Here is a 62,662-nt window from a genome sequence, read left to right as displayed (position 1 = left end):
TGGGAGTTGCTGCTACCATGTTTGGCGTTCAACATTAAAGGATAGAGCCTCGTCAATCTGGCGCTGCACAGTGGATGCCAGGCCCAATATTAATTGGGCAAAATGAATTTTCGGAATATTTATATTCTCAGATTTCTTTTTCGAACAATAAAATATGGATTTTCAATTTTCATTTTCATTTAGTCAAGCAAAGTCAAAATCTGTTAAAATCATTTGTCCCCATTCACAATGCGCATAATACCGTTAGGGCCTATATATAGCCGCGGCCATTTTGACTTTCAAAATACAGTATTTATCACCTACCTGGCAGAAGAAATGATATATCTTGTGAGAAATTATGCTGTCAGACAATATTTCACTCATAAACAATTACGTGCTTTTATGGTGCTCACTCATGTGAAAATTGGTTTCCCAGATCGCTTTGTACATTATACAGTTAATGTCTGTGGCGGCCGTTTTGAAAGTCAAAATACAGTATTCAATACAAACTTGAAACCTGAATGATATATTTCGTTACAATTATGTTTTTAGACAGTATCCCATTTATTTATCGCAAATACATGCACTTTAGTGCTCCCTCTTGTGATTTATTTGGTCCTCATTATCATTGTAGGCCTACATAATACTGATAGGGTCTTTGCGGCCATTTCGAATATCAAAATGCAGCATTTATTACATACACGGCATACCAAATAATATATTTCGTTAGCGATTATGTTTTAAGTCAGTTTTCCACTCTTTTATCTAAACAATATGCATTTCAGACTTTTCAGTGCTCATGCGCTGTTGTGAATATTTTTGCCCCTATTGCAATTGTACATTATACTGTTTGGGCCATTGGCGGCTATTTTGAATATCAAAATACAGCAATTTTCCAATACATGACATAATAAATGATATATCTCGTTAGTAATGTTCATTGATCACAATTACCTGCAGTTTAATGCTCATTCACGGTCCTAAATGGGTACCCGGTAGGATGCGAAAGATATTGTATGTTTGATTTTGCCAGCGCCGTAATGTGGCTGCGATGAATGCAAGGAATGCTCCCCAGGGAGTGGAAATTGTGCACGTTTCGTGCTTGATTGAAATGAATCCAATGACCGGGGTAATAATATGCTGTAACGCGCTTTGGGCCATTCTGGGAAAAGCGCTTTATAAAAATTGGCTATTATTATTATTATTATTATTTTGTGAAAATTTGTTTTCCCTATTTAAAATTATTGTACATAATAGAGTATACAGGGCTCTATGGCGGTCCTTTCGAATATCAAGAAAATAAATATTGTGTCCTTTTTTTTATAGAGTATCCCATTCCTGCTACACAATTTCATGCATTTTGTAGACAATGTGCCGGCAATTTTAATGATGTTCATGGGTGATTTGCATATTTGGCGGCCATATTGGATTTTGCCAATTTGCAGTAAACGCTCAAGGTTACAAGAGTGGCATCATTCTAATCAGCACCTTCGAATCGACAAGAAACAATCAGAAAATATTGTATATGAAAAATAAAGTTATGCCTCTTCCAGCCTGGAATAAAGCGTACTCAAGTGGGAACCGCAGTTTATGAACCAATTTATAAAAAGGTGAAATCGCTTTAAAACTTGTTGAAATAGAAGAAATATCAACTCTTTCAGATGATTGATTTAAAAACATGATCATATTATTTTAGTACAGAAAATTAAAATAGCCTATTGAATTAAAAAAATGGCAAAATTAAGTATTTGAAGAGAAACCAATATTAAAGCAAATAGCATGTAGTTCCTGTTACTTTTGCTTTTTTGCCAAAGATATTACTGAATGCAATTTTGACTTATTTTGGATAGTATTGAAAAATAATGAGGATCCAGATACCATATAGACAGGATTATATCTTTTATACTTGTGTTCTGAGTTACATGAAGAATCGTATGCTTGTTCTTTCTTCCCCTCTCTCCCTTTTTTTTCTCTCATTCCCTCCCTCTCTCTTCGTTACATTCATATCATCTTTCCCTTTCCACAAATCTCTCTTTCTCTAATTCCTGTCTGCCTATCTCTATACTCTCTCTATCACCCCCACACACACACTCAAAAGCAAATAGAACACACCCGCCTATTGCATACTCATGCATTAGTTTTTCACTCTTCAGCTCTCCCTCTCTCGCACATTATACCTGACTCAATTCCACCCCCTCAATCTATAATAGGTTGTCTCTCAAATTATTTATATTTCACCCCTCTCTTTTCATTCTCATGTACATATTTCTCTCCCCCTAATGCTCTCTTTCTCTCTCCCTCTCTCACCCACAACTTCCAATTACCTTTCTCCAACAATCCTAAAAAAAAATAATCAAACCAACTGAGGCAAATTGATAGATTTTTCAATATTTGGTTAGAATTTTATTTAAATATATTAGTGAATGTAAGAGACACAAAAAGGAAACAAGTAGCATCTTAAAATGTTACTTATATAAAAGTCGAATGAAGAAGAGATCTTCATACACATTACGACACTCAAAGCAAATATGGGGTACTGTGTTTCGATCTTTGACCTGCGATGACCTCCTCAGTCTGTTTCACTAGATTCAACGGATGACGATTCGGCAGAGACAGACGAAGAACGTCTGAAACGAGCTGCAAGTAATAAAATATAATTAAAATCATTATTAACATACGAAGAAAGTCCTATGATTAATCGGAATGCATATCATGTAACATGGATATTTTAGGATGATTTCTTTTAAATATTGTATATTGGTTTGTTTTCATCTTTTGGAAAAGGAAGAGATTATGATAACTTACGTTTGTTTGAAATGTGAATAATGAGGACCAGAAATTGTATAAAGAGAATCAAAACACTTGATTTTGATTGATAATGTCATTGAGGTGAACTATGATAAACTGAGAACAGAAACAATCTAATATACGATGAGGGATCTTTCGCATTACATACCACAAATGTTTTGGACAATATCACAAAGTGTAAACAAAAGCAGCAAAAAATCTTTATAAATGGCATTAGGTGATTTGAAGATATTACTTACCTGTAGAGGAACAGTCGACAACTTCGAGGCAAATTTTTTCCAAGATTTCACAGGCATCAGCGCTATCCTGCTCTCCTTCCTCTACCAAACACACCATATCATTCTCAGCTTCATCAAACAGGTTCTGTTCAGTAGATGTAAGAAGTCCTCTTAGATCTTCTTCACACGTGTCAACCACCTGCCTGTATCTGTCACATAGGGCTTCGAACTCTGCAGTGCGATCGGTAGTTTGGGCTAGAAATCAAGGAAATTATCAAATCATGATTTTTCGTTAAATTTATCAGTAACACACATAACAAACTAGTGGCATATTATAGCCAAACGTTTTGAGGGGCAAGATATGGTGCATCGGGAAAAGAAAATCATTTTAAAAGACGTTTCGAGAGAGGGAAGCAAGCGAGCAAAAATGTTGACATAATAATATCATATTTCACCTACCTCTCTTTACCGTTCTTTCATTGTCTCTTTTTTTATTGAAAAGTTATATGTCTTCCCCCCAAACTAGACACATCAAACATGATGAAAGTCATGATAGAAACAACACCTAAGTGAGAAAGATATCTGCAAATTTCGATAAGTGCCTCTTTTCCTCTATCAATTTTTAATTGTAAAAAGTACCCCCCCCCAAAAAAAAAAATCCATACCTTTCACTTCCATTGCCAAAAATGCAACGAGACACAAGCAAACGGAGAGTGTTTTTAACTGTAAAAGGGAAAAATTGAAGAAGAAAAAAATCAATTCATTTGTAAACTCTAAAATAATATTTTAAATGACAACATGAACATGAATTGGAAAAACAAAAGAGGAATAAGAGTGATGATTAAATGGAATGAAATAGATATAGCATGAAAAGAATATCAAAATAAAAAAATAAACATAAAGTTTATAATCCTAATGCTTTATATAAATGGAATTTAATAACACCTACCATTGGCGGATCGGGGGGTCTTAAACAAAAATATATACCCAGACTTGTGAGATCCAAGATAAACATTCAGTATATAATCCGGATTTCTATTTATATAAACAATTTCACAGATAAATAAAAATCCATGCCATCAAATTTGTTCTTTTTTCTTCTCAATATATCTCTTAAATGCATAAAAAGCTAAAACTATAACTGTTTTGCAGGTTTAATTGCTTCTGCTGGAATAATTTTAAAAAGTAATGTTACACTTACCGATTGAGCCATTTTCAGGAGTTTTGCTGAGTCGAGCGTTTTGAGAAAAAGAGTAATTTCGAATGCTGATGAATGAGTGATTAATGGAGATATTTTCTCCCTTTTATAGCATATGAAAATAATCAAAATTTAGGTTGGAAATGTTTGGCTTTCAAGACGGCGAGATTGGAATATGACATGATATGACAGTTTAAGAATAGAACAAAAGGACATTTTACGTAATTTGTGTGTGAAAGGTAAACCTGTCATCATGTATTTTGTTTTCTAATTTTATGCATAATTAATTTATATTATTTAAAAGAGGTTGGCAGTTTCAAAGGTCAAAAATTAAAATTAAACAGATAAAACGAGTGAACGACTAACTAATGCGTTTGTGTTTAGAACCAAGGACTCACTCTCTCCCCCTCTGTCTCTCTGTGTCTGTCTGTCTGTCTCTCTCTCTCTCTCTCACACACACACACACACACAAACGTACCCTCACAGACATACACAGGCACACACACCCCTTTCTCTCTCTCTGTCACTAAGATTTGATTGACATGGCCAATTGTCTTGATTCATCTACCTTTTAAAGTAAATGAAACAATTATGATTGACATTAGCCGACAGTTGGCTATACTAGAGTAGTTGGTCGATCTATAGGACCTAATTCTTTCCATCATTTTTTTTCTTTAACAACTGCTTTGTATGTTATTGAGGAATATTTTAATTAGGTATACAAATAGTCCATGAAGATATATGAATATGTATTTAAAAAGTCTTATTGGTTATGTGCAAATTCCATCCATTGATATGATTTTTTCAATAAAATCGTGATTTTTTTAAATACATTTTAATACATCGTCATTTTTTTTTAACTGGTATACTCGAGTATTTTTGTTATTGCATTGATCAAAGACAGATCCAAACTGCTAAACGCATAATATATTACATTATCCTTAGATCTAGATTTTGTGCATAATCCAGTCAAACGTGACATCTAGTACCATCAGTGGTGTAATGAGTGGCACGTGCCACCCCCAAATAAAATAATAATAATGAATTGAAAAAAAATAAATAAAAAATAAAAGATAAAAGGAAAAAGAATCGACAAGCAAACAAAAATTTATTGAATGAAGTATAAAAAAAACGTGGAAAAGGGAGAGAAAGGCCGGGAAAGAAAGAGATTTATGGTCGGGGAAAAAGGAAATATCAGTTTTTTTCAGAATTTGATGAGACATAATTTGCTTGGGGCCTATGTGTTCAACACTCCTCCCGAAGCAGGCATTGCCTGTTAAATTTGATACATATTCCCCTTCCAAGGGGATTAAATTTGGCTTAAAACAGTCCGTTTTCAAATCAATATAAAATGATTCTCCTCGCGCTTCAAACTGTCGTTATTGTATTCAGTGACGTACGCATCTTTTTCATGATTAAGTGCTTTAAGATGTTCCCTTTTTTGGACTCGATATGAAAGAAAAATTCAGCTCGCGCTTCTTGCTCGCCTTTGTTTTTATAAAAATTAATTCTTAAAGACAGTCTTTTCAAAATGTCAAAAAATTCAAACATTTTCAGCTTACGCTTCGCGCTCGAATAATTTAATTAGTGAAACAACATGATCTTCATGAATTCCTAGAAACAGTCATTAAAATGTGTCCCTTTACGAATCCTGTATAATTTTATCATTTATATCAAATAAAGTTTTATTCATAATATGCATTGATATTCATGTTTGAAACTGGCGCTTTATAAGGAAGAACATCAATATAAAAAGTAAAATAATTGACGTCGATATAAGAAATATAAGAACAAGGTCATCTGAACCGTGGCTCTGACACAGCATCTGTTAAATCTTCATTGTTTCCTTAAAAAATGAACGACATAAGACCTATTTGTATATTCGCATTTCTTTGCAATGATTCATAATAGACTAGAACACCAGTTAATTCGCTGTATTTCCAAAGGAAAAAATTGAAACAAGAGATCTGTCGCCAAATGACTCTCATTGTTTCGTTTACTTTCAAAGGTAAAGGAAACAAGATAATTAATAGACCGTGTCAATCACATTTAGGTGAGACTGAAGGAGAGAGAGGGAGAGAGAGAGAGAGAGGGAGAGAGTCCTTGGATCCCCATATTGATTGGTCGTTCATTCGTTTTTTTTTATTGTAACCTTTCAAATTGTCAACTTCCTCTTAATGGTATAGATATTAATTACGCATATAATTAGAAACGTAATTCCTAATGAGAGTTTTACCTATCACAAACAAATTACTTAAAATGTCCTTTTGTTTAAACCTTAAACTGTCATAATTACCATATCATATTGCAATCTCGCAATCGTGAAAGCCAAACATTTTCCTACCTAAAGTTTGATTATGTTGAAATACTATAAAAGGGAAAAAATACAGTCATTAATCACTCACTCATCAGCAGTCGAAATAACGTGTTTTTCAAAGCTCTTGACTCAGCAAAACTCCTGAAATGGCTCAATCGGTATGTACAATATTATTTTTCAAATTATTTCAACAGAAACTGTTTAAACTGTGTAAATCTGATTTACTTTTCAGTGTTTAAGAATAGTATGGATATAATGAGAAAAAGAACGAATTTGATGACATGGATTTCAATTTCTTTCTGAAAATGTTTACAGTGAAATAGAAATCTGCATTATACCAAAGCAGAGGTTTATCTGCGATCTCACAAGTCGGGGTATACCTTTATGTTTTTGTGCGCCGATGATATATGCTATTAAATTCCATTTATTTTAATCATTAGGATTATAATCTTTGAATTCCTTTAATGTTTACAATTTAATATTCTTTTCATGTTATATCTTTTTTATTAAATTTAATTATCACTCTTCATCCTGTTTTATTTCATTACTTATTTTATTTTTGGATTATTTACGTTTAAACTTGGATGTTAGAGTAGACAGATGAATTTAATATTCTATTTATTTTCCCTTCTACAGGTAAAAACATTCTCCGTTTGTTTGTGTCTCGTTGCAGTTTTTGCGATGGCAGTCAAAGGTATATATTTTTTATTTTTCATTCAAAAGTTATTATAGAAAAAGATATATATATATAATACATCTATGCTTGGGGGGGGGTGTTAATATTTTTTCAACATTACACTACAAAACTTGTTAATTCGTTCATTTTGGTGCAATAATTTTGGTTTTATCATGATGATGCATATCATTATTGCACAATATAAATCATAGATTTATTACAGTGGCGTACAGACGGCAGGGGTGGTGGTTGTCTTGTGGCGCTTGCCATCCTCGACATTTTTATGAACAAGACAAAAAGGAAGAGAAAGAAAGAGAGAAGGATGTAATATATTATTTTCTTAATATTATGTCAAAATCTATCACAAAATATGATTTTGAAAATAAAAATTACGACATTTTGGCTCGCTTGCTTCCCTCCCTCGAAACTTCTTTTAAAATGATTTTCTTTTCCCGATGCACCATATCTTGCCCCTCAAAACATTTGGATATAATATGCCACTAGTTTGTTATGTGTGTAACTGATAAATTCAACGAAAAATCATGATTAGATAATTTCCTTGATTTCTAGCCCAAACTACCGATCGCACTGCAGAGTTCGAAGCCCTATGTGACAGATACAGGCAGGTGGTTGACACGTGTGAAGAAGATCTAAGAGGACTTCTTACATCTACTGAACAGAACCTGTTTGATGAAGCTGAGAATAATATGGTGTGTCTGGTAGAGGAAGGAGAGCAGAATAGCGCTGATGCCTGTGAAATCTTGGAAAAAATTTGCCTTGAAGTTGTCGACTGTTCCTCTACAGGTAAGTGATATCTTCAAATACCCTTATGCCATTTGAACCCTCTAATGGATTGTTCCTCTTCTCGGATTATCACAGTAGAACTCGCCGAAAGTTTTGATTAGAATTAACATTTCTATCATAATTATTAGTATTTTAATTCTCTCTCTCTTTTTTTTTACAATTTTCTGGCCTTCTTTATTCACATATCAAATGATATATTCAGGTCATAATAATCTCTCCTATTCTAAACTATAAACCACACACGGATATACAGTGTTTCAAAGTAAATTAGAATAAACCAATGTTATTCATAAATATGGAGAATATTCTCATGTTTATATGATATGCATAAAGATTAATCTTAGGAGTTTCTTTGTATGTTAATGATCATTAAAATTTTTCTTTTCGTTACTTGCAGCTCGTTTCAGACGTTCTTCGTCTGTCTCTGCCGAATCGTCATCCGTCGAATCTAGTGAAACAGACTGAGGCGGTCATCGCAGGTCAAGGGTCGAAACTCAGAACCCCATCTTCCCTTTGCCTTTTGGCAATGTGTATGAAGATTACTTTTGATTGATATCATTAATTTTCTTTCAATGACTTATTATTTTTGTATCTCTTGCATTCACTAATATATTTAAATTAAAATTCTAATCAAATATTGAAAAATTTAATAATTTGTCTCAGTCCTTCTCATAAGTTTGTTTATTTTTGGTAGAATTGTTGGAGAAAAGTAATTGGAAGTTGAAAAGTGAAAGAAATACACATACTTAAGAATTAATTGATAATTGTGTAAACTATGGAATTAGGGAATTATCCGGGGAGGGGTTCCATATATAGTATGTTAGAGTATAGTGCAAAGTAAGGAAATTATGATGGGAATTTCCTTCGCCAGCTAAAGATCCTAGAGCTAGCCTAAATAGATAGATGATGTGTGTGTGGGTGTGTATATGTACATGTGAAATTAGGGAGAGATAGATAGATAGATATATAGATGGATAGATAGAGACGGGGCGAAGAAAGAAAGAGGTACAAGGAGGATTAAAAGAGAGGGGTGAAGTAAAAATAATTTGATAGACAACCAATATACAGTATATACAGTATAGAGCGGGGGGGGGGGGGGGGGTGGCAGTGAGTCGGGTGGATGTGCGCGATGAAGAGCTGAAATTACACAAAAGGAAGAGTGGAAAAGCTTATGCATGAGTATACAATAGATGGGCGTGTTCTATTTGTGTTGGGGGTGTGTGGGGGGGGGTAAGAGAGAGTTATAGAGACAGACAGACAGGAACAAGAGAAAGAGAGAAACGTGGACAGAGAAAAAAACGAAAGATGATATGAATTTAACGTAGAGAGAGGGAGAATGAAGGAAATTAAAGGGGAAGAGAAAGTAAATGGGGGAGAAGGAGAGAGAGATCAGGCATAGGCTTCTCCTTGTAAATCATAACATAAGTAAATATAAATATGTAATCCGGTCTATATGGTCTCTGGATTCTCATTATATATATATATATATATATATATATATATATATATCATGCCATTAAAAATAACGCTAGTGCTGTCTTTGAAAAGCTGAATAATTATTTAAAAAATATGACCATTCATAAGGTGTGGCAGCAAACGGATTTTAAATTCAAATTTCCTTTATTTCATTTTCAACAGAACCAAAAAATGGTCTTAAATAATTCCAATGGCATTTGTAAACGAAACTTATACATACAATTCAAATTGAGGTAGTTACAATGTATTACATATTTCATACTAGTAAGTAAAACAAAATCATTGTATGAAAGCATAAAATCTGAAGAAATGGAGGGATCCACTAAACAGCAAATGCTTGTACTGTGTGGACCCCCTCAAGAAATATATTGTAGAATTGTCTACTCAGGGATAGGGGTTTTATGGGTGGTAGCTGCCCTTACCTAGCATTCGTTGCTTAGAAATGTGTTGGAAATTTCGGCACCTTTCCTGAAAATGATCAATATGAGGTGAAGAACGAGTGTGCCAAGTTTTATGCTTTCATCATTTTCTGAGCAGAAGTGCCTTTATGGGGTAATCAATCGACTACACTATAAGAAAGAGAGAAAAATCAAACAAGCATAGCACTGAAAATTTCATCAAAATCTGGTTTAAGATCGATTTAACACTGATTTTCGCAAATTCTGTTTTAGCGCTCTTGTGTGTTATTAATACTATGTGTTCATGTAGATAAAGAAAAAAAATACTATAAAAGAAACACAGACTGCAAGAAAGACCCATACGCGGTTCTCTTAATAAAAAAATGAAACATTTTATCCTCAGAATAAGTAATAACTTGCAAAAAAAAAATGTGAAAAATATGCAGACAAAAATGGGATCAGTCAAACTTTATGCTATTCAAAATGTTTTAGACGGATCTTAGTATCTAATATTCCTTAGCATATTTCGGTTTATTAAACCAAATTGCTCTCCTTATTGTTGAAGCAGATCTTTTTTAAAGTATCCATTCAGTAAAAAAATAAAATACAACGTGTATACCCTCGCTATGCCTTTTTTAACGACTTTTTTCCCTAAAAAATGACTTTGGTTCCCATTTTGTCTTCAAAGCTACAGGTAATTTACACATAGTATTATTTCATTTTCAGGAGCATTCGATGCCATTAATTATTGTATTATTATATTACTGTTAAGATCAACCCCGGCGCTTGTGGGTTGCCATTTGGCTGGTTTAGGCATAAAAGGAGCAAGAGAGCACAGTTTGTCTTGCATGATAGTGTCACTTTTTTCATGATAAGCTCTTGTGGTGTACCCCAGCTGAGCTTTGTTTCGGGGTGAATTTCTTTTTAAAAACGTACGCATTTAGCAACAGAATTACCCATTTCATCAAACAGCAGGGGTTTCGATTTGTGTTTTTTTATTCTGCAATTTTAAAGCACAATTAAGATTATCTGTACCATTTTAAAACTAGAAACCCGAAATTATACGCAGAGTAGAGAATACATTTTACCTTCCCTCTCCTTTGCTCTACTTTCATATCCAAATGCAATGAAATCCAAGCTTTAACAGCCAACATGCAAAATGTGTTGAAGAGTCGAACATTTGTCTCAATATATTATTTTTTCACTATTCGCTGAAGTGATGAAATTTTCCGAGACAGTATACTGACCAAATTACTTATTATTATGTGGCATGAGCCTAATGACAACATGAAAGGAAAATACATTCATTCAACCCAATCCATTCCCAAGATTTTTTTAATCGATAGGCCAATAGCTGATTGACAAAGTGTGTATAACACTGATTCTAGGAAGGGTAATCGCTGAACTTCCTTTTTCCAAATGGAGAAGAATTATCACTTAACTTTTGGAATTACATGTATGTGACTAGCTGAAGTATTCGGGCTATTTAACGTTTCATGTGATAAAAACATCTCGTCACGAGATGATTTAATAAAATGTCGATTTATTTTCGAAATGTGACGGGCGGCATACCATTTTCCTGGGCCCCGTCTTACAAAGAGTTACGATTGATCCAATCAACCACAACTATGGAAAGCCAGCAACGTCAACATTTAAAATACATGTTTGTTCAAAATATTTTCTAGAAATGAATATGATGTATATATTCACATATTCACTGTTTTCTTGACAATTCAGCATGCTTCTCTTTGTTTTCAATGGACATTGCTCAAATTTCCTAGAGAAGAAATTATGACACTGATGGATTTCCATATACTTGACCAGATCAGTCGTAACTCTTTTTAAGACGGGGCCCTGGTCAGATATGCAATATAAGTTCTATATCCTATCCACTGGAAGTAAACATTAGACCCTCCGATTTCATCTTTATTTTTATGTTCCTTTTTAATTGCTATTTCAGCACAATCGGGAAATGTTTACGCTCCTGGTATCTGTAATATTTTTATCAAGACAATGAACCAAATTGGTTCACAAGCTATAATAAGATAGGTTTTCAAGTTTGTTTGTTATATCAATGTACTTGGCCAACTGTGAAATGCCAGTCGCTAATGGACGCATTGTTTTTTTTTCTTATGGAAAACCCGATTTAAAAGAATATATGAATAATCAAGACATCAAAGTTGGTGCTTATCTCGTTAAATATCAAACCACCTTGTCACTATAGTACAAATGACCTTCTTCTGATCATGCGCAGAATGGAAATCCGAACTGGCTTATTGTGGCGCAATCAAGGTGTCGATGAAAGTTGATGAATTACTCATATAGATATCACGTATTCCTGTTAAAACTGACCTTTGAATTTTGGTTACCCTTTTTAAGAAGTAATACCCTTTATTTATGTATCCCCGATTCGCATGTTTAAAAAATGGATATAGAAATGAAATAAACCCAAAATAAATTATAATAAAAACAAAATTGGTTATCTTCACTGTGGCTCTGACGCACCATCCGTTAAGTCATCCTTAAATCTTTCAATTTTGTGAACGACGTGAGACCTCTTGTTCTATCCCCATTTCTTCACAATGATTGACACTAGGATTAGAATATCAGTTAATTTACTATATTTCCAAATGAAACTTCAAATAAGCGACCGGCCGCCAAATTACTCTCATTGTTTCATTTAATTTCAAAGGTAAATGAAAACAAGGTAATTAATAGACAGTGCCAATCGAATTTAGGTGCGACTGGGGAAGATGGTGGGGGGGGGGGGGGGGTAGAGATCCTTGGATCTCAATATAAACGTATTAGTTGGTCGTTCACCCGTTTTATTTGTTTTTTTTTTAATTTGACCTTTCAAAATGTCAACTTCATATTAATGGTATAGATATTAATTACGCATATAATCATGATAATTAGAAACGAAAATTCGTAATGACAGTTTTAACCTTTCACAAACAAATTACGTAAAATGTTCTTTTGTTCTATTCTTACACTGTCATATCATGTCATATTGCAATCTCACAATCCTGAAAGCAAAAAATGTCCATCCTAAATTTTGATTATGTTGAAATACTATAAAAGGGAGGAAATAAAGTCATTTATCACTCACTCATCAGCATTCGAAGTAACTCTTATCCTTTTACCTTTTTTTTTCAAAGCGATCGACTCAGCAAAACTCCTGAAATGGCTCAATCGGTAAGTACACCATTATTTTTTACATTATTCCAGCAGAAACTGTTCAAACTGTGTAAATCTGTTTTAGTTTTAACTTTTGAAGAATATTATGTATATAATGAGAAGAAAAAATATCAAATTTGATTACATGAATTTTAATATCTTTTTAAAAATGTTTACAATGAAACAGAAATAGAAATCTGTATTATATACCAAAGGTTTATCTAAAATCGCACAGGTCGAGCTATACCTTTCATCTTTTTGGCCCCCGATCTGCCAATGGTATGTGATATTGAATTCAATTTATATTAAACATATAACCAATTTGTTCATTTTCTGTTCTACATTGAAAATACAACGAAAATACTGTTCATGAATTATTTTATTTATTCATTTCAAAGAAAAATTCATATTCTTCTCGTTTTATATCTATATTTCTTTTCATTTTATCCTCATTTGTTTTTACGATTCATTCTTTTAATCAAATTATTTATTTTCCTTCTCTTTTGGGGTAGGAATCTTATACTTTGTGTGATTTATTTGTTTAAAAAAATCTAAATCTAATGCACGAACGAAATTTATCCGAGCAGATCCTTATACACTTATCTGCAATATCATGGACTTCCTTGAATATTGAATTTCAATAAATACTTTAATTCATTTCACGATTTAAACTTTGATTATGTATAGTACAAAATTAATTTTGAGTATTTTATCCCTTTTCCCCTCTACAGTTAAAAACATTCTGCGTTTGTCTGTGTCTCGTTGCATGTTTTGCAATGGAAGTGAAAGGTATATTTATTTTTTTTTATTCAAAAATCAATAGAGAAAAAGAGGCATTTTTTGAAATCTGCAGATATGTTTCTTACTCGGGTATATATATATACAGTATATATGTGTGTGAGGGTGGGTGAGGGTGTGTGTGTAAGGGTGCGTGTGTGTGTGTTTTTCATCATTTGTAAATTGCTGATGTACATGATATATCTCTATGTCTAGGGGATGACTTAATATCTTTTCATATTTTAGGACAGCAAATTTCAATATTACACAACAAAACTTAATTTGTTCATTTTGGTGCAGTTGTTTTGTATCTTATTATGATGATGCAGATCATTATTATTAAATGCAAATTATATGTTTGTAATGTGTGGTTTACTGGTAAAGTCAACGAAACATCATTTTTTTAAAAAAATTCCTTGATTTCTAGCCCAAACTACCGATCGCACTGCAGAGTTCGAAGCCCTATGTGACAGATACAGGCAGGTGGTTGACACGTGTGAAGAAGACCTAAGAGGACTTCTTACATCTACTGAACAGAACCTGTTTGATGAAGCTGAGAATGATATGGTGTGTTTGGTAGAGGAAGGAGAGCAGGATAGCGCTGATGCCTGTGAAATCTTGGAAAAAATTTGCCTTGAAGTTGTCGACTGTCCCTCTACAGGTGAGTTATATCTTAATATTCTCTTATGTCTTATTCATTTTTTTTCTACTTTTTTCTGACACGGTGACATTGTCCAAAGTCATTTAAGTATATTGATACAAAATAAGTTGAAATGGACTGATGCCAAAGGTTAGTGAACCCACCAGAAAATGAGCATGTTTAAAAGCGATCAAGTTCTGCCATCTTTTAGATATTTTAATGTGAAGTCAGGTGAAAAATATTACATTCAGTTTGTCTCTCTGTGCTCATCATACATTGAAGTGTTGTCGATTCATTCAACAATCAACATGAAGAAGGGGTTATTTTGGTGGGGTTCCCCAAACTATAGCACCACTGCATATCCATGTTTACATGATATATATCAGGTTAATCTTAGGAGTTTCTTCGTATGCTAATGATGACTGATTTTTGTGTTCTTATTATATTTCTTTGCTTGCAGCTCGTTTCAGACGTTCCTCGTCTGTCTCTGCCGAATCGTCATCCGTCGAATCTAGTGAAACAGACTGAGGGGGTCATCTCAGGTCAAAGGTCGAAACACACCCATCTTCCCTGAGGACCATAATATATGATGCATTACATTGAGTCGTTATGTGTATTAAGACCAATTTTTCATTCAACTTTTATATAAATAACATTTTAAGATGCTGCTACTTTCTTTTTTATGTCTCTTCCATTCACTAATATATTTAAATAAAATTCTAAACAAGTATTGCAAATCTAATTATTTGACTGTCATCGCTTGTTTTATTTTTGGAGTAAGATTTTTGCAAAAAGAAGTAATTGGAAAGATGCAAAATTGAAAAAAATAAGTGAAGAAACTTAATTTAAAAAAAAGGATATCCTATTGGAGAAGAGGACATAATCGGGGTGTGTGAGCGTGTGCGTGTGTGTGTTATAGAGACAGACGACAGGAAAGAGGGAAAGATAGAAAAGATGATATGAATGGAAGGAATAGAGGGGGGGAGAGGAAGAGAAAGAGAGAGAAAGGATGATAAGAAGCGAGGCGATGAAAGAAAAATAATTATAGAGAACACCTATATAAGGGACTGGTGGGTGGAAAATGGGAGAGAGAGAGAGGTGGGCGTGTGAGATGGTGAGCTGAAATAAAAGGGGGTAAAAGAAAAATGGGAAAGCTTATCCATGAGTATGCAATATAATTATGGGCAACATAACACAAATGTTGGTTCTTGTGAATAGGCATCACCGTCGTCATTATCAATATCGGTAACTCAACAACCAAAATCATCACGATCACAACAACCATCGCCACCACAACCACCACCGCCGAAGCCGCCGTAACATTATCATACAATATGAACCCCAGATGTTTTCAGCAATCACCACCACAGCAATCTCTATATCATCTCTACCTTACCCATTTCCTCGACCACCACTATTCACCCACAATCACCACCACCTCCACCTATGGAGATGGCTTGACCGAGTGGTTTAAGGCACCTGACCAAGCACATGGAAGTCCTGGGTTCGATCCCCGGCCACTCACCTATGCCCTTGAGCAAGGCATGTCATCTAATAATGTGAATAGCTATGAGTGTACTCTAAAACAAAAGGAATAACCCATTACTTCCAACATCGTTTACACCTTCATCACCACCACCCATATGGTCGCACATCATCATGACTAGTGTCATAGACACCATTAATTTTGTACATACGAGTGAGGGCGGCGTGAAGCCGACTCGATGAAACCGACACATGTGTAAATGGAGTCATAATCACAACCACCACCATCATCATCACCACAATCACCCTTACGATCGTCACCAATGTCCTCACCCCACTATGGACAGCTCAGTTATAGTACGCCCTCCTCATGCGCGGAAGGTCGTTGGTTCGATCCCGACCAAGTCATACCAAAGACTTAAAAAATGGGAACTCCTACCATCTTGTCTTGTTATGGCTCGACATGGTGGAGAGCAGATATAAGGACCCACTTGAAAAAACAGCTGACAGTTGAAGTTACTAACTCTGGATAATATAATTTTTATCATTATTGTTATTATTATTATTTTCATTGTATTAATAATCTTTCTTTCTCCATTATCAAAATATTATTTTCCCATTGAATAATCCTTATTTCCTTCACCATTGTGGAGACAGGAGACATCATCGTCATCATCATCATCATCACCACCACCGTAACACCTGTCGCCGACATTGTCAATCTTGTCATCATTGTCATCACAATTATCATCATTCAAATCATCATAATTAGTATAACGACAATAACAGATGCAACAATATATTTACATCCATAACTTACTTTCCGTAAAGATATTTAATTTAAGAAACAAAATACAGCTCGGCTGCCAAAACAAATATAATTATCTAACACAATATCAATTAGTGCATCTTTCGTCAATTTATATGGGTCGAAGAAAGAAAGGATGACATTCCAAATTTGTGACGTTGGTGTAATCCTTATCTTACTTAATTAACACTTTCCAATAAAGGTGAATATCAAATGAATAACAATATTTCATTTTTATTTCATTTAAATCCATATTCTTATTCCAAGATTTAAAGTAACATTGAAATTAGTAAATCACGGAGAAGATATTTCTCATATAAATATAAGTAACCCCCAATAAAAAGTTCTTCATGCCTATCATCTCAACCATGATTATTGCTAGCATAGATTGAGATCAAGCAAACCACTGGAACTAAGGCTGTTATAATTGTCGTTATATGCTTCAAATGTAGAGGTGAAAACTAATTGTATTAAACTTTGTATTTGCAGAAAATCCATCCGTGTTGGTTGAATTGAATTATTCCTTCCTTCGCACAGATTTCTTGGAGCTACTTTTCACGTGGCTTTTTCTCTTAGCCAGTGGTTCTGGGAAATCAAAAAAGAGAAACATAATAGATATATTTTGAAATTATGCCTTCATCAAACCGTCACCATTAAAAGGAATTACAATTGTTGGGCGCTTTTTGCGTCCAGGGACGCTCGTTGTTACAGCTTAGTTACAGTCAACTTGAATACCAGTTAGTTAAATAGCTGGTATTATCAATCAATTAATTAATCATTTTTTAGACTACAATGACGTGCACGAGCTGGAAGAAAGGTTAGAGACAATGTTCTTTCATTATTTAATTGCTTGTTAAATCTCCGCGCTGCACTTTCTAACATCAGCGTAGAGATTGAGCTTTCTGGAGAAAGTGACGATTCGACAACAATTTATTGTGGCATTTTACTATGAGAATACATAAACAAAATGATTGTTTTGTTGTTGCACGCTAGCTTCATTCTCTCAGATTTCGTTTGGAGAAGTCTTCGAACAACATTTCCAGTTCCTTCATTACACCCCTGGGTAACAACAGTCACTGGCAACATCAGTTACAGGAGTAAAGACAGTAATCATGCTAATGGGATGCTCCGGGCTAAAGATATCTAATTCCATACATGTAGAGTAAAATTCACAGAGCAAAATGCTAAAAATTTCATCAAAATCGGATAACAAATTAACGAAGTTATTGAATTGTAAAGATTTGCAATATTCCAGTGAAAAAGATCTAGGCATGCATATCTTCATGAATATGCATTATAGGTTGGCTGGTGATGATTACAAAACGTGCTTAGACTGTTCCATTTTCAGATAGAAATAGCATGAAGCACAAAATATTAGGCCCCCCCCCTCCACAATAAAAAAAGATATAACAAAACGGTTTCTAGCCCTCTGAGCGGAAGCTAGATCGGGAAAATTTTGATGAATAATAACCAATAAAGACACTTAGAATTTAATAGTCGGCGGCACATCCCCGTCAGAGTCAAATCTGCAACTATAAAGGGTGTTACTTACGAGCATGGGGGCACTTCATCAGTTCTCCAAGTTGCATGTAGTCACAGAGATGAGCAATCACATGACATGCCGTGTCAAAACGAAGCAACGATCCTTCATTCTCATTCCCCGTGCAGTATGTCTTGCTGTCGGCAGCCTCAATAAAAATCTTAGCTTTGTCGGAATGCCCCTTCAACCCATCGGTGAGGGTACGGTTGCATTTCATGTCATATTCCTTCTTAGCCTTCTGGTATGGGGTGCACAGGGACATCACCACTGCTGCAATGCTTCTGTCAGGTTCTGGTTTTTTGGCTGAGAGAAAAAACACGGGTTAATATAATTTGAGGTTTGGTCACGTGATCAAATGCTTGATTTATTTGAAGCAATAAGTTCAAATATAGAAAGCTAATATGCAAGCCTAGTGTCTAACAAACACACAAACTCTCAAATTACAAGGACTTCGCCTACCATTTGCGTATTGGGTAAAAAAAACAACTGAGGGTACAGAGGAAACAACTCGTAGATAATATCGAGCAAGCGAATCCAGAGAGCACGAAAGAAACCCTTTAAAATTTGAATCACATTTTAAAAAAAGATTTGATAAAGTTCCATGAAAGGCCCGTCAAAAAAGTATTATCCAATGATAAATCCATATTTTTTTTTTAATGAAATACTCCGAAAACTTGCTTTGCCCAATTGACCGTGGGCCCGGCAGCCGCTGTGCAGCGCCAGATCGACGAGGCTCTATCCCTTTAATCGTTCAATGCCAAACAGGGTAGCAGCAACTCCAATCTTTTAACGTCTATTGGTCTGACGCGGCCGGGGTTTGAACCCCGACCTCCCGGTTGTAAGACGGACGCTCTACCAACTTAGCCAACACACCAGTTATACCATTTTCTTGTTCTTTTTTTCCCTATTTGGTTTTCCCTCGACCGTACAACTTGTCTTCTCTTTCTCTCTGACTCTCTCTTATAGGATGAAGGGGGCCTACCCCCTACTGTACTCTTACTCTCTATCTTTTGTTACGCAAGTGATTCATGCTCCATACCATGTCATAATACTTATTATACGAATGAGACTAACTACTTCTTACCGATTGCATATTGTATTACAGCAAAGCCTATGACGACAGAGACAGCAATTTGGGTAATTCTTATCTGAAAACAATGATAGAAAGAAGCAAACAATTTGCCATTAGAGTTATTTCAAATTCAGAATGTGCATCACCTTTATATAGTTCATGTTATAGGGCGTACTTGCACTCTAAAAAAGGGTTTTATGCAAAATTGGAATAAAACGCAACGTGCATAAACTAGGAACAAGGTTGGGCAATTTTAACCAATGTTGTGTAAAAATCGTCCAGAAAACGTACTGTTGTTATCCAACAAACATAAATGTATTTCTCTTTGAACCTAATGTTAGGCAACTTCTTGCTCAGCCTTTTTAAAGTATTTTTTAGAACATTATCCCACACATAGATACAAGATTTTAAATTGCGATACGTCCTATTGAACTATTTCGTTGTACGCACGTGGAACCACAGGTTTTGAAAGCATTGACCCCTAAACTAGCGCGATCCCATTCCCGTATTTTCAAGTTCCGCCCGAGTAAATTTTTATATCCGTAACAATAAAGCTTACAACCATCTTTTAAGGAAATTTAAATGGCAAGAAATATTCCAGACCACATTATGACAAATATATTGTGAAGGTGAGTTGATTTGTAAAAAAAAAAAATGCTACGCAAGTTAGATAATTGACATTTCCCAAACTTCTGAATTTACCCCTCGGATAAAAGAGACCTTCAAACACATATAAACCTTTTCTAAGAACATATTTCTCTAATCATATCGAATTTTCATGCATTGAAGTAATCAGAATGATGTTGAGTGAAAATATAAATATATTCAGCATATTCTGACTGAGTAATGTTTCATAGTAAAATATCCATAAGAAATCGAAGAAACGTTGCAAATTGACATTTTTAAAATACGAAATGTTACTTAGCTTTATAAAATTTCCCTAAATTGTTCCCTGAAAGTTATGAAGATTATATCTCTTACCATTGTTTTCATCTTTGAAAAGGAGGAAAATCCTGTCAAAAGATCTCTTTAAAAATCCAAATACCAATAATCCTAAATCGAGTAATATTTATGATAATTGCTAAGCAAAGACTTGAATGATCGTGCTCCTAACTAGATAAGATCAGAAATAAACTTTGTTTTAAATTTGTCCAAACAATCGCAAGAAATTTGCCGAAAAAAGTTTTCTCACATTCTGTGGTTAAGATCACATTGTATTTTGTGCATACAATGTAGCGGAAGTATAATATTAGCGTTACCATGGTAACCATTGAAGCTTCGCCAAGCTACCCGTCCTTGCCGTCATTATAGAGAAGGTGAGTGAGGCTTACCATTGTGTTGAATGTATACCCAGCATGATATATCAAAATCTTGCCAGCAGTTAATAACAAGCAATAATTCTAAAGAAACTATATTTTCACAAGCATTTATTTTAAAAAAATGTGCACCAGATCATTCATACACAATTGGAAAAATATATATTAATACTCTCATGTTCAGCTCAGTTGCTTCGTTCTGCGCTAACACCTCTTCGAACATGATTCATATTAAGTTTGACTTCTAATGTTCTGAACAATTTATAATCTGTATTGCTTTTAAATCTACTACATTTGATATCGATTTAGGATTGCATACATGTCATTAGTAATCAGGAACAATTCGAAAGCCCAATATTTTCAAATCTGAGGTGTTTTTTTCAGGACATTTTCAGCTGTGCGACAGTGTAAGACTCTTTCGATGATATTCATATCGCTAAAGCTAAGGGGTGAAATCTCATTAATACATGTTCGAAGTGCCAACAAGTTTAATTTCAAAGAAGAAATTCTATCGAGTCATCTACAAATTAATAACAAATCAATGCAAATTCAAACCAGTTTCATCCAATTTTTTGTTCAATTTACAAAAGAAAGATAAGAAGGCAACATTTTGGCGGAGGTTTCTGCATTGTTCGTATGCCGTGAAGATTGCGTAATCGAAATGAATTTATAATAGGCCTTACATGAAAGTAATATGATATGGTAAAGTACATTACCATGTGCCATTGTTATAATAGAGGAGTGAAAACATAATTTTTACTGTAAGCACATGGTTTAATAATAAAAATGAAAAGCAGAGGCTAACTGTTATAAGCAGATATGCTTGAGTCATAGTAGCCATAACTTGTCCTTGCGTGACCTCTAGCATACAAAATGGCAATGACAATAATCTTACCTAAATCCAGAACTATTCCGCCAACGTTTCCGATTTAAAGAGATACTCATCGGGAGAAACCCTTATGACCCATCTTTCTGCAAAATATTATTGTTAAGTTCTACCTTTACCCTCTGACCTTTTGACTTTGCACTTTTATGAAGTAAAATAATACTGTCTACAGATCCTTTTAATTTCACTTTTAGTTTTTGGTAATATTTCTCAGCAATCATTTTTATGATATCCATTGTATTATTTCGAGCGCTTGTCATCTTTTGATATTTACATTCTTACTTCAGCTGGTCTATAATATACTTCAAAATATAAACGAATCTCTTTGAATCTAGGGCATTTACACTAGTATTTAAAACAAATCGCAAGTGACCTGCTCTTTCCATCGTAAAAAAATGCTGGCGATGATCTTTCTAATCCCTTCATTAAATTCATTAATCGAACATGCATGGATTATTATTTGTCCGCACCCTATACATGACAGTGAACCAATGTCATTTGGAGGAGCCATGAGCATTATAAGTCTTCGAAGGTGAACATCCTTACGAATTCAGATTGTTTTGTTGATGATGTTTTCATTTATTGCAGATGTTTTTTTCCTTCCCATATTCATATCGTACTGCTGTTCACGAAGATTTACTGATAACAGTTCGAGTGACAACTGTTCAACGTTTTGGAGGGCAAACCTTGTTCAGTTAATGAAATTTCCTTCAGTTCTACAGCAGCAGCTTGTTGCTGTAACAAAATGTTAGGATGTTATCTAAACAATATGTACATTTTTTTTTTCAAAATATACATGAGAATGATGAGTCATGTCGAGGTTAATAAAAGGTTATAAAAGTGTAACTCGTCTCAACCTAACATCATTCATCTCTTAGATTGGCTCAGCCTATAAGCTTTATCTTCATTTGGCAATAGATTCCTCGAGCCATCGTCTGTGGGTATTGTTCTAAATATACTCTTGGCAATATTTCAGTTTGAATTAAGGCTTCGTTTTCGAATTTACTATTAACACGAGAGGGAGCACGATCATCATGGGAATTTCGGTAGGTTGACAAAAGATTCGTTTATCGCCTGGGTTAATCGCAATTTTTGAGAAGTAGGGGACAGGACAAAACTCTATACATAATACAATCTTTAAAACAAGAAAAAAAAATTCCACAATTTGTGATAACAGTTATGTCAGGCTCACGACCATAATATTCACAGTTTCATGTTCACATCTATTTTCATTCAACCTTTGCCATTTTTAACAGATGATTAGGATTACGAATATGGATAACACTTCATTTAAAGATTGATCAGATTGGACGTTTATGGTGTCTAGTTTGGAACATCATTCTTTTATCTTTATAATCTTAATTTCAATAGATGATAATGCATTAGAATATATATGTAATTTTATATGACATAATGAAAAGACGGACAAAGTCGGCAATCTACCGTTTTGTATCTCAATCGTCACTCACAGGTATAATCATGCGTCTGTAACTTGATTCCAATTAAGTCTTGTTCTTTAAAAAAAAAAGGGGGGGGGTGTGGTATTGGTTAGGTAAAGAAAAGTCTATCTTAATCGCCGAAAGTGAAATGAATCGAAAACCATTATCTACGATGCCCTTTGATTGACTCTCAGGTGAAGCTTTTCTGTATCTTCTGTCTGATGTGCCTTTGCTCTTCTTTGGTTAAGGAAACACAAGCAAATGGTAAGTGTTTTTATTTTGCATTATCACTATTCATACAACTGCTATCATCACTATTATAATCATCATGATTATCATTGAACTAATCATCATTTGTTATCATATATACTACTTTATCATTATTGTTGTTATCGTTTCATCATCATCATCATCACCATCACCAGCAACAGCAACAGCAAAGTCATCATCATCATCCCTTTTATCAGTGTTTGCTTTGGGCACAATTTATGAATTTACCGGATTATTATTGTCCTATATCTTACAGTCTTCATATCAAAGGCCGCCCTTTACCTGAGCGATGCATGTACACTGTTCGCCGAGGAAGTCGCGGACGAGGGAGGAAAGTGCGATCCCGACGTCTACGAGGAGGTCATCGACGAAGTCGACGAGATCGAGGTACCTGGAGCAAACCATGACATGATCGAGAAATACCTGATCGAGGCCAACAAACCGGGCAAGATGTGCTTTTCTCCTGATGGAACTACAGTGATTCGTCTACGTGATGGATGTGCTACGATGGATGCCGTGTGTAACGGGAAAGAGAACGTCATGGACTGCGATCGTAAGTAGAATTTGGGTTAATTGGCTACATGAAAGCCAGCCCACCTATTGATGATACATTTACCTGTTCACACGAACCAAACCTACTAAATAACTGTCCGATGGTAGGCAGAAGCTAAATGCTTTTGCTTATCTGGAGTTTATCCTGAGTTTCGTCGGTGTGTAGCAATGACCGGCCTTTTCCCCTTCTCCTCATTCTTCACCCTTTTCTTCTTCTTACTTTTTTCTTTTTTCCTCTTTACCTCCTCTTTCTCCTCATTTTTTCACCTTTAAGTTCTTCTTCTCATTCTTCTCCTTCCTCTTTCTTCTCATTCTCTTCACTCCTGCTTCTTCTCCCTTTTTCTTGTTGTGTTCCATCTCGTTGTTCTTCTTCTTCATCTTGTCCTTGTTTTTCTTATTCCTCTTCACTTCCCCCTTTTCCTCCTCCTTCTCCCTTTATTCAATTTTCTTCTCATTCTCTTCCTTCTTGTTCTTCTTCGTCTACATCTTGTTCTTCTTCTTAGCGTTCTTCTTCTTTTACTTCTATATTTGCATTGTTCCTTGTATTTTTTTAAAATACTTTTGTTTGTGTTTGCACTTACAAAAGAAGAAAAAATATGACTAAATAAAACGGAAAGGTGAACACTCAGTTACTTGGTATAATGCTAAAATCTGATGGGAATACGTATACATTTTTATTTAATAAGGGCATCATGCAAAGCTGTATAGCAGGAGAGCAGACTCGACGTTTCAGGCAGGTTGTTTTTCGGTTTTTCAGAAAGACCGAAGACTATCAGCCTGCCCGAAATGTCCAATCTTCCACACAGGTCTCTCCATTTCATTCCACATACAATAGGGTGTGTGTTCGTGTGTATCTCTATAATTATATAGATATCTATATTTTGATTCTCGTTTTCTAGAAATGGCCACAGTGACCAATGAGACACCTAACACGACAGCCAAGACAACTACTCGGTCCAGGAGAATTGACTAAAGATTTCTAGAGAAGTCTGAACCCGCCTTGGAATAGAATCCCACGACTCTCGCTCAAAACGCTGCACACTCTGATTCGCGTCCCTTTGTTGTAATTAGGCCTAAATTAATTTGATTAATTTGATTTGATTTCCTTTATTTTCATTTCAAAAAGCCTATACGATTTCATTGAATATTATTTGATTAGACTTTAAGCGAATTGATTTCAATTGAATTATGTTTTGTCGGATTTTCTTGTTTTTTAATGTCATAATGGATTATGATTTGTTTGAGATAATATGATTTGTTTTATTTTTGCTGGAAATCATAGCTTGTGCTTTATTTTTTCATTTGATTTCTCCACATTTTAATCGTTAAGCAATTTTCTTTTTTTTCCCATTCCTTTCCACAGTAAGAAATTCGCTTAGCCGAGTTAGATATGAGTAAAAATTTCCTGAACATTTGTGCACCAAACTAATTCGAATGATTTAAATCTACGACTAATTTACCTAGCTTATTATAAACCGCCACAAACACATTTGGAAAACAAAATCACATGTTGTTTCCAATATGAAAAAACCGCTATTTCTTTTTTCTTTTATTTCTGTATAGTTTGGTACTATTTTCCTTTCCGTAGATGTATATAATTGGTTTGTATTTGTGTTTGTAAATTTTGCTCCTGTAGTGTTAAGAATTGAATAAAATATCATATACCTTCAGTATTCAATACAAAGTCTGTTTATTTATAAATAAAATTTTGGTCTATGATAATGAATAGCGCTTCCTATGAAAACAAAACGTGAAATGAATTGCTAATGACATCAAACGTTGAATATATAGTACTAATGAAAATGAGTTTGGATAAAGTGCTTGTCGGAGAAAGTGTGTGTAAACATCATTGCGAGAAAGAGGATATTCATTTTATAAATGCAGAAAAGCATAGACACACACACACATATATATATATATATATATATATATATATATATATATATATATATATATTTTTTTTTCTTCTCCCTATCTTACTCTCTTTCTCTCTCTCTATCTCATACACACACACACATCCTATCTATTTCATATATATATATATATATATATATATATATATATATATATATATATATATATATATATATATGAAATAGATAGGATGTGTGTGTGTGTATGAGATAGAGAGAGAGAAAGAGAGTAAGATAGGGAGAAGAAAAAAATAGAAAAAATCTAACATGTTCTCTGGTGCTGACGTTGATTATAATATTTTCCAACCTTTCCTCTTAATGACAAATAAAGAACACATAATAGGAGTATTCATGGACCTAAGCAAAGCATTCGACACTCTTGACCACCAGATTTTACTTCAAAAACTTGAAAATTATGGAATTCGGGGAATCGCACTATCATGGTTTGAGAGTTATTTGTCTGATAGAAAACAATATGTCACTCACAACAATATTTCTTCTAACTTTCAGTCAATAAAATGCGGAGTTCCACAAGGATCGATCCTTGGCCCCTTACTTTTCCTTATATATATTAATGATTTGACTACTGTAACGCCTTTATTATCATTTGTATTATTTGCCGATGACACAAACATTTTTTGTTCAAACACTAGTTTAGAAACTTTAGTAGATACATTTAATCGTGAATTACCTAAACTATCTTTATGGTTTAAATGTAATAGGCTCTCACTTAATATAGACAAAACAAACTTTATGTATTTTACGCATACAAGTTCACATATTACTGAGTTTCCATACGACATAAGCATAGATAATATTCCACTCAAAAGGAAAAAGAAACAAAGTTTTTAGGTGTCACAATAGATGAACATTTAAATTGGAATGAACATATACGTTGTATAACTACTAACATCTCCAGAAACGTAGGTGTACTTTACAAAATGAAAAACATAATTCCTCATACTACACTCGTTCTACTATACAATTCATTAATATTGCCGTATATATCGTACTGCAATATAGTTTGGGCAACGTGTGCAAAAACTAAAATTAATATAATATACTTATTACAGAAAAAAGCAATTCGAATTTGTACTAATTCGCAATATTTATCACACACAAATCCATTATTCCATAAACTAAAGACTCTAACTATTTTTGACATAAACTCATTTCAAAGCTTACTGCTTATGTTCAAATACGTAAATAACATGCTCCCACCTTCATTTCACAATTTTTATACTATGAACACATCTATCCATTCATACCCTACGCGGAACTCTTCTAATTTCCATTTAATCAACCCCAAATTGCTTATTGCGCAGAGATCCATAAGACACCATGGTCCTGATTTGTGGAACTCTCTACCTGAATCTATAAAAAGATCCACGTCTCTTTACTCATTTAAGGCAAACGTTAAATCTATGTTGATATCAGAATATTTGAAGTAAAATTTCTGTGTCGATGTGTCATCATTAAAGCATCATCACCATCATCCTCTCCATCGCCTTCATCTTCACCATTTCACCATCATCTTCATCCTTATCATCTCCATCTTCATTGCTCAAATTACATTACTGCTGTTTTTCATGAAATGAACTGTTTATCGATTCTGCTGTATTAATGTATTATATTAATCAATGAGTTCTAACCTGGGGTTGTCATTTTTTCAAGCAATCTGCTTATGATGACAATCCTTCTCCTGCAAATTGTAAATGTTAACTAATTTGGTATGAGATCAGTTTTGTTTGTAATGATAATTTTAGTACATTTAGTTATGATTCATGCCAAAAAAGTTCTCAATATACTATGTTTGTTATGTTATGGAAAATGTATTATATACGAATGATGTAATTGCAGAAGTAAACAATAAAATCAAATCAAATTAATGAGACACAGTTGTCATTTAGGGCGGAACGCTTGAAAGTGTAAATCAGAATTATGCAACCAGACGAGGATGCCACCTGTAGAGAGAAACGAGAAGGCGAGGAAGAAGAGGGAGGGAAAATGCAATTAACCAACTGACTGCCAAGTGCTCTTATTTTATACAAAGAATCAGTACAGAGAGAAATCAGAAAAAGGAACAGGTTAAGTAAACAAAAACAGAAGGATAGAAAAGATTACTTAAAGATATTCAAGTAAATTCATTTTTAATACAAAATTATAAGATATCTTACAAACTAAAAAAGAGGAGTTGGGAAGGGAGAAAAGGCAGAAGTTAGAAAAAAATAATATGGTATTGTGCTATTGGATTTAAACGTTGTAATTTGTTGAGTTCTGTAGGCCACCGAAAAAACCTCACGACTGTTCGCGATCCGATTTTGGAACAGATCGCAATTTGCTCATTTTCTGAAATTATGAATGGAACATACCATTTTTATTTGAGGATAAAATTAATTGGCAAAAAGAAGCTGCTGAAAACTGCTTATCTAAAAAAAAGAGCCAATGGAGTAAATTAGAGAGTCAAAAGGGGCCTAAGCTTTCGATCCTAGCAGAATCTTCGTCGGAGGCAAAATGACAAACATATAAGTGGAACAACCATGATATACACCACAAACATCCAACAGCAACACTAGAAACAAGGAGACAAAAGGGGCATTAGTGAGAAGAGATGACCAATCAGGTTAATGAAGGGGAAGAAAGAAAAGGAGTAGGCAGACACAAAGGGAAGTAGGTGTGAGTAAGGCCAAAGAAAGACCTCAAGCCAAGAGGGATTAAGATAGGGGCAGGCAACTTCAAACAGGATCTGGAACAAAACAGTGATAGAGGGTATGAGGAAGAGATGAATAACAAGAGAATTAGTGAGAGGTGGGTCAAACAGGTAAATAAGAAAGGCATAATAAACTGGTGCAAAAGAGTGAGGAAAAAAGGGAAAGAATGGGGAACAACTGAACAGGTGCAAAAGACATAAGTATGTATGAAAGAGCAAAAAACAAACTAAGAGAAGAAAGTAAGTGTAAAAATAAATCTGTAAGTATAAAAGTATGTAAATATATCCAGAAAGGAATCTATGTGAAAAATATATAAATGTATATACATATGGTAGATAAAACTGATATAGTGATCCGCTGGGTGTGGGGGGGAAAACAGCAGACTATATAGTAGAAAAAAAACCTGTATATATGGAATGGAAGCTAATTGCCTAAAGGGTGAAGGCAAATAAAGAAGCTGATGCTGTATGAGAGAGGGGGTGTATTAAGAAAACATGAAAAAGGAAAAATAATTAAGTGGTAAATCTAAGAGGTGGGTGGAGAGAAAAAAACAAAAAATATATATAATGATTATTATATTGCCTGAATAAGGGAGAAAAAATTGGAGCTGAGCTTGTATGAGATATGGGAGGAAAGTAGAAAAAGAAACTATAATGTGACTAATCTAAAAAAGCTGAGGGAAAAAATGTGAACACAAATGGAAAGTGGATAAGAAGGAGTAATCAGTCGTTCCCCTCTTGGATGTTCAGGCCATGAGGTTGGATGGTGCGAAGTCGTCTCATTTTGTTCATTTTGCCTCCGACGAAAATTCTGCTAGGATCGAAAGCTTAGGCCCCTTTTGACTCTCTAATTTACTCCATTGGCTCTTTTTTTTTTAGATAAGCAGTTTTCAGCAGCTTCTTTTTGCCTTTGATCTCCTTTTCTGCTGTTGTATCACTCCCATGTGATCCTCCTTATCTAATTTGTTTTGTTTTTTTCCATGTATGTTTGATTTTTCTGTACTTGTATTTTAGTGTCTTTTTTTTTACTTTCTTTCCACAGTTTAACTTGGAACTACTTTGTTTTCTCTGGTATCTTTGTCTGTTCTATTGTACCTTCTCTCCCATTCTGTAATACCTCTTTTCCATCCCAGGGTGTTTTCTGATCTGTTCTGTGTCGATTTTTACTTTTCAGCTTGATTTAATTAACTTTGTGTATTCTTATTATCATTCTGTTTTAGGTCCAGTTCAAATTTACTCGACTTTTTTCTTTCTTTATTTTTTGTATTTTAGTGTTTTCTTATTTACTTTCCTTCCACAGTTAAACTTATATAACTTTGTTCTTTCTGGTATCTTTGTCTGTTCTAATTCTACCTTCTCTCCCATTTTGTAATACATCCTTTCTATCCCAGGGTCTTTTCTGATCTGTTCTGTGTCGATTTTTACTTTTCAGCTTGTTTTTATTAACTTTGTGTATTCTTCATGTTCTTTTTATCATTCTGTTTTCGGTGCAGTTCTAATTTACTCCACTTTTCTCTTTATATTTTATAGTTTTAGTGTTTTCTTATTTACTTTCCTTCCACAGTTTAACTTGTATAACTGTTTTTTTCTGGTATATTTGTCTGTTCTAATTTTACCTTCTCTCCCATTTTGTTATACATCCTTTCTATCCCAGGGTCTTTTCTGTTTTGTTCTGTGTCGATTTTACTTTTCAGCTTGATTTAATTAACTTTGTGTATTCTTATTATCATTGTTTTAGGTCCAGTTCAAATTTACTCCACTTTTCTCTTTCTTTATATTTTGTATTTTAGTGTTTTCTTATTTACTTTCCTTCCACAGTTTAACTTGTATAACTTTGTTTTTCTGGTATCTTTGTCTGTTCTAATTTTACCTTCTTTCCCATATTTTGTAATACTTCCTTTCTATCCCAGGGTCCTAATCTGTTCTGTGTCGATTTTACTTTTCAGCTTGATTTAATTAACTTTGTGTATATATATATATATATTTTTTTTTTCAGTTCTAATTTACTTTACTTTTTTCTCTTTATATTTTGATTTGTTATGAATATCCATTTTCTTTGTTTTACACTTTTTTTTATTCTAGGTCTCTTTTCTACCATGACTAACCATCTATCTTTATTTCACCAGCTCAGGAAGATCAAGTTGAAGGCCCTCAAGACCTCTTTTCACCAGGACAATTACAGATTTTATTCCCTCAATCGCATTATACCCACAGGCCTCCAACTTCATTGCACTCCCGGTCTCGGTACTCTCACACCTGAACTTCGCAAACGCTGGAACCAGACCTTACATGGAGCTTCAGTTCGACTAATTAACATCCTCTCTGAACAGTGTATTGCTTCTCTTGATTCCTTTTCAGCTGACATCAGTAGCTTGGAAGACAAACTACGTTCTTGTTGTACCCACACCCAGTGGCTTCAGTATAATGATGAAATTGAATCTGATCTCTCTAAACACAGGTCTCTCCTCACTGAACGCAGGAACAAGAAAATAGGTAACCTCACAAAGAAGCGACAACGGTCAAACAGATTTAGACGACATACCAACAACAATGATGCATCCCCCCATTTGGTTGTTAATCTCTCATCCTCCCCTCTCTCCCAAGCAGAAACCTCTCTTCTCTCTAAAGGGCTCAAGTTTTGCCCAACGCCACCAGAAGTTGAACAGATAGCTCTCAGCCAAGACCTCTCTACATTTTATCGCAGGATACGTCTCAAAGAGTTCTTTTTAGATGAACCCCCTTCTGATCCCGAGCCCTTCTACCGGAAAAGCACATGGACTCCGCCCAAGAATAGAGTTCCTTCCCTTGAAACTTACATTCAACAAGCTGTCTCATCCCAAGTTTGCTCCACAGATACCCTCGACACCAGAGCACATGACAACCTCCCTCGAGAAGAACGCCAGGCTCTCTCATCACTCAAAAACAGGTCCGACATCATCATCAAGCCTGCAGACAAAGGATCAGCCGTCGTCGTCATGGACCGCCAGCAGTACATCAATGAAGCCATGAAACATCTCAATAATCGATCTCACTATGCACTCCTTGATTCTGACCCCACTTGTAATTTCTCCCTACAGATCCAATCGACACTGAATGACATGAAAGACAACAAGCATCTCTCCGAGAAGGCCCACAAATTTCTCTCCCCTACTAATGCTAAACCTGCCCGCTTCTATCTCCTCCCCAAGATCCACAAACCTGGCAACCCTGGTCGACCCATCCTCTCAGGAAATGGTTCCCCAACAGAGAACATCTCCCTTTTTGTTGATTACCACATTAAACCCCTTGTCTCACGTGCACCCTCTTACATCCACGACACTCCAGACTTTCTCAGGAAACTCAATGACATCAAGGACCAGATACCGGAGACTGCGATCATCGGCACTTTGGATGTTTCTTCACTGTACACCAATATTCCCCACGATGAAGGTATCAAAGCATCATGTGAAGCCTTGGCCGCCAGTGGCCATTCCAGTCCCCCCATTTCCGATATCAAATCTCTGATGTCTCATGTACTAACAAAAAACAACTTCACTTTCATGGACCAGCACTACCTACAGATATTCGGCACAGCAATGGGCACTCGGATGGCTCCTTCATTCGCCTGTCTCTTCATGACCAAGCTGGAACAGCAGATGTTAGATTCAGCCCCCTGTCGCCCATGGATTTGGTGGCGTTACATCGACGACATTTTCTTCATCTGGACCAGGGAGGAAGATAGCCTCCACACATTCATTGACCACATCAATTCCTTCCACAGGACCATCAAATTCACTTCTGATTTCTCCCAACAGGAAACCCACTTCCTTGATGTCACAGTCCAGAAAAAGCCTAACGGTATCACCACCACCCTGTACACTAAACCCACAGATACCCACCAGTACCTCCACTCATCCAGCTGCCACCCCCGTCACTGCAAAACCGGCATCGCTTACAGTCAAGCCCTCAGACTTCGCCGCATCTGCTCCGAGGACCCTGATTTCTCCTTCCATACCAGGAATTTGCAGAAACATCTCTGTGCCAGGGGCCACGGGGCCAGGGCAGTCCAACTGGCAATCAACAAAGTTCGTTCTCTCCCCAGATCTGAAGTTCTCAAACCTAGAAGTGACAAGAAGACTACCGACAGAATACCGCTTGTAACCACCTTCCATCCCAATCTACCCCCTCTCCGCAAAATCCTGTGTGATAACCACCACATTTTACACACCTCTGATCGTCTCCAACAGGCCGTTCCCGATACTCCCCTTCTAGCATACCGACGCCCACCGAATCTCAGGGACCTCATTGTTCGTGCTGAATTGCCCTCCCTCACTAACCATTCTTCTCCCATACAGCATGGCACCTTCAAATGCACCAGCAACAGGTGTATCATATGTGAAATACACATTCACGAGGGAGACGCTCTCACCAGCAACTCTACCAGCCTTTCTCACCAGACCAAGGGCAACATCACATGCACTACCACTAAGGTTGTATATCTCATCACTTGCAGAGTTTGTAGGGTACAATACGTAGGGGAAACCAAGACCACACTCAAGAAACGATTCTACGGGCACAGATCCACCGTCAACACAGCAAAGCTGGACACTCCAGTTGGCCGCCATTTTAACCTTCCCAACCACTCCATCGCTGACATGATGCTACAGGGCATCGAATCTTTAGGTACCCGTCCTGACTCAGTCCGTACCAGCAGAGAGAAGCTCTGGATGAGACGACTTCGCACCATCCAACCTCATGGCCTGAACATCCAAGAGGGGAACGACTGATTACTCCTTCTTATCCACTTTCCATTTGTGTTCACATTTTTTTCCCTCAGCTTTTTTAGATTAGTCACATTATAGTTTCTTTTTCTACTTTCCTCCCATATCTCATACAAGCTCAGCTCCAATTTTTTCTCCCTTATTCAGGCAATATATTAATCATTATATATATTTTTTTGTTTTTTTCTCTCCACCCACCTCTTAGATTTACCACTTAATTATTTTTGCTTTTTCATGTTTTCTTAATACACCCCCTCTCATACAGCATCAGCTTCTTTATTTGCCTTCACCATTTAGGCAATTAGCTTCCATTCCATATATACAGGGTTTTTTTTCTACTATATAGTCTGCTGTTTTCCCCCACACCCAGCGGATCACTATATCAGTTTTATCTACCATATGTATATACATTTATATATTTTTTCATATAGATTCCTTTCTGGATATATTTACATACTTTTATACTTACAGATTTATTTTTACACTTACTTTCTTCTCTTAGTTTGTTTTTTGCTCTTTCATACATACTTATGTCTTTTGCACCTGTTCAGTTGTTCCCCATTCTTTCCCTTTTTTCCTCACTCTTTTGCACCAGTTTATTATGCCTTTCTTATTTACCTGTTTGACCCACCTCTCACTAATTCTCTTGTTATTCATCTCTTCCTCATACCCTCTATCACTGTTTTGTTCCAGATCCTGTTTGAAGTTGCCTGCCCCTATCTTAATCCCTCTTGGCTTGAGGTCTTTCTTTGGCCTTACTCACACCTACTTTCCTTTGTGTCTGCCTGCTCCTTTTCTTTCTTCCCCTTCATTAACCTGATTGGTCATCTCTTCTCACTAATGCCCCTTTTGTCTCCTTGTTTCTAGTGTTGCTGTTGGATGTTTGTGGTGTATATCATGGTTGTTCCACTTATATGTATGTCATTTTGCCTCCGACGAAGATTCTGCTAGGATCGAAAGCTTAGGCCCCTTTTGACTCTCTGATAAAATTAATTGAAAGAATACTAATATAACCATTTTGAAAACCTGCAAGCCCTTATTTTGTAGTAAAGGCCAAATTAGTTTCAAATCGTAGTCAATCGTACGACTGCTATGACGTCATTACGACTAGATATTAAATTCGCTTTTATTCAACGAAGGATGATAGCATAGTCACAGATTTGAACATAGGTATTCGTACGATGATATAGAACATTACACAGTAAAATGTTCCATGTTTCAACATTATCATCAAATTTTACTACGTTTTATTCCAAAATCGGGTCGCAGACCCATCGTAAGGTGTGCGGTCGCCTTTGAGAAACATAATGTTTACGATTTGGGACAGACATGGAAATGAAAAAAAATAGTGACAAAGGTAAATAAAAACAAAATCTTTAGATTTTTGCGATTTTGGGACGTACGAAAAACTGAAAAATGAAACAAGAAGAAAGTTGGACAAGAGAAGTCGACAACTAACTCTGGTTAAAATTCTGGTACATTTGATCTATAGATCATTTATTCTTTACTAGTATTCGTGACCAGCAATATCTATGCTGGAAAGAATGCAGCGTCATACAGTGTGTTCACATTATAAACAATAATCATAAAAATGTGATGTACTGTTACTGTATATAATTAAATCATATTTTGTGTTTCAGGCAGCAAACATATCCCGTGAAGCACGAACTGCGGCACTATTTCATCTCCATTTATAGTAGAGATATTTACTTTACCAGCACTTTAGTTTTTATTAACCCCAATTTATTTTTAAGAGCGTTAGTCAATGTTTACTAGCGACAAGCAAAACATGTTGTTTTTCTTAGTGGACAGTAGGTACCAAATTATCTGTGTTACTTGTGTTTCCATCATGCTTATTACCGTTCTATAACTACATAAATAATATCGATCTCTCTGAAAAAAAAAGTACTGCAGACAATACTTGGTAGGGAGTTGACGAAAGGTTCAAATCTTAATGGTTATGATATGTTTTCTCCCTTATGACCAGATCGGACATGCGACGTCTTGTACTGGATGCAAGCCGAAATACCAATTTGATTAATTGAATGACATGAATAAATGCAGAGCATTACGTAAACTTATTTGTAAACTTAACCTGTTATTTTCATGAGTATAGTGATATCATGGGAGTTAAATGATAGAGTAAACAGTTCTTCCATCACCCTCATAGTCATATGAACATGCTGTCGATTGCTTTCATATACATTTACTTGCTACTGCAAGGTCGATATTAAAGTAGATGCAAATAACAACATATCTTTTTTATGAATTCACACTTGTAAGTTAAGATAAATTAAAGAGAACGAGATATTTTCAGATCCTCTGTGACCTGTATACGCGGGACAGACAATCGAAAGGACGACAGATCAGAAAATACAGAAACAGAAATTATTCTATTGTCGGTACTCGAAAAAGTATCTCATTCCTGCAATATAGAGATATGCATGAATAAAAATAAGAAATGTGCATTATTTAGACATATGCGGGATCAATTCTTTCCAATTTATACTGAATATTGATTTTTATTATCCATAATTATCAGCTTATGTTAAACAGTGAAAAGATGAAACTCTTGGTGTATTTTGATTACATCTTGTACTTGTTCATTTCCTCGAAGTATGGCATAGACGCTTCTGCAAGCCTCCTGACATCTGGAGCTACCGTGTCCAGGGGGATAGCGGGTGTAGGTGGGACAAATCCACTGGATTTGGTGGCTGTCTTGAAAAATATCCGGTCATCCAATGCTCGATCGATTGATAATTTCCACTTCTTGGTGGCGTCTGCTGAAGCATCCCATTGCAGAAGTGAATCATTGAACGGAAGGCCGGTCAGATGACAGAACTTAGAGAGGACCTCAGCAGGGTTGGCCAACAGATCATCTGTGTTGAGAACGATTGGATTGGGATCCAAGTTGTCACGGACATACCTCCAAAGTTCGAAAGTTTCCCTGAAGAACTCGCAAGGATTTAGGATGGCATCATCCTTCTCGAGGTTGAATGATTCTGCATCGCCATTCCATAACCCTAATTGGGTCATGTGACTGATAATGGCCTTCTTGTAAGAGGTGAAGACTTTATACGGATCCCGGATTAAGAAAACGTGTTGAAATCCTCGTGGTATGTATTGTCGTGATTTATCATCAAGAAAGATGAATCCACCTTCTTTTGCCAAGATGTATCTGCTATCTGAAGATTCTATCTTCTGCTGCACATCAGCAAACCTATAAAGAAAAAAGGAGATGTTTACTTACATTTATTTGTGCTCGAAGGAACAATTTAATGTTCACTTATTTCTATAAAACTGCAATATGCACATCGAGGGAAGTATGCAAGTGAAAGAACATGCGCTAAAAAACTGTGCTCGTTTCTTTAATTTAAAAAACATTAATTTAAATTTTCCCTTCGATAATGTTACACAGGAACATGTGAAAAAAGGTCGTTATCATGAATATTCCTACAGTAACGAAGAACAGCTTCTTTATCACTAAAGCTATAAAATATAAGAAAATTATTTCCAGTTGTTTGAATTAACTGATTTGTTGTAAATATTGGGGGAAATTCATTAATTCAGATATTAGCACCAGATTAAAGTAAGGTGCACCATACGCAATGACAAAATGTATATCCCAAGGTAAGTGACGAAGAAACATAAATGATTTTGCATGAAAATATGGGAACCATGCAACAGTACAAGTAAAATTTGGATCTGAATGAAAATGCTTAAGACTTTGTTCAGAAGCATCCTTAAAGGTCGAGTCCACCCAAGAAAATGTTGATTTGAATTAATATAGAAAAAACAGCAAACAAGAAAAGCGGTGGAAATTTCGTCAAAATCGGATATAAAATGTCATTTTAAACATGTTAAAGTTTCGCTTATTTTTCACAAAACAGTAATTTGCACAACTCAGCAACTTGCAAATTAGAGAGTTGATAATGCCTCTCAATCACAAGTTCTATTGTTATTTATTGTTTGAATTATACAATGTTTCAATTTTTACAGATTTGGCAAAATTATGACCATATTGTTTGAACCACAAACTGTTGAAACAAGCAGATTCCATATGATCAGGGAGGAATAAAACTTTTTCCGCATGACAATTAGGAGAAAATCCAAATATTTCATATTTCATGTAATAAAATACAAAAGAAATAGTGAGTGAGTGAAGTCATCAATTCACTCATTGGCAGGCCGACCAGGTAATGCATATAACTGTTTTGTGAAATTATTCAAAACTAAAAAAAATGCCATAACTTTCATATTATACACCCAATTTTTATGACATTTTCAGTGTTAAGCTTGCTGGATTTTTCTCTCTTTGTTCAAATCAACTTTTTGGTGGGATGGACTTGTCATTTAAGTATCCATAAGTTACTGTAATTAGTAATTTGTTGTAATAAGGAGTACTTCAAATATTTTGTTTAATAAGGGTGATAACAATAATTGTGATAATTATTACGCTTACACACCCATCCACTCTTAATCCCCACATACACATACACCCACACCCACACACACACGCCATACGAACGCACGAAGCTGTATAATCATGACATCATGGGGATATCAAACAAGAGCAAATAATAATATGGGATGAAATTCAATAAAGTGCAAACTGTTGATTGTGATAGCTTTTGATAATTAATAACACCCGTATATTTACAAAATTCGAGAGGGCTCGATTTCGCAGCCGACGAACGGCTTAAATATTGTAGCTGCTTGTTGTGCCTTTTCTTCATTTCCTTCATAGGTCATCGGAATATCTTCACCGGTGGCAAGCTGATATTGTTTCCGAACTGCACTGCATGCAACGAAACATTCGAACCAAACTTCCATTCCTTCGATGGCACTGAGACATTTAGTCAAAGCTGTCGATATGGTTCTAGGAACAACCCACAAGAATAAGCGTACACGATCCTTTTCTGAACCTGACATTTTTTGCCATACGTTCTCATATGCGCTGTTCAAAAAAGAAAGATTACTTATACCACATAGGAATAAACCAAGATTATTACACTCCTACAAAAGAAGCAGTAGGCCAATAGAACTAGGAAAAGGGAAGCGATCGGTCAAAATGAAATTTCAAACGACCGATGACTAGGATCGTATGTCTTTCGAAATAGCGTATATATTTAATCGATCTTTATCTGTTTTATTTTATTTGGTCAGACTGCGACACGTAATCTTTTATAGGGCCTGAAGTCCGAGCTAAATTTATTTTTTCATGTTTGTCAAGCCTCTATATAGACACTGCCCAAAGGATACCGGGGAATACAGGTAGGATTTTATATGTACCTTACAGAGGAAACGATTTCTGCCAATGATATAAGGGGAGGGGATAGCACCAACTTTTCCCTACTCCATCCACTTCTCAGAAGATGGAACAGTACAGTAACATACAACATGTACAATGTATTAGCATAATAATCAAAATTCTATCAAATAAACAAGTAAGTGCATAAATTACACATTTTTGGCACAAAAAACGTAACGTTCTTAATCTTTTGTTGCACCCCATCATACTGTACATCAAACTATTATTATCAATCAATGTTTTCTAAAATGAATGCGAGTGATTGCTTTTATCATTAGAGGGGAGGGGACGTTTTCCAATGGCAATTATTATGTTTTCCAGAATTGCTATCACATTTTACTGCTGAAGCGTATTAGATATATAGGTATATATTTATTCCATTCCTTTCCGTTCAAAAGCATACAATAGCACACAATCTAACTGATGTGATCAAATACATTGTAAATGGCCATCTCAACAAAGTTGGAAGTCAAGAGGCATTACCATTTATAATTTAGATCGCCTTAAACACTCTTCGGATCATAGATATAGGCTTAGCTTTTTTCATATGCACGTAAATGTTGATTATATATTGCTTGATAAATACTGATTTTAGTTTTTACTATTTCTGTCACTTTTTTTCAATTGTTTTACACGGCCCCAATAGCAATCTTGTGACTGCAAGTTTTTTTTTATTGTGCCTATATAAAACCAATCTTTATTTTTCGCCCTTTAATCATCATGCCAATTTACAAGTTCGATGCCCAATAGTTAATTCACCATTTATTTAAACATGACCTCTGCGTTCCATAATGACTTTTTAAATGTCATTCAAAAGGCCAATGGAGAAACTTTTTATTTTATCATCATAAATCTGAAAGGGTAGGTCTCATCTATTGTTAGGATCATAGCATTGTAACATTGACAGCAATCAGAATTCTTACTCATAGGTCAAATATAATCATTAGATAGGGAATTCTGACAACATGAACTGCACATGCTTTTAATCTCTCTGCTATGGTCAACCTTAGATAACGGTCCTGTGCGACTTATCTTCTCTAATCATCCTTCTTCTTCCCATGTTAGTTTACTTTTTTTAAATATATTCTCAAGACTCGTGCCCTACAATACAATTTCTCATCGATGTCCATACGATTGAAGAAATCAACATTAATTTCCGAGGTTATAATGAATGTATAAAATGGCGGTTAATTCTGCTTCAACTTCATTCGATCGCATTCGGAGCCAGTGAACAAAACAAGTGAGCGGATTTACTGAATCAGAAAGCCAGTAAGCTTCGAAAAGTCGTTGCAGAACTTTCCAAATTCTCATATAAATTGCAAGCTGTTGAGGACATCAAATAATAATGGGCATTTCGGTGAGTTCGATAAAAAAATCAATCGTAGAGGCAAAAGATGGCTGCTCAAAATGCCAAGAAAACAAATGCTTAACATATAATAAGTTTTCAAATATCAAACGTACCAACAATGATAAGATTATAAATATCGCAAGTATAAAAAAGATCGTTTGCTTCACATTATTGATACCGCCTAAGATCGCAAGTAATATTTTTGATAGATATACATTATTTTGTTCCTTCTCTTTTTCTACGTAAAAGTATACTGGAATTGGAATAATTGTTCATTTTATCTGTTGCAGATGTACATGTCAGTTTGTTAGTCGTCACACGATAAAAGTCGTGAAAAGTCACATGTAGGCGATTCCCTCCCTCCATTTGTTGCTGAACACTTCAAAGTTAATTTTTACTTTTTTTTACATTTTCTTCTTTAGATGAATGTTGCTGCTGTTCTCTGCCTTGTTGTGATAGCTGGTGCAGCTATAAGAAGTACCGAAGCTAAGGGTATGTTAAGTATTTCGACTTTTTGAAGATATCAAAGTTTGTAGTTTGCTAGGTTATAGAGAGCAGATTGCTGAGTAATAAAAGAAAATGCTGGTTTGTGATGTTTGTGCACTTTCCTATTTAATAGACGCTGTGTCGCGGGGTACAATACATGCACAAAACAAGTCATGGCCTGCATAGATTGTTGAGCAATGGTTGTAGTTCATTGATTTGATTCGAACCCCAACCTTTAAATTGGGCATACAGGTCATGAAAGTTTCTGAGGAAAGAAGTATAGCCGTAGTTGTACCCTCTTTGAAGCAGTTGCAATTATGTCATGATCATGGTATCAGGGAACCCTCGATCGTAATTCACTTAACTCTGATCAGGAAGTTATTCATTTACCCTTATTGCTACCTCATTTCCTGCAGTTTTCACGTCGAAGATCTCTCTTCACCTCGACGCCGCGTGCGACCTGTTCAGGGAAGAGCTCATGGACGAAGGCGGCACGTGTAATGCTGACGTCATCGAGGAAGTCATCGACGAGGCGGATGAGATCGAGGGACTCGTTGGCATCGATGAGGAGAAGATTGAGGATTACCTAGAGAGGGCAGAGGAAGGGAAGCTGTGCTTCTCACCCGACGGAGAACAGGTGACTAACCTCAAGGATGGTTGTTCAGCCATGGAACAAGTCTGTGAGAACAATGTCAATGTGATGAACTGCAAAGGTGAGTACGATCTAGACACAAATATAAAATGAATATTGCGGTCATCTCTAGGTTAGCAATTACCAAAATGGTCTTGATTCAAAAACAGTTTTGAAACTAGTTTGTTAACTCAGGATTTATTATCATGAGGGCATATCTTTTTGAATGGCTCATTGTTCTGATTAGACTATTTCAAAGAGTATAATATTTTTTCATGCTTTTTCAAGTGGAAATATATCCCAAGACTATCTGATGAAAATTTAATATTCTGGGTGAGGATATTTTCTTTATCAATCGTTCATTTCATTGACCTTTTTTCTCAATTTTGCAGATATGGGACCTGTAACAAATGCAGTGTAACTCAATACAAGGACTATGTGTTTGAGAATGGTTCTACTTGATTGACCGGTGTCCATTATCCACTCTTAACGAACCAATCATCGGTCAAGCTGATCACTGAAGGAAATCACATCGTCTTTCTGCACCAGTGGTCACAATAGACAAATTATAAGCAGTCAATAAACCCATCAAATAGTATTACACCTGTAAAATTCATTTCCATCAATCGGATTTGCCTCTTTATCGAATGGAATCCTACGTAGATCATTTTATAGGGCGAGGGAAATTGTTTTTTGTCAGTCAAGGCAGTTTCCATTTTGTAACATTAGAAAAAAACCAATCATTGTATCTCTGCGGTCTTCACTACATTAAGATTGTGATGTCCATTTGTGACTACCTAAAAGCTAGAAAACCCCGTCTTTAATAAGCTTCTATAATTACTTATTTAAAGTTTAATGGACCTGTAGGTGACGAGCTGGATAAAACAATTCATAATCGCAATGTATTTCCTTCTAAATATTTATTATTTTTTAAACTAAATTTCTTTGTACTATTATTTTTTATTCTTATGTCGTTTCTTACTTTTTTTTGTTTGTTTGTGCATGTACATTTTGTTGATTTAAGTTCTTGATATGTATATCATGAAATAAAAAAAATAAAACAGCAATTCAGATTATTACAACAACTTTGTACTTTGTTATATTTTGCAACAATTTTTGTTTATATGAACTTTTGATGTCGAAACGTGGCATCGCGTGTAATCTGTGAAAATGTAAAAAGGATGGCTGGACTATGATAATGGGAATTATGCGAAAACAATCATCATATGAGAGGAACAAGATGACAAAAAGAAAGAATGAAAACAGAGAGGAAATGATATGGCATGAACACATACTTATTATATTTGTTCTAAAAGAATATGTTCTCCCAAATTTGTTGATACCATATTTATGTGGTATGTGTGAACGCATGGAAGATCAGGCGGTATTAAATGTAATGATGTAAATTCTGATTTGCGCCAAAGTAAGGCATGATTGCAATTAAGGAATCGAAATATCAATGATGTCATAATCTTACAAGGGTTGTGTTAAACCCATTTCTAAACACATTTTCAATAAATTGCATTATAATTGTTTAATTAACACTTTTTAGTATCAATTCTGAAGTTAATTCCATTGAAAATGTATTTGCGAATAATAGTGTTTACTAACTCATGTAGGATTATGAAATCATTGACATCTCGATTCATTCATAGCATGGCGCGAACCAAAATTTACATCACTGCAAAGAATACCTACCTATCATCCAAGCGTGAAGACATACCCCATAAATATGGCATAAAATTAATTGGGAGAAAATACTCGTTCCAGCCATATATAATGATTATGCGTTCATGACATATTTTTTCCTGAAAACGGGGCTTTCTGAGGTGTCAAGTCTTTTTTGTATACTTACACGGTGCAATCCTCATTTACACACCCACACTCATGCTCACACACAGGGAACATAAATAGGATGAAAGTATGGAACATACAAGAAGCTAGTTTTAACATTTTATATTTCTAAAGACATCTTAGTCTACATTCTGCTCTCTTGGTTAGTTGTAAATTTATGTGGGTAATTCTCACTTCATATTCAAATATGAATATTATTATCATCGCGAAGAGATGAATGTTAATTGAGTAGATTAGATCATGAAACGTTTTGACTCTTTATCTTCCAACTTCGGCATGATACAGTATACAGCATATCAGAGAGAGAGAGAGAGAGATGGAGAGGGGGAGGGAGTTGGACAATGTCTGCATGCTTGCCTCTCATCTAGTTTCAATATTCACAGTCTACCACACTATTTCTTCTATCCGATTTCGGCTATCATGACAATGTAGGCCAGCCCTTTTAAACTCCACTACCATCCTATCTTTTCTATTACCTTCTTCACATCTGGTAAGTTAAAAACGAAGCTTTGTTACCTCAATTTTTTATGTTGCTACTTCTACGTGTGCTTCTCCTTATCCTATCAAGCCAGCTAGGCCTATGAGGAGAGAATTTGCAAGGGCGCGCATTTTATCTTCGACGTTACCCTCATGATCAAGTAAGATATATATATTAATATATGCATGACATGACATGGCATATCATTTAAATTTGGAACAATTAACTGAAGAAAAAAAAACACATGTTAAACAATATTCATCTTTATGAACTAACACACAACTGGGCGTTGTAATTCAAGCTATGTGGGGGAAGTTACAAATTGATGCAGAGGTTCAAGGTTCGAGCCCTGGTCACGTCTTTCGGATGGTGACGTTAAAGGTCGGTCCCAGACGCAATTAATCATATTTGATTGGTACACGTCCGACAAAAAACTTACACACAAACACACAACCACCCTCTCTCATACACACACACTTCCCTTTTCACTCCTCAAAATCAATGGTCTTCGATAGGATAGGATCTCCAGGGGCCCGTAACACAAAGCTGAGCAATGATAGCAGAACATATTTTACGATTGATTCCATAATACTACAATGTACAATCCATCGTGAATATCAAGAGTACGATCAATCGCTAACCTTTGTGTTACGGGTCCCAGGTCTTAAAAGGCCTGATTGGCTGACATGACATAATACGCTTTGGAAATAACAATTGCAAAAATAGTGACAAAGATAAGTATCATGACCATGACAATAGTAATAATGAATAGTAGTAGTTGTTGTCGTAGAAGTATTAGCAGTGGTGGTAATAATAATGATAATAATAATAACAACAACAATAATAATAATAATAATAATGATAACAATAACAATAATAGTAATGATAATAATAATAATCTAGCAAGTGCTCCTAAATCGATATGCAAACTTTGCTGTCTCATTTTAGCAGGGGAGGATTTCATCAACCTGTCTAATCTGACAACTTGATGTTGATTGGCTGAGAAGCACTGTTACTACGGAAATTGTCGGATAAAAACTGGACTTGCTGGCTAAAACATCTGTCAAATCCTTTCATTAAGCGCTCCCCAAGTAACCATGCAATACTGAGTAGGGAAATGGCTAATACAAATGACCTAATATGAAGACGCTAGTGTGGATTAGAACACATGATCTTCTGATTACAAGGCTTTGCAAAGATACTCATGGGAACAATATCCTTAATGAAACTTATAAATCATGTGGGATAGACATGTTATTATACGATATCATTGCTTTCGTTAATATCAATTTGAATACTAAATTAGTATACTGGAATGACGTGAAACCACTGATGATAATAATGGAGGCCTGGGAATGTTATAGCAGCATACCTACTTTTATCACCATCCCATTGCACTATGAATTTTCATAAAGTTCATAAAGTTCTTAATGATTTATTTTGTTTTTTTGTTTATGTTCAGTTTTCAATATTGTTATGATATAATGTATTTTCATCTTTGTGTATACTTATTGTTTAAGCAATTGGAAAACCAAATTTCTTTGTATGCATATATTGACCAATAAAATAATTTTGAATAAGGAATATTATACTTTCCAGGTTTATTCAATGAACTGTAAATAATCTCAATTCATTCAGTCATTCTCCCATAAACCACGTCAAATATACAGTACGTACAAAAGTAGGTGTTAACTTTTAAAAAAGCCCTGGGAATTAAAAAGTATACAACATGTGGGTAATGTTTTCACATATAATCTTGGGTTTGGGTCTCATCTATCTAATGGAAGTAAAAGTTTTGACAGAATGTTACACTTAAGTGAGCACTGTCCAATTTGTAAAGAAATCTGTTTGCGCAGAAATTCTCGTTTTCACACTGTGTCAAGGGGAAAGGGAGAAATCAAACTCACCTGTGAAACATTTCTCATCCATTTCCTATAAACTTTTAGTCAATTGAAATAAAACGGATACATTCAAGCATTTTGTAACAATTCGCCAACCACATTGAAATTTCAACACTTTCAAGCACAACCTTTACCCTTTTTGTGTCAGCTGGATTATATCAGACATCTCCAACATTTTTTCACTAAGTTTTCATCATTTAAAGTGGGTTTACATTTTATTTTTCATTTAATATTTGTCTTGTTTCTCCACACTTTCCCCATGCTTGACAATGATTAACATAATAAAAATCAAGCCTAAAAATTACAGCTCAGTGTAAAGCAAATATCGTCACGATGGCCTCGGTGTGTTTGGGATTGGGATGGGGCGTAATGCACTCTTCGGAGTGTTCTGGGCAAGGAAACAAGTTATAAAAGGTAAAAGATATCTTTAAATCAATTTTACTAGCTAAATTCCACGTGTTCATGATTAAGGTCTACTTTTGCTTGCATAACTATTTCAAAGTTTTGCGCAAATCATTTTTCAATAACTTTTCAAAAGTAAGTGGTGCTGACTCAAGCGGAAATATTTTTTGACAGTTATATCGTCATTTGCTTAAATGGATCTGTACCAATGTTAAAATGTGGAAAAATCTTCAGGATATTACAAATGTATAGTTTTATAGGATTTTTTTTTAAGTGTCAACTTTCTTATACGTACTGTATATTCTTTTCGAATTATCGTGATTGAATGAGCCATTCCATATCACGAAAATGAACATGATTTGTGTGTTTAAGAGAGCTAATAATGAGATAGGAATCTAGACTCCTTCGACAGCGGATAGGCACCTCCCATTCTAGTCATTCAGCAACACATTTGCTAACAGCTCAATCATCTTAATTTCAAGAAAGTGATATAAAGCCCATGAACATCTGTTAAGTCGAATGTTGGCAATGCGATGTTCTTAGGTCACTTGGCGTGGATAACTCAAGGCCTTAAAACATAATGAAACAATCAATGACATTTGAAATTTCAAGTGGATTAGTTTGTTTCAATAAGATTAAACGCCCAAGATGGTTTAAAATGGATGTTTTCATAAACATTAGTGAAAACAATGATGATTATGGCAATAGCATCAAGTAAACTGTAGCAGCTCACTTTCCGGGAGCAGAATTTCATATAAATACTGAAGCAGAATTAGCTCCCTATAACATTTGATTACAGTAAGCGTTTACTGAAAGATTTTTTTACACAGCTTCTCGATCATCCACTATCATGGCAAGTAGTGTAAGTATACTTTTTTATTAAGATTATTGGTGGCATGAATCATTCCATTCTGCCCCTGGAATGTTTCGTTATGTCCTTTCATTATGTTGATCTCATATTATATTCAAATTGTTCATCCTTTTTTATATATGGAATATAAAAGTTTCATAGTATGAGTCTCGACAAGAAAGAATTCCCCTAAAAAGGCTGTGAGGACCGGATTCGGTAGACGAGCTCAGTCGGGGTAATATAGACATGCACCTAACAAGGATGAAATACGGGCTATACAAATAGCCTACATCAGTTTCATTACCATACTATTACTTATTTACCTTTATTTTCCCCTTCACAGATGAAAATCACCATTGTTGGTTGTCTATGCTTGGTAGCCTTGGCGTTTGTGAAAGGGCAACGTAAGTATAACATTATGTCGGAGCTGTTTACAATGTTGAATGTTTTACCACCCTCTTCATTTGGCTTTGATCTCTAAGGAAAGAATATCAATTTTTTTTATTAAACGATGTATTACAACCTTACATTACTTGGACATTTACTTATGTTCTTTAAGTGAACTCCACCCGCACTCCCAGAACGCTGAAAGCCATTCAAGTTTATTTTTGTTGAAATTACCTTTCAAGAATGCATGCTTTCTTGACATGCCCGATAGTTTAAAAATAAGTGTTTTACGCTACTGAAAAGTAGACGGTACAGAAAATTAAAGTTTGTTATCTTGCAAATAGTTAACAAATTGCTTTTATTAGGCTCCAAGATTAATCTCGATTCTGAAACTTTTCCCCGCTCTTTTTTTACTAATTCATTTTTTGGCTACAGTTCTTTGTTCTCTGATCATGTTGATGGTTAGGAATTATATGAAAGGCTTTGGCAATCCCTTTATAATAGACGTCATACATTGGATTTTGAATCATTCAGAGGGAGTTGTAGATTTTCAGCAGCTGTCTGGTCTGAGAGACCTTACTAAGTCCGATGTTCGATTCCCGGCACGGCACTTCTGCCCTTGATCAACAGCGTTTAAATGCACTCACACTACCCTGTAACCTACGGCAAACAGGCAAATAATTGAAAATTAATACATGCATTATTGATACCGACGTGACTTACTGTGCATGGGTTAAAAAATATATGTGACCAATTACTCTTTTCACTGTTTTCTTTCAGCAACTACTACCACTTCACTGGAAACGCGATACCTCCTGGAGATGTGTGAATTCTACAACAAAGAAAGTGCTAGCGGCTGCGACTTTGAAAACGTGATCGAAGACGTGAAAGAACACGGAGAAAATCTGGAAACACCTCGAGGTCCCTTTCAGAATTGGGATGGTAACAAGGTTGAGGAAATCCTTGACTTGGCTCAAGGAGGAAATGTTTTCTGCAACGCCAAGGGAGGCGCCATCCTCAGCGCATGCGCAGCTATGGAAGCAGTTTGTGGCCCTTCAAAAGTCAATCTCATTAGATGCCAAGGTGAGTGTTGAGGCGAAATGATATTATCTGATTTAATCTTTAGTTAATAAACTAGACCGTCGATCAAAGCAAAACGTGTATTAATATCGATTTTTCCTTCACATGTTAATATACTTATTTCAAACTCGGATTTATCAAATTATTTGCAAGTATTATTTTTTGTACCTCTCATAACATGATATTCATTTCCGAAAGTGTGATTGAAACTTTTTTATTACAAAAATGTGATTAAGCTGTTCGGCTGATTTCTCATTCTTAGAGTGTATAAGGCCAATTTCATTTCGTAAGATAGTTAAACATCGTGTTATAACAATTCCTTAAGCAAATTAATGTATTGCTGTTGTTGTTGTTTTTAATTGAAAGTTTTATTATTCTCATACAGGTAATTGGAAGTTTCTCATAGTGCATGTTACCAAATGCATACGTTTACAATAGAAACAAAGTTTACAATTGATCACAATGATATTAAAAAAAAATCAGTTACATGTTAGCAGATATAACCAACTTCCCTTTAACTCTTCTTTTTTTCACATTATAGACGTCACCCAGGCGCCAACTACAACCAACTCCGTATCTCCTACTACAAATAATTTTCCAACCAATCAACCTACCATTACCGCCTAAAGCTATTTTTCGATCACCGAACATCGACATTACATTAACCACTGAAAGTTAGATGGAACAGACAGAACTGATGTCAATAGTATTCGCGAATAGCGTATTCTCTCCATTTGAGTTCACATTTGGAAGCTTTTATTATTTTGTACTTTTGCAATCAATTGTTGTAGTTAAAAAATAATTTTTGAACTTTAAATAACAGAAAATAAAAAAAATTAACAGAATATAACGAAACTTTTTTTGTAAAAACTATAAATAGATGATGTCTTTCAAAAGATTGTTTTTCGGGAAACTGTATAATAACAGAGTAAAAATGAGCAAATGAAGAGAAAAGAAAATTACTAAAAATACCCGTCCGTTCGTAGTGTGATCCCACATGTTGTTTCTTGTGTTAGCTACACCAGGTAACGCTTTTTTTAATGAAATGAATGTAATTATAAGCAAGCCTGAAATATTTTTATGACTAAACTCCGTTGTTCTAAATAAGCATTCTTAGCGACTCTAATTGTTACATAATATGTTTGTATATGTATAAATTGCTCGTTGATTATTTTTACTGATAACTATAAATAAAATAAATGAAAAATAAATATTTGTGTATTAATGCTCGGATGGTGTATGTGTATAAATACAATGTGTATATTAAGGAATGAGAAGAAAGAGGAAACAGTACTGGAGAGAGGAAAAGATAGAAAGGGGGAAGGAGAGGGAAAGAGAGAGAGGGGGGGGGTGGGGCAGAAAAGGGGGAAACGGTAAGATAGAGAAATGAAAGAAATAGCAGAGAAATTAGAGATTGAGATGGCTACTTTATAGTAAAAGTAAAATCTAAAGAAAAAGGAAATTAGGCTCTATGACCCTCGGTTAAAAAGAAACCATCATTGTTGATTGTTCATAGGTGAAACTTTGTTTTGACTGCGTATAATCTAATTTGTTTTATTTTTAATTTTTTACTCATGTTCAGTGGCGTAATGAGCCGAATATTTTGAGAGGGCGAGATATGGTGTATCAGGCAAAATATATCAAAGCGAGCGAGCAAACATTCGTTTAAAATAAGAATCAAATATTGTGATAGATTTCGACATGATGTTCAGAAAATAATATCTTATTTAACCCTTCTTTTTTTTTCTTGGTCATGATAATATTTTAGGGAGAGTGGAAAAGCACCACAAAGGCCCCCACACCATGTGTACCCCACTACCTATTTATAAACTTCATAATGATATGCTTGATAGATTCGATTTCTCTAGTTTCTCAGATTGCCATGACTTATCAAAATCCGTTATTCAGTCCGGTGAAGATTCTGTTTAAAATAAAACTATGCAGAATTGATTTACAGTGATTTTGCATTATCTCTTAAAGTAACTTCAAATACAATCTCAAATTAATATAAATTAACCAGGCATGGTGGCTCAGTGGTAGAGCGTCCTCCTCATGAACGGGAGGTCGTGGGTTCGATCCCCGGCCTAGTCATACCAAAGACTTTTATGGGACCTTCTGCCTTCTTGCTTGGCGCTTATCATTTAGACTGGAGAAGGGTCATAATAATATATTATGTTATGCAGGGCCAGCTGGAACAGCAGTCTTATGACTGAAGTGGCTACCATGTGTATTATTAATAATATAAACTATACTTCACTTGCATTCCGTCTGTTTTACTCTTGCTATTTACACATTTTAACCTGATATTGAACACGATGAGAGAGAGACTAATTAAAGAGGGGGGTTAGTTGTTTATATTTTTTTAATTGAATATACCTTACTCTATAGGAATAATCTAATTTACATTTAGCAGGAATTGATCAACAATAAGGATTCAATACACAACATCAAATATTCAAACGAGGCAGTCCTCAGACCAACAGGAGAATCAACACCAATCTTTTCGACAAACCAACCTCAACCAACCTCAACCAACCTCAACACTAGATCTATTAAATGCTTTCCTTATTTTGTTAAAGAGAAATGAAATCTTTGGAACAAGTAGGCTTGTGTGGTAAGAGAAAATCAAAGAATAAGATCAAAGAAGTTTGAGAAAAATCGGACGAATAATGAGAAAGTTATGAGCATTTGAATATTGTGATCACTAATGATATGGAGATCATCGCATTGGCAATGCGACAAAGATGTGTGATGTCACATGTGAACAACTTTCCCTGTGAGGGACTAAAATACTCCTAAAATGTCCCTTTTTTTGCTTTTTCTCATGATGATACAAACTCTTTATCTATATATAGTATATGCTTTAAAAATCCATATTACATACCTTCTTATAGAAAGAATACATGAGCTACTGATAGATGTGATAAAAGAGGCAGTTTAAGTGAAATATATATAGAAAAGTAATGGGAAAGTTAGTCACAAGTGACATCACACATCTTCGCATTGCCAACTAGAGGATCTACATAATGATAATGATCTAAACTTCAAAAGTTCATTACTTTCTTATTTTTTATTCAAATTTTCTCAAACTTTTGTTCATCTGTTTCTTTGATCTTTTTTGTTTTAACACAGGCTATCTTGTTTCAAAGGTTTCATTTGTTTAATAAGCCCAACCATGTTCACCACTGGGAAATTCCCAGGACACCAGAACACCCAACTTAAGTTATAAAACACCACTTCGAGCATGCAGTATAATACACTCGAGACATGTACTTCATTAGGTCCACTTAGGCCTACTCTTTTCTAAAACCCGTTTGCAAATTTCATTACAGATCCATGCTACGCAACTCGTATTGCAGACTAGTGAGCTTGGGGAGAAAGATGGGAGTTTGTTTGTATAGCATGTAGACTTAGATGTGTAATTATAACTATAACTGTGTGATTATAACTAGCGACTCTCTACACGTGATTATGAATAGTGACTCCCTAATCTCATTCCGACCATGCCGACTGGCTACGCTCTTACCCGCTTACGTGATTGTGACTAACGAACCTTTCTTTTATTATAGATGTACAGGATAGCGACCCTTCTGCTATGACGAGCGACCGTCTCATCTGATTAGGACTAACGACCCTTTTTTAATTGTGACTAGCCTCTTTCATGTAATTTGATTATGACTACCGACCTTCTTCTTTGATTATGACCTACTCATCTGATTGCGACTTGCGACCCTTTTTTATTGTGACGAGCGACTCTCTTCTTTGATTATGACTCCCTTATTCCCTTTACCCCATTTTAGTCGAATATGACTGTTAATATTCTTACTCGATTGGATGTGTGCATATGAGTGTGTGATAGAGAAATTACCGAGAGAGAGAGAGAATGAGAGGTAAGAAAAGGTAGTTTAACATATAAAGAGAGTCGGATATTTATCTCTCTTGATTTTTTTTTAATGAGTTACTAAAAAATATAGGCAAGATTGATCAAAAGGAATAAGAAGGGAGAAGTTGTACTTTGAAGCAATACAAATGAGGCTATACATGTAATAATCATGGTAGAGGATGAATTCAAGCTGTAACGGAAAATATCTTTGATCCCAAAATATGACATTAGTTGTTCCTATGATGAAACAAAATACTAATTCTGCTGCATTTAAAGCTGCTATAATTCAAAGCGAATGGGAATGAAACGACCTAGCTGAAGTACAGGACAATCTGAAGGTTACAAAGTTAAAGAGAAATGCCAGAAGTTGCAGTAAACACTGATTTCATGAGAAAGTCTGTAAAACCAGGCTTAATTGTCAGTATATCATCGAGGATCCATGCAGTTACATAAACTGAACTTTGTGAAATCTTGAAAATCTACGCTGAAAAATGTTCACACTGAAGATCACCAACACAGATAGGCACACGTGGGACAGTGTATTATTATTGCTGGAATAAAGACCCGACGGAAGTGACCGAATCCGCGCTTATTTCTCAGCAATTACACAATTTCTTCCAGAATCCTTTGGCACATATTTTTTATTCTTACAAACAGACACTTGGGGGGTCATAATATTAGATTCTGTAAAAAGTCATTTCAAGATCGTTACCAGAACGGGAATTTATCTTTAAAACAGAGACATTTAGAGTTGTTTCAAGTGAAGTATTAAGTATAAAAAAATCATAATTTTCCTCAATGTGGGAGTATCGTAAGTCACTTAACCTCATAATTCGGTCACTTTTACATTCTTCATTATGACGAAACAAGCAATAATCCAAATGCCTCGCCTCATAACACTTAGCCTCAAATCAATTGAAATCCATCTTACAAAGAAACAAAGCGCAGGTTCAACTGACGTGACTGAGAAGGATTGTGGCAAACTTGAGGCCTCCCTGATAGTCTCTCTGTAATGAATGGACAATTGACAAATCCACTGACTCTAGGCTACTATTATTTCGCTGTCCTTAATGTGAACATTGTCTTAATCTCAATAAACAGTTGCTGGCAACATATTTCTTTTATTTCTTCTTCAAGAAGGGATTTTAGTTTGACTGCCTGTAGAGTGAGAAAAGTATAAATATGAGCAGGTCGGTCTCCAGGGATCATTCGAGCAGAGAAGCTAAGATTTCAGGCAACTTTAAGAAGTCATCGTAGTATCTTTGAATATCCAACATGGCCACAACTGTAAGTGAATTGTATAATTTTCTTCAAACATTTCATTTTTTTGCTTTAACTTCATCTGGAAATTTAGTTTATTCATCATTCTGGATATTCTTTGTAATATATCAATTTATCCGTGCCTTATATTCCACGTTACAGTAAATTGAAGGACTGTTTGAATTAAAAAGTCGTACTACCTGTACTATTTTTAAAAAGGTTTTAGACAAACTGATTTTCACATTGCTTCATCTGATTGTGATTGTAAATATATATTTCTCTTTTTTTTATAGTTGAAACCAACTGCTGTAATGTGCCTGGTTGTTTTATCATACATCGCGATATCTGAAGCATTCCGTAAGTAAATGGGAGACACAGGTGCAATTGCGAATTTGCCAGCATTATTTTTAGAAGTATAAGCAGAAATAGTAGCAGCAGTAGAAACAGTATAGTAGTAGTAGAAGAAGTAGTAGTAGTAGTCGTAGTAGTCGTCGTAGTGGTAGCCGTAGTGGTAGTCGTAGTGGTAGTAGTAGTAGTAGTAGAATATGTAGTAAATTAAGTAGTAGAAGTACACATCTTCAGAGGAGTGGGACGAGGGGGTCACATCAGAGATGTTTTATTGTTGCTCTTGTGATTATTAGTCTCATTATAAACCTAGATGTTGATATTAGTATGATTATCATCATGACGGTTATTTCAATTTTTATAGCAATTCATTTTGTTACTAATATTAAAATTCTTTGATTAATTTAACAAATTTACTACCGCCGATACCCATCTCTTTGTGTTATACAGCTCATGGAAATGGTCAACAAAGTATCTACGAACATCTTATCAAGTCTTGCCCCGGCTACGAGGAGAAGAAGCGAGGGGAGGGTGGCTGTAACTCTGAGGTCCTCGATCACGTGCACGACTACGCCGAGGGGGTGAGAGAAACTCCGGGTTACAATGGCGACAGAGTCGAGAGCTACCTCGACCAGGCGAACAATAAACAACTCTGCTACCTCGATGAAAATTCCGATGTCCAGATGGTCTTCGATGGTTGTGCCGCTATGGAGATCGTGTGTGCAACACCCTCAACAGTCGTCGATCGTTGTACCAGTGAGTACTTTGTTAATTATCGTTTAAAGGAAAAACAGTGATAAATAACTGGGGGAAATGACGGTGCATGTATTGGTCCATGCATGTATCGGCCAGTCGAAGAGTGAGACCATGAGAGGCAAGGCAGCAATAACGGACAGAAATGATATAAATATAATTAGTTCTTGATAAATCTTCCACACATTTCTCATCATTGTTATTATTATTTTTCTTTATTGTTCTTTCTTGTCACTGTTATTTCTTTTATTGTACCTTTTCAATCATTCCCATTACTTTTTTCCCAACTTTTTCATTTCTTTTCCTCACTCTCCATTTCTTTCCATTAATTTATTTCCCCTTCCCTATACGTCTCTGACAATGATGGGGTCAAGACAACTTCCACAATCTAATTACAACTTCCTAGATTTCTTTAAGAACTCTAAACTCAAAATTGATTGTATTGAAGAAAAGTGATTATCATGAAACCAGAATCGTGTTTCAATGCCACTTCTTCGCATCATCTTAATCATCCGATCTGTAATGGAATCAAAACATTTGTCTTTTTAACTAAACAGCCCTGAAAGCAAGGAGGGCTTTCCATCCTCCTACCATGCCAAGCCAACGGAGAAATACGACCCCGCCACCTACCCCAGGGCCAACGACCGCTGTACCGGCAACGACTGTCTGAACTGAACGCAATTTAAACATAAGAAACTAACACATCCAGAAGGTCACTATCACAAAGGTAGCCGGTTATAAGGACACACAAAATTCAAAGAGTCCAGCAGGTTCCAACGACACTTTCAAAAAGTCAACTGGAACAACAATTGCTAACTGTACATCCTATGTCATCTACACCAGGAAGACATGTTTGGTCCCGAAGAATAATATTCTCATCACTTAATTAGAGACTAATACAATATGCAGCTTTAATCCCGTTGTCATAATATGAGCTGATGACTGAAGTACCTTGTGCAGGACCTGCATCATATCTGAAGAATGACATACCAGATTGAAATTTGTTTGTATATTTTGTTTTCATACTAAAATCGAAGTTTGAATACTAATAAATTATTAATATATTATCTTGAGTCTCTTAAGATTGTATAATGTTGTCCAGCAATGAAAATGTGAAGTATGTCAAGTAACATACAGTGAACATTTCCTGAAGAGAGAGGGAGGGAGGGGGGAGGAGAGAATGGTGCGGAGTGACGGATAAAAAAAACTTTTAGATTGAGCAATGAAGCAATATGAGTCCGAGACGAAGATAAGAAAGAAAGAAAGAAAAAGTTATACATTGTTTATGCACAGATGAGTGAGTGTATTCTAGGGTGGGTGAGGGTGTGTGTGTGTGTGTGAAAGCGAATGTGAGAGGGAAAACGTGAAAGAGAGGCATGCCGAGTGAGTGAGAAAGAGGTATAGACCATGTAGACAGGGAGCAATGCGAATCCGGTAAGAAGGCAATAAATAAGGAAGGGAGGAAAAGGGAGAGAAAAGTCATATGTGTGTGTCTGAGGAAGCAAATGGGAGAAGGAGAAGGTGAAACAGAGGTTTGAGTATTGAAAAAGAGTCTATATGCATCGGATTATGCGTGAATTATCACAGAGCATCTTGTTTGAGCAATATCTAAATCTTTAACAAAATGAGCGAATTCAACTGATTAAAAAAGAATTCCATCATGGAATATGAAACTAGACCAATATTATGTAATTGTAGCAATTTTGTTAAGAAAATTGTTAATCAAACAAGTATTTTTTCCCTCATTGTAATAATGAAACCTGGGCAGAATCGAACCAGATTTTTCCCCCTTCTTCACCAAATTCGATCCTCACAAAGAATCAGAGTGGCTTAGGACATAAATACATTGACAAAATATTTTTTATTAAATATTTTATTGAAAGATGAGTTTTGGAATTGATATGCAAAACTCCAGTAGAATTCTGGCTCGTGGTTTGTTGCATCCAAAACATTGGCGAAATAGGTATTTTATAGATATTTTATCGAAACTCAAAAGTTCTGTTAATGTCTACCTGTTTGTTGTATCCAAATGTATTAGATCCTCACTCTCCAATAGTGTTTTTTAATTATCTTTAATATCAATTACTCTTGTTTACGTATTTGGTAATAAGAATGATATGCATAATCCAGGAGGAATAAACACGTGATTTTCATTATAAAAGGAAATATTGTAATATTCTCAGTTACATGCAGTGAATGAAGGACTTAATAATTCATGTATTTTATCATACGATATAATATACAGTGCGAACAAAAAAATTTACACTTTACTTGGAAATAATCCTCGAGAATTACATATGTGTAATACTCTGAAGCCTTTTCCACATTTAAATATTGGTACAGATCTCTTTAAGCAAGGGGCGATGTAGCTGTCGAATAATCTTTCCGCTTGAGAGAGCACCACTTTTGAAACGTTCGTGAAAAATGATTTGCATAGAACTCGGAAATAGTTATATGAATAAGATTAGACGTTGATCATGAGGAACACACGGATTTTAGCTAAGAAGATTGATTTAAAGATATTTTTACCTCTTTAACTTGTTCTTCTTGCCCAAAACACTTCACAGAGAGTCATTGCACCACCTCCCCAAATGCTGAGGCCATCATAATTATATCTGCTTTGTACTTATCCTGAAATGGCTTATGGCTAGATTTTCCTTCTGTTAATAATTGTCAAGCTTGGGAAAGTGTGGATAAACAAGACATGTAAACCAATTTTCAAATGTTGTTATAAATTTTTCAATGTATCTGTTTTATTTAACCTATCTAAAAAGGTAAAATAAATGTATGAAAAATGTACCACATTTTGTTTTCACCTATTTTTTCTCACACAGCGTGAAAATAAGCATTTCTGCGCAAACCAGTTTCTGCGAGCTTTACAAAAATAGGCAGTGCTCACTCACGCAGGTCAAGTGTAACATTTTGTCAAAATTTTAACTTTCATATGAAAGAATGAAAGATGAGACCCAAACCGAAGAATATATGTAAACAAATTATATTTTTCAATTCCTGGGACTTTTTCTAAAGTGTAAACTATTTATTGATACGCACTCTACATGTTTGTCCTCTCTAATGTACTATTCAAATTCAATTCATTTATTTTACATAGCTTTAATAGAAAACACCAATGCAATCGAAATTCGCAAAATAATTATTTAAATAAAAATCAAAAGTTAAACATTAATGAGAACATATTACAATTGAGACTAAGGGGGGAACTAGCAAAGGCCAAGGGCCTATATCTAAGGCTAGTCCCGGAAATAATATCATTGAGTTGTTAATCAGAATAAACAAGTAAAATAAAACAAAACTAACAATATTTGAGTAGGAAAAGGTCATCTCAATGCATTTTGTGAGATAGAGCGAATAGATGCAATTTATACTTATGTTTGAAAGACAATAGACTGGGCATAATTCTGATAACATTTGGAATGTCATTCCAACATTTTGTTCCAACAATAGGTGTAGTTGTTTTCCAAATATATATATATATATATATATATATATATATATATATATATATATATTTGTGCATTGTAATAAATATTAGCCCTGAAAGATACAGTACATTGGAATTCGAAGGCAAGATGTTTTTGAAATACGAGGACATAAATGAAGCAACCTATATTTCAAAGAAATCAGGAAAGATCTGTATGTCTTTAAAAAAGATTTGCACAGTGGGAATCTAAATTTTCATTGCTAATGATATGGACGGCACATTCTCTTGTAGTTTACACGATCTAATTGGTTATTGGCACAGTATCCCCCATACTAAACAAGGGTAAAGACTGTTGAATAATACTTTGAGAGTTTTGGAACTTTTATGTGTACAATCACACTGAGATTCTCATCTATTGAGACATCCAAGACATTGAAATAAATAGTTTTCATTGTAGCTTCAGTACATATATACACAGAAAATTATTTCACACCCGCTCCTGTAAACCCAGTCATCATGAAACAATGACTGAAGAACATTAATGTATTCATTATATATTACATAACATAAGCAGCATATCGCATATGAAGTCATAAATCAAATATTCAAGAAATCACCTTGACTTAATCTTTAAAGGATTCACCTTCACCAATATTTTTTTTGGTAATTTTACAACAAATTTTTCGTCAGGGTGAAGATCTTTAGAAATACGCTATATGCCTACTTTACTACCATAAACACTTGACTATGGTAATCATTAAATTAATCTTTTCATCTGAATACTTGTATACGTGTTAGTTTGAAATATGGGGTTTCAGAAAAAAATCATCTGCAATGTGTCAAGATAATGACGGATTAGTCAATCATTTCCCCTAATTATACATATGGCTTACGAACTCATAGGAACTCCGTGCAGATGGCTTCTGAACGCCTTAGGAATAGCTGTTCGTAAAGCCCTAGAATGGATGCATGTATCTGTGAAATAAATCAATGCTTCTATAAAGTTATTAATTTTCATCAAAACGTATATATAATTCAAGTTGAAGCACTTTTTATCCTTCGTGTTTCACGTTTGCTAGTGAGAAAGCTGCCCCCATAATCCTTCGTTCTACACCACCTGTCAGAGTTACTTGGGTGTGTACAGACTCTCCCTTCATATGCAGAAGGTAAACGTGCATATTCATGTCCTTCATACAACGAAGCGTATCCGGGAATCACGCCAATCCCTATGAAGGCAGACATAAACTGAAAGAGAAATGAACAAACAAGCAAACATACATATACTATAAACAACAACAACAACCAACAGTGATAATGATGATTCAAACGACGGCAACAAAAATTACTTAATAAACACATAATTTTTGGCGGAAATTACCATCCGTGAAGGTTTGGTCATTAATTTCAAATATCCGTCAAATAATGCATAGGCATTCGTGAGGCTAGGAGCGATCATCGACCGAACAAACATTAGTCACATGAATATACGTAACAGATGTAATGACAAAATCAAAGCCGGTGATTGTTCTTACTTAAGTGAAATATTGTTTTCAGCTTTTTTTAATTTTTGACCACGCCTATATATTGACCAGGAATGCATTTGTTGAAATACAACATCAAAGTTATGCCATTATATTCCTATTTGACAAAATGCATCCACGCACTCGAAGTTTAAGCTCAAAGGTCAAGAGGAGATTAATATTCGTATTATACAGAGAACTAATGATTTGGGGGAAACTGAATCAAGGCTAGTGGATTATTCGCAAAGCTCAACAGAGGCGGTCAACATAAGACGTGGACATAGTACTCTTTGTCTGCAGCTATGCATCAACAAAACATCCTTGCTCAGAGCTTTATTATTTTAAATCAAACACGTGTAGCCATTTTTCAAGAATGTTTGTTTTCAGTGAATGAATTAACTTCGAATTTTTGTTTAGCTAGTTCCGGTTTAAATTGTATAAATATAAGATCGCTCTCCACTCTTCATCATTCTACTGAAGACGATAAAATATCAAGGAACCTTAAAACAAGAAAGTGAGGATCTGCGTCAAATTATCATAGAGAAAATCGTCAAAATGGCAACAACGGTAAATATAAGAAAATTATATAATCATTTCTCTATTTTCTTTTTTTATTTCCTTTAATCATGGCATATTAATTATTTATATTTTTTCAAGAAAGATTATGCTTCACTCGCACTTTGGACGGTTCCACATTTTTTTGGTGGTAATTTCAAATCGTTTACACGATGGTCAATCTTGTTTGAATTGTTGCATTTCTTTAATTTTATGTTTCATAACGTTTTTGATGTACAAAATGTATTTACTTTGCTGTTGTTGTGGAAATGAATATAATTCTTTAGCCCCTGGCAGCTTACATCAATCATGAGACTTAATAGTTTTTTAGGGGCAGTGATAATAATTCAATAGATTCATAATACTTGAATATTCTGTCCACCCACCCATGGTGACAGCGTTAAAATATTATAATACACAACCTTTACTGGAATATATTCAACCGTGAATTATACATTCGTCATACACGGGAAGGGGAAGGGGGGGGGTTGGGGCTTTAGGATTTTTCATGTTCAAAGCATGCGTTTAATCTACCTTAGTATATACATGGTATTTTTCATTTCTTTACCCTTTTCAGATGAAGCTGGTCATCTCACTGTGTCTTCTGTCAGTATCATGTATTTGCCTCTCAGAAGCCTTCAGTAAGTACATCAACAAGGGGCGAAATCCCCCTGCCCCCACTTTTCGTGCAATAAATTTTCATGATCACGTGCGAAAATGTTGCAGAGATGATTCATGAATAATTCTTTTCATGTCAAATTATATTTCAAGAAAAAAACACCATTGAAAAAAGACAGAAAATATAATTACATAAGACATGCTAAAAAGTATTAAACATTTGTTTAAAAAAATATTAATCGAACGTTTTTTTTTCTGAATTCAGTCGATGAGAATCTAACAAATAGTGTTTGTGCAAAAAAAGACGTTAAAATAGGTTAAGAAGCTTGAAAAGATAATATTTATGATCCACATTACTGTAATTCACTCATAATACAATCATAATTGGTTTCTTTTATGTATGTTGATGATATGAGTGCCAGATCTTACATTCATACGATCGTACGTTCGATGCACGAGATCTATTAACAATTAATTAATAAATAACAAAAATCTGATTTTATTACTGCTTACATTACTACTACTATAACTTAGCCTACTCCAACCACTCCTTTTATTTTTGTATTCATTTTCTGGCAATTGCCCCCCTATTCATGTCTTTATATTCTCCGACAATAACACAACGAACATCACGAACCATATCTTTCCTTTTTAGAATTGAGTGTCAACGAGCATCTTATCAAGTCTTGTCCTGGATACATGGAGAAGAAACGAGGCGAAGGTTACCGCTGCGACTCCGAGGTCATCGATCACGTCCACGACTACGCCGAACAGTTCGAAATGGCAGGCTACGACGGTGACATCGTTGAAGACTACCTCGACATGGCCAATAATGGCGGCATTTGCTACATGAAAGATTCCAAACCAGAGATTGTTAAGGGTGACTGTGCGGCCATGGAGCTGGTTTGCAGTGAATATGAACCTCAGGTCGTCGACTTCTGCTCCAGTGAGTGTCCTATTTTTTCGTTTCATATTCTATTATTTTTAAATCCGGAACAAAAATGAAAAAAAAAATATATAAACCATGGTCATAATAATATTAATGAACTCTTGAAATTGAAACAATAATGCGAGATTATATAACTAATCCTAACAATGATAACAACAATAAAATAATGATGGAAATTCTAAGTATAAATAATGCTAGTAATATTGATGATGCTGTTGCTGATGATAATAATGATAATTGGCATTTATATAGCGCTTTATCAATCTACGACCGTTCCAAGCGCTTCACAATTATCATTACCCGGTCACTGGATCATAGCATTTCAAGCAATCTGTAAGGCCATGTAGGCACACACTTGCTAAACCAACGGTTGTTTCCTACCGTGTGGATTGACGCCTCGCCAAAAGACACTAGGCCATGGTGGGATTCAAACGCACGACCATCTGATTACAGGGCGAGAGTCAGAACAGCTACACCACGGCGCTTCGACATTGATGATGACAATGATCATAATAATAATAATAATAGCAATAGTATTAATGATGATGATAAAACACAGAATAACATATACGTCTCATTCAAGATTCTAAAGTTTGAATTGTGTTTCAGCAAAATGAACATTGAGTTTGACAAAACAAAGGCACGAATTTTCAGTAAAAAAATAAATCGATCAGTCCATAAAAAATACAAAGGGAGCTTAATATCAATGAGGATTCTATAAACATCTTCCAATAACGAAGAAATAAGCTATCACTTAATTACATCACCACTGAGTTTCCAATGCTTTATTTGTTCTCCCTTATAATGTTGCAGAACTCAGAAAACAATCAAAGGCAACGACAGCACCCACCACTACAACGGAGCCTACCACTGAGGGGGCAGAGGGACCAGAGATCGAGTTCCCCACCCCAGCCGGACGGGCTAAAGCCTTCCAGTAAAGACACTTATTCCTTCATCAATCAGTCCTGGGTCCTTGGATGAATCGTCTTTGAATAGCAAGATCCTGATTGACAACTGTCTTGCGTTTGAGTGCAATTTAACAATATTGTTTATATTTTTGGTTTTTATAAGATATTGCAGTAGAGTATTATTCTGATTGGATACTCTTATTCGCAATATGGATAATTAATGTTTGAAAATGATGTATGTTTGTATATTTTGGTATTGATCGTTACACGACATCGGCATTAAAAGGTTACCTAGTTTAAAACATAGAAAAGTGTACGTTTTATATTTGTATGATTATTTCGCTTGTTACAAAAGAATGTGAAAGACGCCGCACTGGTAGTCGTTGAATCATGGGGCATGCAGGAAACTCGGGTGGAAGAAAGAGACTTACAAAAGGAGAATTAACAAGCAATACAGATATTTTATGCAGAGCTAAGGGAAGAAC

The 62,662-nt window shown here is 35.1% G+C and overlaps 12 protein-coding genes across 14 annotated transcripts; 9 read left to right on the top strand and 3 right to left on the bottom strand.

Moving 5' to 3' along the window:
- Positions 1–2,518: 2,518 nt before the first annotated feature.
- LOC121406913 lies at positions 2,519–4,218 on the bottom strand. Its single transcript, XM_041597787.1, has 4 exons — positions 4,207–4,218; positions 3,671–3,728; positions 3,027–3,260; positions 2,519–2,616 (listed from the first exon to the last, which is right to left on the bottom strand). The coding sequence occupies exons 1-4, from the start codon at positions 4,216–4,218 to the stop codon at positions 2,549–2,551; spliced, it is 372 nt and encodes a 123-aa protein (XP_041453721.1). The 3' UTR covers positions 2,519–2,548.
- Positions 4,219–6,602: 2,384 nt separating this feature from the next.
- Positions 6,603–8,582, top strand: LOC121409572. Its single transcript, XM_041601484.1, has 4 exons — positions 6,603–6,678; positions 7,157–7,214; positions 7,767–8,000; positions 8,398–8,582. Exons 1-4 carry the CDS (start codon positions 6,667–6,669, stop codon positions 8,463–8,465), a joined length of 372 nt encoding a protein of 123 aa, XP_041457418.1. The 5' UTR covers positions 6,603–6,666; the 3' UTR covers positions 8,466–8,582.
- Positions 8,583–13,787: 5,205 nt separating this feature from the next.
- LOC121409571 lies at positions 13,788–15,044 on the top strand. The gene is made up of 3 exons (XM_041601483.1): positions 13,788–13,840; positions 14,256–14,489; positions 14,929–15,044. Exons 1-3 carry the CDS (start codon positions 13,828–13,830, stop codon positions 14,994–14,996), a joined length of 315 nt encoding a protein of 104 aa, XP_041457417.1. The 5' UTR covers positions 13,788–13,827; the 3' UTR covers positions 14,997–15,044.
- Positions 15,045–16,806: 1,762 nt separating this feature from the next.
- Positions 16,807–21,628, bottom strand: LOC121409570. Of its 2 annotated transcripts, none has more exons than XR_005969177.1 (4): positions 21,585–21,628; positions 19,386–19,449; positions 18,314–18,604; positions 16,807–17,346 (listed from the first exon to the last, which is right to left on the bottom strand). XR_005969177.1 is itself a non-coding variant. In XM_041601482.1 (4 exons), the coding sequence occupies exons 1-4, from the start codon at positions 20,364–20,366 to the stop codon at positions 17,279–17,281; spliced, it is 435 nt and encodes a 144-aa protein (XP_041457416.1). In that variant the 5' UTR covers positions 20,367–20,645; the 3' UTR covers positions 16,807–17,278. The 2 variants fall into 2 exon arrangements, 1 of the variants encoding a protein (XP_041457416.1); XM_041601482.1 differs by lacking the exon at positions 21,585–21,628 and adding an exon at positions 20,355–20,645.
- Positions 21,629–22,503: 875 nt separating this feature from the next.
- Positions 22,504–25,106, top strand: LOC121409569. The gene is made up of 4 exons (XM_041601481.1): positions 22,504–22,621; positions 23,209–23,278; positions 23,541–23,837; positions 24,736–25,106. The coding sequence occupies exons 1-4, from the start codon at positions 22,610–22,612 to the stop codon at positions 24,807–24,809; spliced, it is 453 nt and encodes a 150-aa protein (XP_041457415.1). The 5' UTR covers positions 22,504–22,609; the 3' UTR covers positions 24,810–25,106.
- A 5,449-nt stretch (positions 25,107–30,555) lies between these two features.
- LOC121406912 lies at positions 30,556–31,963 on the top strand. The gene is made up of 2 exons (XM_041597786.1): positions 30,556–31,888; positions 31,923–31,963. Exons 1-2 carry the CDS (start codon positions 30,556–30,558, stop codon positions 31,961–31,963), a joined length of 1,374 nt encoding a protein of 457 aa, XP_041453720.1.
- LOC121406911 lies at positions 31,743–33,225 on the top strand. The gene is made up of 2 exons (XM_041597785.1): positions 31,743–31,824; positions 31,898–33,225. The coding sequence occupies exon 2, from the start codon at positions 31,963–31,965 to the stop codon at positions 33,223–33,225; it is 1,263 nt and encodes a 420-aa protein (XP_041453719.1). The 5' UTR covers positions 31,743–31,824; positions 31,898–31,962.
- Positions 33,226–34,697: 1,472 nt separating this feature from the next.
- Positions 34,698–38,224, bottom strand: LOC121408595. Its single transcript, XM_041600114.1, has 2 exons — positions 37,880–38,224; positions 34,698–36,439 (listed from the first exon to the last, which is right to left on the bottom strand). Exons 1-2 carry the CDS (start codon positions 38,149–38,151, stop codon positions 35,806–35,808), a joined length of 906 nt encoding a protein of 301 aa, XP_041456048.1. The 5' UTR covers positions 38,152–38,224; the 3' UTR covers positions 34,698–35,805.
- On the top strand, positions 36,251–41,804 carry LOC121408596. 2 transcript variants are annotated; one of them, XM_041600116.1, is made up of 4 exons: positions 36,251–36,335; positions 40,301–40,370; positions 40,781–41,077; positions 41,388–41,804. In XM_041600116.1, exons 2-4 carry the CDS (start codon positions 40,301–40,303, stop codon positions 41,414–41,416), a joined length of 396 nt encoding a protein of 131 aa, XP_041456050.1. In that variant the 5' UTR covers positions 36,251–36,335; the 3' UTR covers positions 41,417–41,804. The 2 variants fall into 2 exon arrangements, with proteins under 2 accessions (XP_041456050.1, XP_041456049.1); XM_041600115.1 differs by lacking the exon at positions 36,251–36,335 and adding an exon at positions 39,524–39,887.
- Positions 41,805–46,401: 4,597 nt separating this feature from the next.
- On the top strand, positions 46,402–49,152 carry LOC121409568. Its single transcript, XM_041601480.1, has 4 exons — positions 46,402–46,492; positions 46,824–46,884; positions 47,648–47,950; positions 48,489–49,152. The coding sequence occupies exons 1-4, from the start codon at positions 46,481–46,483 to the stop codon at positions 48,572–48,574; spliced, it is 462 nt and encodes a 153-aa protein (XP_041457414.1). The 5' UTR covers positions 46,402–46,480; the 3' UTR covers positions 48,575–49,152.
- A 3,716-nt stretch (positions 49,153–52,868) lies between these two features.
- On the top strand, positions 52,869–55,255 carry LOC121409567. Its single transcript, XM_041601479.1, has 4 exons — positions 52,869–53,117; positions 53,384–53,447; positions 53,886–54,191; positions 54,746–55,255. The coding sequence occupies exons 1-4, from the start codon at positions 53,106–53,108 to the stop codon at positions 54,856–54,858; spliced, it is 495 nt and encodes a 164-aa protein (XP_041457413.1). The 5' UTR covers positions 52,869–53,105; the 3' UTR covers positions 54,859–55,255.
- A 4,352-nt stretch (positions 55,256–59,607) lies between these two features.
- On the top strand, positions 59,608–62,482 carry LOC121409566. The gene is made up of 4 exons (XM_041601478.1): positions 59,608–59,714; positions 60,280–60,343; positions 60,976–61,266; positions 62,083–62,482. The coding sequence occupies exons 1-4, from the start codon at positions 59,703–59,705 to the stop codon at positions 62,205–62,207; spliced, it is 492 nt and encodes a 163-aa protein (XP_041457412.1). The 5' UTR covers positions 59,608–59,702; the 3' UTR covers positions 62,208–62,482.
- Positions 62,483–62,662: the final 180 nt, after the last annotated feature.

Source organism: Lytechinus variegatus, chromosome 2 (genome assembly GCF_018143015.1).
Source record: "Lytechinus variegatus isolate NC3 chromosome 2, Lvar_3.0, whole genome shotgun sequence".
In the NCBI taxonomy this organism is placed as follows: Eukaryota; Metazoa; Echinodermata; class Echinoidea; order Temnopleuroida; family Toxopneustidae; genus Lytechinus; species Lytechinus variegatus.
The sequence above is the reverse complement of the archived record's forward strand: the minus strand, read 5'-3'. Positions and strand labels throughout refer to the sequence as shown.

Excerpts from the sequence above, each read along its gene's own strand:
- LOC121409570 (XM_041601482.1), bottom strand. Across the intron at positions 18,605-19,385 it reads TGTAATACAATATGCAATCG|CCAAAAAACCAGAACCTGAC; the intron begins GTAAGAAGTAGT and ends TTTTTCTCTCAG. Across the intron at positions 17,347-18,313 it reads GATGAAGTGCCCCCATGCTC|AACCACTGGCTAAGAGAAAA; the intron begins GTAAGTAACACC and ends TTGATTTCCCAG.
- LOC121406912 (XM_041597786.1), top strand. The coding sequence starts at position 30,556 with ATGACTAACCATCTATCTTTATTTCACCAGCTCAGGAAGATCAAGTTG. Across the intron at positions 31,889-31,922 it reads CAATATTCCCCACGATGAAG|TGGCCATTCCAGTCCCCCCA; the intron begins GTATCAAAGCAT and ends CTTGGCCGCCAG.
- LOC121409567 (XM_041601479.1), top strand. Across the intron at positions 53,448-53,885 it reads CGCGATATCTGAAGCATTCC|CTCATGGAAATGGTCAACAA; the intron begins GTAAGTAAATGG and ends TGTGTTATACAG. Across the intron at positions 54,192-54,745 it reads AGTCGTCGATCGTTGTACCA|CCCTGAAAGCAAGGAGGGCT; the intron begins GTGAGTACTTTG and ends TTAACTAAACAG.
- LOC121409566 (XM_041601478.1), top strand. Across the intron at positions 60,344-60,975 it reads TTGCCTCTCAGAAGCCTTCA|AATTGAGTGTCAACGAGCAT; the intron begins GTAAGTACATCA and ends TTTCCTTTTTAG. Across the intron at positions 61,267-62,082 it reads GGTCGTCGACTTCTGCTCCA|AACTCAGAAAACAATCAAAG; the intron begins GTGAGTGTCCTA and ends ATAATGTTGCAG.
- LOC121406911 (XM_041597785.1), top strand. The coding sequence starts at position 31,963 with ATGTCTCATGTACTAACAAAAAACAACTTCACTTTCATGGACCAGCAC.
- LOC121409569 (XM_041601481.1), top strand. Across the intron at positions 23,279-23,540 it reads TAAGGAAACACAAGCAAATG|TCTTCATATCAAAGGCCGCC; the intron begins GTAAGTGTTTTT and ends TATATCTTACAG. Across the intron at positions 23,838-24,735 it reads GAACGTCATGGACTGCGATC|AAATGGCCACAGTGACCAAT; the intron begins GTAAGTAGAATT and ends CTCGTTTTCTAG.
- LOC121409568 (XM_041601480.1), top strand. Across the intron at positions 46,885-47,647 it reads GGCGTTTGTGAAAGGGCAAC|CAACTACTACCACTTCACTG; the intron begins GTAAGTATAACA and ends GTTTTCTTTCAG. Across the intron at positions 47,951-48,488 it reads CAATCTCATTAGATGCCAAG|ACGTCACCCAGGCGCCAACT; the intron begins GTGAGTGTTGAG and ends TTCACATTATAG.
- LOC121408596 (XM_041600115.1), top strand. Across the intron at positions 40,371-40,780 it reads AAGAAGTACCGAAGCTAAGG|TTTTCACGTCGAAGATCTCT; the intron begins GTATGTTAAGTA and ends CATTTCCTGCAG. Across the intron at positions 41,078-41,387 it reads CAATGTGATGAACTGCAAAG|ATATGGGACCTGTAACAAAT; the intron begins GTGAGTACGATC and ends TCAATTTTGCAG.
- LOC121409572 (XM_041601484.1), top strand. Across the intron at positions 7,215-7,766 it reads TTTTGCGATGGCAGTCAAAG|CCCAAACTACCGATCGCACT; the intron begins GTATATATTTTT and ends CTTGATTTCTAG. Across the intron at positions 8,001-8,397 it reads TGTCGACTGTTCCTCTACAG|CTCGTTTCAGACGTTCTTCG; the intron begins GTAAGTGATATC and ends CGTTACTTGCAG.
- LOC121408595 (XM_041600114.1), bottom strand. The coding sequence starts at position 38,151 with ATGTCAGGTTCAGAAAAGGATCGTGTACGCTTATTCTTGTGGGTTGTT. Across the intron at positions 36,440-37,879 it reads ATCGAGCCCTCTCGAATTTT|GTTTGCTGATGTGCAGCAGA; the intron begins GTAAATATACGG and ends TTTTCTTTATAG.
- LOC121409571 (XM_041601483.1), top strand. Across the intron at positions 14,490-14,928 it reads TGTCGACTGTCCCTCTACAG|CTCGTTTCAGACGTTCCTCG; the intron begins GTGAGTTATATC and ends CTTTGCTTGCAG.
- LOC121406913 (XM_041597787.1), bottom strand. Across the intron at positions 3,261-3,670 it reads TTTGGCAATGGAAGTGAAAG|CCCAAACTACCGATCGCACT; the intron begins GTATGGATTTTT and ends CTTGATTTCTAG. Across the intron at positions 2,617-3,026 it reads TGTCGACTGTTCCTCTACAG|CTCGTTTCAGACGTTCTTCG; the intron begins GTAAGTAATATC and ends TATTACTTGCAG.